A 72,089-nucleotide genomic window follows, 5' to 3' on the forward strand; every position below is an offset into this window, starting at 1 on the left:
TCATCTGTTAATGGGTACTTAGGTTGTTTACATATCTTGGCTATTGTAAATGCTGCAATGAACGTAGGGGTACAAATATCTTTTTAGGTTAGTGTCTTCATTTCCTTCAGATAAATATCCAGAAGTGGTTTTACTGGATCATATGGTTGTTCTATTTTTAATTTTTTGAGGAACCACCATACTGTTTTCCACAGTGGCCACACCAATTTACATTCCTACCAACAGTAAAATGCACTCATTTTAAGTGTACACTTTGATGAGTTTGACAAATGTAACCACCACCCTAGTCAACATATAGGATATTTCCATCACCTCTAAAAAGCTCCTCATGCTCCTTGGCCTCACATTCCTGGCTAGGTAACCACTGAGCTGCTTTCTGTCACTAGTGAACCCATTTTTAAATCTTGGTTCTACCTGGAATTTGGTTTCATGTAGGGGAAAAAGGTCTAGCTTTGTTTTCTTCCAAATGGTTAGCCAATGTTCTCAACTTTATTTATTGGATAATCTATCTTCCCCCATTGTTTTGAAATGCTTCCTTTATCATATATAAAATTCCTATGTGTACTTGAATCTCTTTTGCATTGATATATCTCTCTCTTCCTGTGCTGTTCCCAAACTTTCAATTACTATAGCTTTATACTATTTTAAAATATATGGTAGGGCAATCCTTCCCACCCCACTGTAGTCATTCTTCTTTTTAATATTTTTTCATGGCTTATCTTGCATGTTTATATTCCATATGAAACCCTTACTTTTTTCCTTTAGAATCAATTCATCTAGTCTCCCTAATAATCCTGTTGGTTTTTTAAAAATTGAAATTAGATTAAATTTAGAGGTAATTGAACAATTCTGAGATAATTTAAATAAAAGTTTAGAAATAATTGAGTTGATATTTTAACACTATTATCTTGCCCTATTCAAGATTAAAGGATATAGTTCTATTTATTTAAATCTTATTTTATGTTTCTACATAGACATTTAAGTTTTCCTCGTGTAGGTCTGCATGTTTCTTGTGTGATTCCTAAATATTTGTTCTTTTTTGTGTTTTGATCCATGAGGTATTTTCTTTTTATGTTTTTGAATTGATGATGGTTTCTTTTTGGAGCAGTTGTATAATGGTGTAGTAGCCAAAGCATAGGCTTTGGTGCCTTGTTGCCTGATTTAATTCTGATCTTGAGCTGTGTGAAAAGAACAAGTTACTGACTTTTTCTGTGGCCTTGGTTTCCTTCTCCATAGACTGAGGATAATAATTGTGTCTACCTCAGGGAACTGCTGAGAGAATTAAGCAAATTATTTTTGAAAAGTACTTAGAAAAGTGCCTGCCACATAAGTAGCACTCAGGAGATATTAATTATGTTGCAGAGCTATTGATTTCTATCCTTTAATTTTGCAATTAGCCACTTTACTGAATTTCCTTATTTTTTTCTAACAGTTCCTTCGTGGATGCTCTGGGTAATCAAGGTGTATTTTCATTTTGTCCATCCACTCTGGAAGGTATCTCCTAGTTCCCCCGTTGAATAAAAGGAGGAAATTAGTGCTCAATTCACTTCCCTCCAGACCTCCTTCCCCTCCTCCTCTCAGCCTCTTTCAGTTACATCATTACGTTTCCACCATCACCTGCACTATGTTCTGTAAATGTAACGAACGTGCTTTGTTACATTTGATTCTAAACCTGGGAGCTTGGGGAAGATGGCAGTTCCAAGGGCAGTGGCTGTGAAATAATTTTTCATTCTCTCTGAATCCCCACATAAAAGCAGGCAGAACAACTAGATAGCAAAATAAACAACTTATGGACAACATTTACAACACAACTAGGTGACAAGGTATCTCCAGGAACCCCAAAACACAAACAAGTGAGGACAAACTACTAATAGCCTCAGGACGTGCTTTGTATCAGTATCTGTACAGAATAAAGCAGAGGGCAGCAATGGGGCATCTTACAGGTCTGAGACCAGGAGAAACCCAATAGATATTCCCTGATAGGCTTGGAAAGCCAATCTGAGAACAGACCTGAATGTGGGAGGAGTTTTACCCTCTCCACTACCGGCAAGGGGCTTGTGGTAGTGTCTGAAGGGGCTGGACCAGCCAGAGCTCCCTTTCAGGACAGGGCCCAAACTTGAGGGGAAATGGCTGGGAGTGGAATAATAAATGAGTAGGACAGAGGATATAGAGAGGAAGGAAAGAGAAGGTCCAGAAAAAAATGGGAGAAGAGAACAGATAGAAAATTTTAGAAATCAAAGCATCATATATTTATTTTTAAATTGAGATATAATCGACATATAACATTGTGTAAGTTTAAGGTGTACAATGTCTTGATCTGATACATTTATATATTGCAATATGATTACCACCATAGTGTTAGTTAACACTTCTATCACGTCACATAATTATCTTTTTTGTGTGTGATGATAACAATTAAGATCTAGTCTAAGGCATCATATTTTTGAACCATCTCCACCACCCCCCCCCAAAAATAAAGAAAAAATCCACCATCACCAGCATCAATAAATACAATACAATAAATACAATAAATACAATAAATACATAAAAACAATAAATACTACTGTTACATAGAAGGGGAAACTGTGAGATTAGAAAAGCTATGCCAAATTTTTCTTCTGAAAGTTCATGAAAACTAACGTCACATAAAACATAACAGAAAAAGATTGAGGTCAAATCCCATACAAAGTTATTATGAGAAAAAAAGAATCAGGAGCAGAATGACGTCCCGACAAACAACGAATGCATGTCGGGAAGACCTACCTATAGATGAAGACTGTGCCCTTCTGATTCAAAATGAGCCAAAATACATTAATACAGTCACACAAGATGGGAGAGAGCAACATAAGTCAGAATTAGAAAATTCAGAAGTGAGGTGATAGAGTTCAGGAAATAATGAGAAATAAAATAATTATTATTGCAGAAATGATAAGCAAACTGGAGAGGACACAAGAGTGAATAAACATACCAGGAAATGCTTTTAGAGAAATGGAAGGCCAAAAGGGGGAAAATGTTTAAATTTAAAAAAATGAAAAAAGAAACAAAAAAGGACTTAAGAAAAAATGACAAATATTATAGGCAGGCAAGGAAGGTCCCACTTATGGGTAATAGATGTCCTTGAAGAAGAAATGCAAGGCAAGAGGAAAGAACAAATGAAGGCAACTATAACTCAAGAAAAGTTTCCTTAAATAATAAAATTGTTCAAATTGCATATTGAAAGAGTATACCACATACCTGAGAATATTGCCCCAGAGCAACTAATACCAAGACGTGCTCTAGTAAAATTATTACACTTGAGAGAATAAAAAATCCTTTTGGAATTTGGGCAAAAACCACTTGTAAAGGAGAGAAAATTAGAATATCATTAGACTTTTCAATAACATGCTTTACTCCTTATTTCTTGTTAGTGCCATCGAGTTGATTCTGACTCCTAGCTACCTTGTGTACAACAGAGCTGAATCCTGCCTGGTCTCTTTTGGATCACCCGCTCACCTTCCGGCGCTGTATCACGCAATGCTCCGCTGCTATTCACAGGGTTTTCCTGGCCAAATTTTTTCAGAAGTGGTTGGTCGGGTCCTTCTTCCTTGTCTGGAAGCTCCACTGAAACCTGTCCGCCATGGGTGACCCTGCTGGTATTTGAAATACCTGTGGCACAGCTTTCAATATCACAGCAACACACAGCCGCCACAGCATGACCACTGACAGGCAGGTGGTGTGGTTCCCTGACCAGGAAATGAACCTGGGCCCTGGTGGTGAGAGCACCAAATCCTACCCATGTGACTCCTAGGAGTGGCTTTATTCCGTATAGAGTAACACAGTTAAGGAAAGAAAATTTGAGCCAAGAGTTTTGTATCCAGCAAACCTGAATCTCAAGTATAAAGGGCAAAAACTGTTATCAGCATACAAAAGTCAGGGAATGTGAGCTCTTCCTGAGGAATTAGTAGAGAAAGAGACAACAACCAAAATGACCAGAGTGACAGAGACATAAGAGCATGTGGTGAGCATTAAACAAACATATGGCTACTTTTAGAACTGAAACTAAATGAGGGTTAAAAGAGAGAGAGAGTATAGAAGAAAGTGATGCATGTACAGATAAGGTAGATGCAGTACAATCATTTAAAAAACAGGGCCATAGTGGGAGAGCAGAAGCAAACGTTTTCAACTGTTTTCAATATCGGTGGCACAGCGTCAGTACTGTTATTCTAAGACGTCTGTACAGGCAGAGTCATGTCAAAAGCACTTGGGGGCCATCTTGAAGAGGCTCCCTCTGAAGAAAGAAGTACAAACGGAGGTTGAAAAAGAATGATAGTTGAAGTGAATCAAAACCTATTGAGTATCTCAATAATGAGTCCACGATTTCTTAGTTTATAAATAAGTCCCAAGTTTTTTAGTTTACAAATGCTTATATTCCAATGTCACTGATCACCTTTGAAGAACGATAGAGGAATAATTTATTTTCTTGAAAGCTTGAAAAGAGTGGAAAAGAATCATGCATGTATCCTGCGTTTTCTATTAGAACTGTACTACTGGGAAACCATATTGAAAAAGAGAGGAAGCCATTCTTTATAATATATGTACTTATATAAGTATACTTATATACTAAAAGCCATTGAATTGTAGGCTTTAAGTGGGTGAATTGAATGGGATGTGAATTTTATCTCAATACAGCTGCCATTAAAAAAAAAAAGAAAAGAAGAAGGCATCACCACCTATAGTCTTGTTAAAAGGCTGACAGCTGAGTCTGATCCAGTCTCCGGATCCAGATGCCCATTTGCCAGATTACAGAGGAGATGAACATGCTGAAATGCAGCATGAGTATGCATCCAGCAAAGTCCAGAGTCCATGCTCTTCAATGGAAAAAGTGCAAGAAAAAGAAAGGGATGGAGGGGGAAACTGTAATTTTTTTAAAAGCTTTCAAAATAAAAAAAAAATCAATATTAAACTATAATGTTTAGCGATGCACATTTGGGTAACAAAATGATTAAGAAGCCAAGGAAATGATTACTTATAATTACCAGGACAGTTCAGATCTGGATGGTGAAAATGGAGGAGTTTCTGGGATGAGTGGCAAAATTCTATTTCTCGAGCTGAGTGATGGTTAAATGATGTTCTCCTGATAGTAATTCATTAAGCTATACTTTTGTGTGTTTCCTGTATCTTTATTTTAGTTTACAATAAGAATGGGGCACTAGTGAAAAGTGTTTACAATATTATGATGCATGTAAGTATTATTTCGTGTAGGACGTTGACGTGCAGTGGGAAGGAAATGTCATCATATGTCACAAAAACTGAGCCTAACAAAGTAGACCCTTCCAAACATCAAGGTCAAATGGATTGTCTTTTTGCTTTCATAATGACTCAAAATCATCCTGCATTTTAGTTATCTTCAAATCTGGATTGTGATTTTCTCTTTTTCGTGCGTTTCCCCCCTCCGAGTTTCTGTCTTTTTTTCCCGTGGACAAAAGAAGCATATAACTTGAGGTTCTCACCAAGACCATCCAGCTGCTTAATCAGACTATTAATGTGAATTCACTTCTCTTTGAAGACTTATTCTGAGAGTTCTCTGATTTCTTGTTTTAATTTGGACTGATTACTTCCTAAGCGGCTACACGTTATCCTGGGCTTTTTTGTAAATTGAGATACTGGGTTAGGTCCCCGTTTACTGGGTCCCACATTTTCTTTTTTTCTTGGAATCTTTTTTTCTTTCTTCTTCTTTTTGGTAAAGAAGTTGTCGCTTATCTACCATCTGTGCCAATCTTCCTCCATTTTGTGGTGCGAGGCTGCCACAGCATGACTTGATAAGCGGTGTGTATGTCCATGCCCGGGAACTGAACCCGTGAACCCTGTGCTGCCGAAGCAGAGTGCACAAACTTAACCACTACGCCACCAGGCCGGCCCCCTTTTTTTCTTTTTGATTTGCTGGTTACTTTTAAAATAATTTATTTTCCAAAAAGATTGTGTGGGAGTTCATTTTTTTGAGTTCTTGTATGGGAGACAATGTCATTATTTTTACTTCACGCTTCATTGAGAGTTTGGCTATGTACAGAATATCAGGTTCAAAATTTTTCCTTTAAAACTTTGAGAACTGTTTTCTAGTATCTATTGTTGCTGATGCATGTGACACCTATCTAATTCTTAATCCTTTATAATTAACCTTCATTGCATTTTTTTTTTTTTTTTTTGTCTCAGGACAAAAGGAACTTCCCTTTGTCCTTGGTGTTCAGAAGTTTCACAATGATGTACCCTTGTGTGGGTCTTTTTTATTTCTGTTCTGTGCTTGCTGAATCCTTGTAATCTGAAACTGTATGTCTTTCTTCAGCTCTGAGAAATGTTCTTCTGTTATTTATTTTCTATTTTCCTTTCCCATATTTTCACTATTTGCTCTTTCTAAAACTCGTATTGGAAATATTTCCTGGATAAGTCCTCTATATGACTCTTAACCTTTTGCTTACATTTTCCATTTCTTTGACTTTTGCTCTATATTCCAGATCTCTGTGACTTTTTCTTGTGGCCTTTCTAGTGACTTAAAAATATTTACTCATCTTATTTTTAACTGTTCCATTTTTACAGAAGCCCACTCCAGGTTTTCTAGGCATTGTTGTCTTAAATCTCTCCAACTATACTGATTAAAATTATTTTTAGGTTGTCTTTTTGTCGCTTAGTTGGTTTCTTTGAGGTCAGGTGTTTGATCATCTAGGTCCTTCTATTTTGTGTCATTGGTTTTCTAGTATTGTGTAGATCTGCAGCTCTTTTGAAGAGAAGCTCTCACTGTTGGCCTGGAACTAGTGTGTGTGGACTGATACCGTTTGCTGTAGGGTAGATGGGCAAGGAGGCAAATGCTAACTGAGAAGGGCTTGACTCTGGTTTATATATTAGTCACGGTTCTTTGAACACCAGGGAAACTTATGGGAAAGATATGGTGTGCATAAAGTTTAGAATAAAGTGGAAGAGCAGGGATCAGGGCAGGACAGGAGCCCAGGACCCCCAGGAACCAGCACATCTTTGGCGATTTACCTCTAGGCAACAACCAAGGTTTAGGAACCAACAGTTTCTTCAGGGTAGAAGAAAGAACTCGAGCTATATTTAGTCTTTGTGTCAGTCTGTTAGAGGGATGACCTAACTGGCCTCATTTGGGTCAGGTGTCCACCCATGGCCAAGAGAGGAAGGCATTTAGGTCTACAGTTTCTTGATTGACCACACTGTAGCCAGTGCAAGATGAGTGGTTCCCCAAAGCAAGACTGGGGTTCTAAAAGAAAGGGGAATGCATACAGGCCATACAAAATGATGGGTTTCTAGCAAATGAACCAGCAAGCTTGGCCCTCCCTAAAGAGATCATCCACTCTCTTTATCAAGTGTTTCCTGGTTTTCCAAGGAGTAATCCTGCAGCTGACAGTCATTCTCCAAATGTAAATGTGGGGATGCGGCCTGACTGCCAACTGTTCCAGTGACAGGCCTTCAGTTCATTGTGCTGATTTCTGCTCTACTCTTGACTCCCACTCTGTTCCTGCTGACCTTGAACTCAGAGTCCCCCAAAATGTCTCCAACCTTAGCTACAGCTTTCTCTGCTGTACGTTCTGAGCTGTTGCTGCTTCCTCTGTTTTATCTACCAGTATAATCTCATCTTCTCTCTTTATTCAAGAAATCTATCAAATTTCTGACCTCCTGCTGGCTTCTTTTATGTGATATATTCCCTTTTCTTCTTCTTTACTATCATGTCAATGTGATTTAGGAAGGAGAGGAGGTGAAGCCTGTTCAGTCTGCCATCTTGTATCAGAAGTCTTCATAGATAGATTAATCTCTTAATTTCTTTGAATGTTTCCATGGTTGGTGGATTTTTGAGGTTTCTTTGTTCTTGGCAAGTAATCCACATTTGTTGAAATTTAGATGGGAAACCCCTAGCATTTTCCTTGCTCACAATGGGAGGAAGCCTTACTATCTATTTAATTCTATGCTCAGGTTTTAGCAGCTGGCACTCCATAGATGCCATAGGCACAAAGCACCATAGTATCCCAGCTATTCTCTGTCAACTGGGCTGAGCTGATTGCTGACAGACTTCTCCGCATTTATCTTCTCCCTTGACTTTTGTGCTTGCCTGGAGGCTCAATTTAAAGAAAACTTTCTTCTCTCATCTTTCAAAAGAAACAAATGAGGATCTGTTTCATTCTCAAAGGCTTAGGTCCCCTCTATTCTGATAAACTACCAGTTGAATAAGATTTTAGCTTTAGGAAAGGTAGGTAGCTTAGAATAGTTTTTAAAAAAATAGAAATCAGAAGATCTAAGATGTTAGCCCTCGCCTTGTCACTTACTATTGTATGACCGTCAGGAGGTCTCTGAGCTTTGGTTTCAACATCTGAAAAATGGGACTAGGAACATTGCTTTTGCTTTCTTCACCTGTTTGTCATAAAGATAATATTAAAAAAGCACTTTGCAAGCTATTATATAAATGAAAGCTATTGTTCAGAAGGGTCAGCATGGTTGAAGCACTCAAAATTTCCTTAAGCCTGTGGGCTCTAGAAAAAGTGTGAATCTGGGGCAGAAACCAGATTTTAGTGGTAAGATATGATCTATACTATAGGGAATGTTGGTTCTAAGGGTGTATTTATTTGTTCAACAAATATTCAGCAAACCTTCTCTGTGTCTGGCACAGTGTAAGACACTGGGGATATACTGGTGAGTATCTGTGCCTGCCCACATGGAGCTTGTAGACTAGAGGGAGAGATGGACATTGACCAAATAACCACCTAAGTTAATATGCTAGAATATAAACTGTATGAGAGCAGAGACTTTTTTGGTTACTGCTGTGTCCACAGTACCTAGAATGCTCAATAAATCTTTAATAAATATTTGTTGAGTTTGTGGTAACCCCTAAGAAGGGAAATTCCAGAAAGTTCCGAGAGTAAACATCAGAGGACCTAGAGTAGCCTTGGGGGTTTGAGGGCTTCCCTGAGCAAGTCATGTTTGAGCCGAGATCTGAAGGATGAGTAAGAATTAACTTGGAAGAAGTGGAAAAGGAGTGTTTCAAGCCAAGAGATTGAGGGAAGAAAGAACTTGGAATGTTCTAGCAACTGAAAGGAAGTGAGAGTACTTGAAATAGCCTAGAAAGAGGGGTGGCAGGAACATGGAGGTAGATAGGACAGGAGAGGGAGAGGGAGGGAGAGAAAGGGGGAGCCACTGTAGTTTACCAGGTAGCTGACAAGTCACTATGGATTTTATCTGTGCATGTATGGGGCCAGGAGGGGAACATAATGAGTACTGCCAAAGGTTGGCCAATTTAGAATTTAGGGGTACCATAGCTGTCATCTCAAAGGCAGCATAAGTGTACCTTATGACTTGGTCTTTCTATCCTTTTTAAACCTATAAGTAACTCTTGCTTGTTCTACCATTTATTCAATCTATTTTTTTTTTGAGATTTTTTTAAATTTTTTCCTTTTTCTCCCCAAAGCCCCCTGGTACATAGTTGTATATTCTTCGTTGTGGGTCCTTCTAGTTGTGGCATGTGGGACGCTGCCTCAGCGTGGTTTGATGAGCAGTGCCATGTCCGCGCCCAGGATTTGAACCAACGAAACACTGGGCCGCCTGCAGCGGAGCGCACGAACTTAACCACTCAGCCACGGGGCCAGCCCCCATATTCAATCTATTTTTAATGGATCTGACAAGATATTGATTTACTTAAAATTCTTTATATTTAACATATCTTAAGAATTCTGCCTAATTCTCACAAGCTGCTTGTTGACTCATTGTCTATGTTTAACACCTCCTATGAATTTAATTTATACCTCATATAGCTTACTTACATTTCGTGGGTTTCATCCATCCTCTTGTTTCTCTTGTCTTTTCTGGCATGGTTGAATATTGTCAATAATAAAAACACATTACATGCTCTAGTAAGACTCTTTTGAGTTCTATAAAACACCCAGCACAAAGTCTAGTACCTTATAGGCATCTGAAAATAAAGAGTAGCTATGTTACATGTTTATATTTTATATGTAGATATGCTCTACTTTAGTAAAAACAATATGTAAAAATATGGATTAAAAAGTATATTAGGTAATGCTTATTCACTTTACAAAGTGTTGTTTCACTTTATAAATGATTTTCCAGGATGTGTTCTCCTAGTGTATTTAATTATAATTATTGGCTTTGAAAATGGAGGAAGGCAACCACAAACTGAGGAATGTAGTGGCCTCTAGATGCTGGAAAAGGTAAGAAAACAGATTTTCCCCATGAATATCCAGGGAGGAACCTAGCCCTGCCAACACCTCTATTTTAGTGTTGTCTTAAGCCACACTTAATTTGTGGTAATATATTATAGCAGCAATAGAAAACTAATAATAGGATTTTGACACTTGAAAGTGGGGTGCTGCTGTATCCATTACTTAAAAATGCTGAAATAGCTTTGGAATTGAGCAGTGGGCAGAAGCTGGAAGAATTTTGAGGAGGCCAGGTTGTCTTAAACAGACCGATGATGGAAATATGGATGTTAAAGTCTCTGTTAGTGAGGGCTCTGAAGAACCATCTTAGAGAATACTTAAATGGTTGTAAACAGACTATTAATAGAAATCTGGACTTTAGAACACTTCTTGTGAAGACTCAAAGGACATAAGGAATATGTTATTGGAAACTGGAGAAAAGTGGATCCTGGTTGTATAGTGGCAGGGAGGTTAGCAGAATTTTGAGTTGCATTTATGTGGTAAACAAAGCTAGTAAGTGATATTTTAGCTGAGGAGATTTCCATGCAAAGTATTGAAGGTGTGACCCGCTTTCTCCTTGTTGCTAGTAGTAAAATACAAGAGGAGAGAGATAATGGTTAAACAAAGACCCAAGACTTGATGTTTTGGGAACCTCTCAGGCTATCCAGATTGCAAAAGATGCTAAAATTGAGAGATTTACTTTTAGGAAAGCATACTCTAAAGAAAAAGCTGAGGGTGTACTGTATAGACTTTTGCTGATAACCTCAGACAGATCAAAAGGTCAGAGTATTCAGTCACACAAAAGGCTTTTTGAAGGATGTGGTTCATGGACCCTCTCAATCAATCCAGAGAGCATGGCAGAAAGCTTAAGGTCAGTGTCCCTTAGCCATTTCAGCAAAAACAAAAACAGAGTTGGGATTATCTACCAAAGATCTGTGGACAAGCCTCTTGCCTAATGCAGTGAATCCCTGTGATATACACAGGAGACTCGCAGAGCTCTTGATCATTTTGTACCAGAAGAAACACTGCCAGCTTGGACTGAAGGGGACAGAATGAAATGAAAGAATACCGTTGGACCCACAAAATTCTAAAGGTGAGAAAGAGGCTGATAAAACTACTCAGCTCCAAATATGTGTTACCTTTCATGAAAAGGGAGGAGCATGTGGATGGAAAAGGAAGACGAAAGAATTTAAAAGGAAGATATTTCTGGGTTACACTCCTAGACAGATTCTGTGAAATGGGCCTCCAGTTTGTTTGTGATGAGCTACAAGTAAGCCTGCATTCTTTTTGGTAATACATTGTGATTGTGTTTGCTTCCAGATTTTGTGGAGCAGAACATCAGAGTTATATTTATAAGCACATCACATAGTTATATATAGAATGATCCATGTTATTTTGATGATACTAAAAGCTGGTATAGAGAAATGGCATAATATTTTTCAAGGAAATGTCAAAATTAGCCTCATCCAAGCTCCGTTATTTGGAGAAAACAAGTTTTCATGCCAATGGAAGTAGAAAAAAGGGGAATACAGTGGCATAAGAGTAGAGTTGATCAAAATGTTAGTACCATAGCTTTAAAAGGTGCTGGCAGTTTTAATTTTGAAATTCCTCTTTCACCTAGCTGGCATGTGATTGACCTTATTTCCAAAGACTTGTGTGTTCATTTACCAGCAGACTGAAGCCTCTTCTATGAGTGCACTTCTAGGTGCTAGGGAGAATAGAGCTTATTAAGATGTGTCCTTGCTTGTGTAGACTGAAATAAATGGCTGCAAATTCCTCCCATCCCTGTGTCCTATTCCCTTAGCAATGTGACTTTACCTCTCCTGCCCTCAGTAGGTGAAGGCTATGTTCTACCATCTTGAATGTGGGCTGAACTTGTGACTCACTTTGTCCAATAGAATGTGGCAAGAGAGACATTTGTGGGAGTTCTCAGCTATGGGAGTTCCATATCTTGCAGCCTCCAGTCTTGCTTTCTTGAAATTCTGTTGCTGCTATGGGAAGAAGCCAAGGCCAGCTTCCTTGGTAATCAGAGACCCCACGGAGAGAGAGAAACCCAGTTGAGAGCCAGCACTACTCCCAGTCATACGAGTGAGGCCATTTTGGATCATCCAGTCCCTGCTGAGTTGCCAGCTGATAGCTGCCACATAAGTAAGCCCAGATGAGACCAGGAAAAGAGCCACCCATCTGAGACTAGCCCAAACTGATGACCCATAGTATCATGAGGTAATAAATTACAGTTGTTTTAAGCCACTAAGTTTTGGGGTGGTTTGTAATACCATAATATAGAACTGCTATTGAGGGGCTCACTGTCTAGTGAGTGTATGTCCATGGGTTTTCATTCTAAAAGATTCAGCTAGGGATTCTATATTTAGGTTTACGGTAATTCAACTCATTGGGTTTCACACATTTACATATCCTGTCTTGCCTTTTTGTCCTTTTAGTCCAGATTTTCTGGATTTCATGTGCTACTTTTGGATTTTGCTAATAAGGATTTATTCAATTTTAGATCCAGTGTCTCAAAAGAAATTGCCACTGGATTTAAGCAAAAGCTTTTTTATACCACAAGAGGGGAGGATTTGAGTTCATTGCAAGAAGCAGGCCTATCATTCTTCTTGGACAGGCTCCTGACTTCTGAGCCTAGGTGTTCTAGAGTTCTTTGTCTAGGCCGGAACATGCGAGTAGTTCTGACCAGTGTTCCTCCTTATGGGAAGCGTGCATAAAGTTGGATCATACTTTTGTGAACCACTACCATTTAAAAGAGAATTTTACATTTCAAGGATGCAAAGGAGCCCCAAACAAATCTTTCTTGAATGTCACATAGAAGAGATTATCATTCTATGGTTATCGATCAGATGAAACTCACCATACCCTAATGAGTTTTACCTAGTGAGTAGCCCCACCTGGGCTGGCACCAAGGGTGAGTTTGCCTCTACTCGTGGATAATAGAGCTTCCTGATGGCAGAGGATCTGCTTCTTTGGTATAGGGATGTCCTTACCAGTGACTAGAAGCTTTAGGTCATAAATGAATTAGAAGCTGGGCTTGTATCTAAGAGATGAAAATATTTAGGGTCTTTGGTGTAACATGATGTGTCTGTCCTTTTCTAAAACTCCCATTGGTTCTCAGTGAGGTATTCTTTTGTTCTTGGTGATATATTCTTTCCTCTTACTTTGTGTTTGTGTTATATTTCTTCTTAATTTATGGCGAGAATTGAGGTATTGTAACATTTAATATTAGTTAGCTAATATTTCTCAGGGCAGGGCAAGAGAGGGAGTATACTGCTTGTCTCTACTTGTTTAAATAAGCAATTTACAGGGGTTTAACAAGAGGTCTCACAATCTTACCACCAAGATTGTATGGCCTTAGTCACCATGAAGTTATATGGTGGTCTTAATGGTTTTGCAATATGTGAGGAGTTTTTTTAAATCTATCTATTGCTTGCTCTATTTTACTTTAGGATTTTCAGAAGTAGGTATTTGAGGAGAATAAGGTTTATTAAAATACCAGTTCAAGGTACAATAATACACTGAATAGTACAGTAGTAATTTTATTAAATATATATGAAATGCTAAACTAATTATTGTTTGAAAATTTAAAATGCTTGCAGAGATTCCTAAGGATGTCATTTTACGTCCAGAGAGAATGTGGAGACAGGATGGCTCTTTTATGATCTGAATGCTAGAAGCTTATATTGCTCTTTGAGGAAAACCATCAGGCCCATAGCATTTTTTTTTCTGGGAAAAGCAGAAGCAGACAGTTCTTCACTCTTGGTTTCTATTCTGTAGCCTTATAACCCTAATTCCCTGGCCACAGCTGATGGGCTGAAGAATTGATGGACTGATGAACTGAAAACTGGCCCAAAGAGAGCTACAGGTCAGTCGAGATTGTTTGGCCACTTCAATCCAATCCAACCTACTTTTGGGGAGAAGGAATTCCATTCACTCAGAACGATGCTGGTAGGAGAGTGGCACAGAAGCCAAGAGACATGGAGATAGCAGTAAGTAGGAGGCAAGAAACAGTAGTAGCTACAGGTAAGCAGAAGCCACTGAGGTAGAGAATAAATAAGAGGAGGGGAGAAACTTGGTGAATGTAATAGAAACTATCAGTACTTGGGTCACCATAAAACAGCACCCCAGGACAGGGAGCGGGAGCAAGGGAAGGCTTCTGTGGAGAGATGACAAGATAGCCAAAGAATAGTAGATACTTTTTGTGGTGTTGCTCATTTCACAGCAACCCCTTTCATTTGAGAATGTCCTTTCACACTCTCGAGACTCCTCTGTGGCAGCAATGATTGTGCTATGTAGCCCTACTTTCTAGGCCTCAGTTGATTGGACCAAGGGTGGCAGTTTCATCTAAGCTGAGTCAATCAGATGTACTTTCCTGGGACTTTGGAATTGAGACTGAGAGATAGTCCATCCACCTGTGACTGGAGTGAAGGGGCATGAAGCTATGAGGTGAGAAGAAGACAAAGCTGGGGTATGGAGAGAAAAGAAAGAAACAGATATGCAGCAAGAAGTAGACATGGAGAGGCCATGTGGGGAAAGGGAGGGAGACAGTGTGAGAGTCTTGGCTTCCATTTCCTGGCTCTTATCCCTCAAAGGAGCCCTTTAGGGCCTCAAGATATGTGTATTTATATAATACCCATCATTTTTTTAAAAAAATTAAGGTGGCTCAATATAGTGTCCAGTTTTGAAGGCCAGCAATGAAGAATCTTGATGAGAATATAGAGCTGGTGTGGTAACCTGTACGAAACTTGTGCTCTCTATGAAGCCCAGCAGGGCAGCTGTCAAGATGGTTTTTTGCCTCTTTTACAATAAGCTCCCAGCTGAGTATGTCTCATTTTTTTGCAACCTAGAAGAGACTAGCAAACAGAAATATGTGGAGAATCTGACATAATAATGGGGTGTGAAACTAATAGAGTTAGATCTTCCAACACCAAACACCAATTTCTAGTTGAGGATACTGCTGCTATTTTCTCATCTCACTATCCTTTGCTTTATCTCTGACTGTGTTCTTGGAGGGCAGAGGCTGTCTTGGTGCAGTAGGAATGGGGGAGGCCCATGCACAGTTTCTCAGGTTCAGAGGTCCCCCTTTCTCCATTTGAAGTCTCACTGTGATCCTGCCCATCTGTGCTGACAGGGCATGGCCTTCTTGGTGAACAGACACTTCAAAACCAAATGTGGGTTCAATGATTGTGACTTCACTAAGCGTTGTGTTGTTTTCATTCGTGTACCCTGGAGCCTCGCACCTGGCCCAATACTAATAGGCTCTCCATCAAAACTTATTGAGGGAAAGACTGAATAAATTGTTTTTCTCACTGGTGGATGGAAGGTAGGAAAACCAGAATATAAAACCTGAAACCAAACCACATAGTGAATTATATATTCTGAGCATACAAATGGATAGATACCTAATAATATTCTTTAGGGTATTATTTACGATGATGGTATCTTCACTATGCAATTTTTTAACCCCTAGGTGTGAACTGCCTGGCATGGAAAACATAGAAAGAATATTGGGTCCACGTGTCCTTTGCAGGGAGCTTGCTTTTCTCTACCCCAGACTGTGCTTCAATTTGGAAAGAAAAATGGCAAGCCTGGTTGCCACCAGGTCAGGCATCACTCCTGCTGAATTCCCCAGGGGAGATGACTTCACAATTTCTCGGAGGTGTCTACTTATTTCACTTGTCAGAGGAATGTTTATGGTTTTCATTTAAATTTTAATAGGTGAAAACATCTGTTCCCCATCCAACAGTGATGTTTTGCATTGGGTATAGATGAGAATCACTTGGCTGAGCACAAATATTTGCTGTGTATTGGATGCTCAGAAAAATAATGTAGACCAAGGACAAAGAAGTGGAGAGGAGTGAAGAACGGAGCGGGAGGAGAAAGTGGAAGCAGTGATAGAAGGTGGTGTTTGGGCAAGAAACCTCTCCCTGCTCCAGCTGGTGGCACTGTGTGCAGCCTGTCCCTTCTGGGTGGTCTGGCTGGTCTTGGTGGGTCCCAGGCCTCTCCTCCTTCTCTGCAAGCACAGCCAGTGGGGCTTATGAGCTTCTTAGCTCCGTTTTATGGAGCCGTTCCCTCATAAAAATTGTGGGCGCCTCTGGCCGCTCATACGGGAAAGGGTGGATATACACCTGCATATCATGGCTCCCACACGCATTCGACCCTCAAGGCTGGCAGAAGTGGCTTCACCTTGATTGCTCCTGTACCTTGAGAGGTTTCTCCCTGCCTCTCATCACCTGAGCTCCTGCTGGAATGTTGAGTTTCTGGGGTAGGGCTAAACAGAGCAAGGGCTTGTTCCTCCACAGTTCAGAATTCACAGATGACCCCCTGATCACCTTTCTGGCTCTATCTCTCATTCCCCCCTCCTTTCCATGTTCTCCGGCCACCCCAAATTACTTGTAGTCCCCCAAATGCTCATACTTCCGAGGTTTTGCATCTGCTATTTTTTTAACCTGGAATGCTTCCTTTTTCCCAGGCCCTCTTCATGCAGTGGTGTGTGCACATGCACAGAACATGCCCGTGAACACAGGCACACACCACCCTGCCAATTTCTTTTCATACTTCAAAACTCAGACTGAAGTTTTGTCTGTGAGGTGTTCTCTGACCCGCTCAAGCACAATTTGTCATCCCGCTCCTGCTGCCTCACTGTTTTGCTCATGCACTCTGGGCCAGTGTCTGTCATGTCACTTTGCAGTGAAGCTTTTGGATATGAGGGCTCTGGCTCTGAAATCAAGTTGCTTGGCTACAAATCACAGCTCCATCACTGGGCTGTGTGATCCTGGGCCAGTTACTTAATACCTTTGTGTCTCAGTTTCCTAATTTGTAAAGTGGGGATAGTATTAAAAATGACCACATAGGGTTTTTGAGAAAATTAAATGAGATGATACATGTAAATGACTTAGCAAAATATTTGGCTCAATAAAGGGCAGCCGTTAATATGAACTCCTCAGTTTTTCCTTTCAACCGTCTTGTACAGGGACTGTCTCATAGGTCTCTTGTATTCCTAGCGACTGGCGTGTGATAGGTCTTTCATATCTGTTTGTTGAATTGAATTGTTGAACTGATGGCTCTCAATGGCTTACTGGATTAAGTCCATATTCCCTGGAATCAGAAGTTTGGGTTCAAACCTTAACTTTAGCATTTTCTAACTGTGAGACCTAGGGCAAGTTAATTAAATTTCTATGCCTCAGTTTCTTCATCTGTAAAATGGTAATTGTGATAGTACCTAGTACGTAGAGTAGTTGCAGGATTTAAAAAGATAATCCACATTCACAGTGCCTGGAATATGGAAAAATCTCAATAGATGTTAGTTGATATTATTCCTATTAATGTTATGAGTATTATTTCATTTAAAGGCTCATCTTAGATATCACTACTATAAAGTTTTTCTCAATTACTCCAGCTGGAAGTAATCTCATTCTTTATTCAATCATCCAATATTATTATGAAAAGCCAACTATAAGCTTAGCACCATGCTAGACACTTGCCACGCAGTGGTAGATAAATGAGATACGACTGCCTCATTCTTGTAAATTGGGGTGTGAAGGAGTGGTAAACCTCAACCTGTTCTCAAAGTTCTCAAACCATTGAGATACAGATTCAGGAGACAGAAAAATGGAGATCAAAATATTAACTTTTTAGCTGATTTTGCTGGATTGGAGAACATGATGTGGTCTATTAAATTCAGTTTTTCTACTACTTTCCTTACAGAATTAAACTCAGCTGTCCATCAGTTAGTTTTGGCTTTAATTAACAGAAAGCTTAAGGAATGGTGGCTTATTATCTGACAAAAAGTCTGGCAGAGGGTGACTCCAGGATTCTTCTGCAGCTCAGTGGTGTCATTAAAGACCCATGTGCTTTTTATCATCCGTGTGCTGCCTTGTGGTCTCAAGATGGCAGCTCCAGCTCCAGGTTGGAGCTGTCCTCAGACCTGTATTCCTAGGGGGAAGGAAGTGCAGGATGGCAAAGAGGGCTTTCTTTTTATTAGTGAGGAAATTCTTTCCCAGGAGCTTTCAAATAGACATCCCTTTACATTGTATTGGCTAGGACAGGTTCGCATGCTCATATTCAGCCTAATCCCTGGCAAAGGGTGAGCTTCACTTGCCTGGCTAAGACCATTTCATCCTCTGATGCCGGCGTCCTCCATCTACTACTGGAATGACCTCTATTAGAGGGAAGAGGGGGAGAAAGAGCTGCTGAGAGGTCATCCACATGGATTGCTACACTGTTCGGGCAGAGAGTAACTGCAGGCTTCTCCCCACCACAGCTGGGTACAGCCTGAAGGACAGCAGGAGGAAAGAAACCACACCTCCCTCAGTCAGACCCCAATGAACCAGAAGGTAAAGAGGCTTGATTTCACGAGCTCAGTTTCTTCCCTGATCTCACCAATTAGGAAGGTCACCACTCCTCCATTGGAAGGAACGTATATGGAGAGGAGACCAGGGCAGAGGCGCTTCCCAGTCCTGCTCTCCCCAAGGGAAAGGAGATTAAGTTAGGATATTGTGCTGCCTGGGCCCAAGCAGGCATGCCGGGAGGAGGAGGGAAGCTTCTCCTGCAGCAAAGGAGACTAGTGCATGTCTCTTAGTCCTTGTGTGCACGTCTATCATAGCCTCTCACCACCTTCTGCCTCAGAGCACGTTCAGTGTCTTCCTCTTTTTCTGGGTTCTGAGGTCCTCGAATGCATGGCCTTATACCCTTGGCTGTGTACCCTGCATAGCATCTTACATATGTCATTGCACATAGTGAGGGCCTGGCACATGATTGTTGGATCACTCAGCTCCATTGTCTTGGACGAAGGCCCATTGCATTCACGCCTATAGATGGAAGCCTGGCCTGCCAAAGGGTCGCTATGTGTTGTCATAATTATCTAACACACAATACATATGGATATCCATAGTTACCTATGTTACTATGAATAACATAGTAGTGTATGCTGTTTATTTATTCCGTTATTCAACAGACACAGTCAGTCCCTCCTGTGTGCCAGGGGTACTCCCAAGAGCTGGGATGCAGAGATGGACATGATATACTCCCTGCCTTCAAGCAGCTCTCAGTCTCATGAAAGAGGCTGACCTCAATGTGCCACTTACGTATATGCTAATGAAATATTATCCATTTTTGTTCACTCACTTCCCTCTACCCCAGGGAGTGGGAGCTGCACCAGTGTCTGTCTGTCTTTAGGGGTTGCGGAAAATCTCATCACATGGGCCAGAGTGGTAGATGAGAGTTAGACAGGCTGAATCTGCCAATTCCAAGCTATGTATGCTTTCTTCCCATCACCTCAGTTTCCATATCTGTAAAATAGTGTACCTACTCTTCATAGAGTTGTTGTGAGGATTAAGTTAGATAATGCATGTCCGTGCCTGGCACACATGCTAGCCACTATTATCATTATTTCATCTATTAGTTTCACCACCTCCAATAAATGCACCATTCTGGGTTAAAAATAATACCTTGCTTATGTAGAGACCACAGTGTATGTTTGTTAGTCAAAGATTTTTACATTGATTCGAAGGAATCCTTTAAAAACAGCAGCAACTCAGACTTATAACTTTTGATCAATTAAGGGCTTGATTCATTTTTTTTTTTTAAATCTGAAGATATTCATTGCAAAGGCAAGTTAAATGCACCCTACCAAAGCCAAAAGTCTCACTGCCTGTTGAGTGTTAGAGAAACTATCCAATTGCTTACATAAAGACCCAGGAAATCAGGAAGATGTGAGATTAGGAAAACAGCAGGCAAAGGGGAGTACTTACAACCATGTATGAAAGGTGTTAACTGTGCATGCCATGAACCCAACTGTTCATTCTTTTGGGCTTTTTAGGTTAATCGTTGAAGAATTCTTGTGTCACTATAATTGGCTAAATCAAGGCCTTTGACTTAGGCTGGTTTTAATTCTTCGGATTAAATAGTCTCACTGATTTTTCCATTGCTGAAGGAAGAAACCCCAGGGAAAACACTGTATTGGTTGGGAAACCAAATATACATTGGGCCGGAGCTTTTAATGCAGCTCTTGGATCATCTTCTCATGGATTTGGTAGTTGCTGGGGAAAGGAAGACCAGACTTTATGTTCCTTGAGGATGGGAACCTGATCTTATATAACTCTGTGTCGCTAGGGTTTAGGATATTGCTTGGTAATAACAAGTACTCAATAAATATATTTTTAGTTCACATGGTTGAGCAACAGTTTAGTTGAACATAAAATTCCAGGTGGACAGTTATTTTTGATAAGCACTTTGATCTTATTATGTAACTGTCTACTGGCTTCTTGGTTGTTTTTGAGAAGTCTGCTGTCTATCTAATTGTCATTCCCCTCTTTCCCAGGGGTAATCTCTATTCTGAAGTTGGTGTGTATTTTTCTCATCCACGTTCTTATACTTTTACTAAATACCTTTAGCTATAAAATATTAGTGTGACGTTTTAAAAAAAATATATAAATTATTACCCTGTAGATATCCTGCAATTTGCTTTCTCAAGTCACAATTATGGTCTCAATATTTACCCATGTTGATACAAGTAGGTCTACTTCATTTATTTTCACTGTTACATAATGTTTCATTGTGCAAATATACCACCATGCATTTATTCACTGATGGCCACTAGGTGGTTTCTGATTGTTCCTATTGCAAACAGTGCTTTGATGAGCATCCTTGTGTCTATCTCCCTGTGCAATGTAGAAGATGCACAGTTAGAAGTGGAATTGCTGTATCACAAGGATTATGTACATTTTAGATGTTGATGACTGATCTCCAAAGTGGCCATACCAACTTATGCTCCTAGCACTAGGGCGTTAGAACCTCCCTTCTTTATATTTTCACCAGCCTTGGCATTGGCAGACTTCTGAATGGGCATGTACTTGACCCTTACTTTGCACATACTCTCCAGGGTTATCATTCCCTTTTTACAGATGAGAAAACTGAAGCTAAAGAGTGGCATGCTCAGAGAAAGAATGAGTGAGTGAATGAATGAATGAATGAATATAGTGGTACTCTGTTCATTTGTTTGTTTATTTATTTATTATTCTCCTATCAGAACATAAGTACCATGAGTGTAAGTACCTTATCCCTAGCCTTAGCATAGGTCCTGGTATAAGGCAGACACCAAGTAGTTGTTGTTTAATGAAGGAATGAAAGGAGGAACCTGGGCAGAGAATGTCTGCTTTCTTCCGGAGGCTCCCCTCGGCCTTCTGAGAGCTACATTCTGTACTTCTGCATTTCCCCTGCAGGATTTTAGAAGGAGCAATAAAGGCCTGCAGCAGGCTGGGCTAATGGAGTGGAGGAAGGGTGACAGCTAAGAATTTTTTCAATGGAAAATTAAATCTGCACAGCAGGAGTCTGATGAGAAGCTGGGGCCAGCCTGAAGGAGGATGCAGCTGGAGGGAGTGTCCATCTGGATCCCACAGGCTTCTGGATTTTGAGAGGTTATTCTTAGCCATCTTTTCTTCAGTCTTTATTTTCTCCTAATCAGGGCTCTCTTGATTTTGCAACTGGAGCCTTTTTTTCCCCTCTGTAAAGCAATGATTTTCCATATAGTAATTCTTTCCTTCTTTAGACTTCCCAGAGGCGGTAGGCAGTTCTTTCTATGCTCAGACACTGTGCACGCTGCCTCCCACCCTGCTCCTCTCGCCTGCTTTTGTGGCTGGTGGAGACCTATTATGTGTGCTGGGTATTTGACCCCGGCTCCTTCTTTGTTTACAAAGAACTCAACCATACCACTCTCCTTGCTAATTATTTTTTCCTAGTAACATCAATATGAGTACATTTCCCGGCTGCTCCCCCTCCTCCTCCCGTGTCCTGAATTCTGCTGGATTAATTTAACTTGAGCCTAAAGAGACAGCAAAACGTAGGGATTGTGGCTGAGCTTTAATCCTTGGTTCCTGCGTCATAATCATAATCACTCACGTTGACATGGTGCTCTCTCGTGGTTGACAAAGCTCTTCAACACTCAGTAGCTCTTTAGTCCCCAGAACAACAGAAGCTAAGGCCTCTAGGGTTTGGTGACATCCTCAATATCACATGGCTAAGAAAAAGAAAGGCCTAGGTTTGATTTTGCTTTTCTGATGCTAAATCCCCTATCTTCTCTTTCAGCTCTTGCAGGGTCACAGTCAAATGCCTTTGGGAGCCAGGTAGATAATCTAAATAGAGAATTTGGCTGGAGTAGACTAGACTACATTGGGGGTAGTAAGGACAATGGGGAATTGGAGAGCATGCCTTGCCTAAAGGTGTCAAAACGCAAAACATGTAAAAAGCAGTTTAAGATAATCTTTTATTTTATCACCTACTCAGTGTCCAGCCTATACCTTTTATTGGTGGCAGAGTCTGTGGATGGTGTCACCTTTACCACTGAGTAGCACTGACTTGATGGCATGAGTAAGCATGACCTTGGTTGTGGTAAGCCTGCAGTATAGTTGACGCAGTACGGTATGTCTAAGATTAAGTGAGTGATTCTATTGCTTTGGGGTAGTATTACAGACCCAAGGATACGCAGATCCTGGGCCTACCCATCATCGCTGCTCCTCTAGAATTTTCATGGAATGAGATTCAAAGTAATATTACATTAATGGTTGTGCAAGTCCATGATGCCCTAACCCACAGCCCTGGTCAAAGGTTTGCCTCCTTCTTTCCCATCTCTTTCTTCCCTCCTCAACCCTTTTTGAAATCATGGGGCTTGGTTTCTCAGGTCAATATGCTGAGAGAAAGAGTGACAATGACAGAGACAGAGAGGTAGTCAGGGCCCCAAAGGAACACCAAGTTCACTCTCTCACCCAGGGCATAAGATATGGAGAAAAGGGAGAGGAGAGCATGGTTCATGATTCTAAGTAGAGAAAGCTTCCCCATTAGTAAAATGTGGCCCGGTGAAGGTCACGGGCTTTGGCTCCTTCTTTTTTGAGGGAAATTAGGAAGGGAGTGGGCTGAGGTGGGCCTAGCATGGACACAGGGCTGGAGTGTATGCCCTGCTCTAAAGAGAACAGTGGTTGCGAGTGTGGCCCTGGAGAGCACAGCTCTGCTACCAACTAGCTCTGTGAACTTGGACGAGTTATTTCACCTCATTTCTCAGCATCTTCATCCATAAAACGTAGGTAAGTGCAGTAGTGATGAGGATTAATTGAGAGAGGCATGTATATTGTTCAGCAAATGTTACTTTGTTAAGTTCTGTCTCCTAGCTATACTCTTCCTCATGTTAGCTAGAACCTGAGGAAGGCTTCAAATGGTGGCAGAAGGAATATGGAGAGAATAATTCATAGAACAAAAACTACAATATTCTGCTAGTTTTCCCTCTCAGAACTTGCCACTTGCTCATATGCCCTGATTATACCTTTTTTCTCTAGTTCCATACCCTCAGATAGTCCCAGGGAGCTGGAATCCCAGATGAGGTAGCTAGAACTCTGCTGGATAAGATTTGGCTCTCAAATGTGCTTTGTGCGAGGAATAACTGTGACTTTTGTCCTAATATTCACTCTGACTTAACTGCCATTCAGTTGAACATTTTCCTAAGTAGTTGTTTTCTCACCTGGCTTCTTGTGGGACAGAAAATTTCAGAATGCAGATTCTTTTATTCAAACACGACATTGCTGTACTTACCCCATCAACAGTGGATGGGGAATGCCTCCCCCCATCTTTAGAGTTCATTTTCTTTGGTGTGCCTCACATACACCAATGAGAAATAGTTCACAGTAGATATTGCCTAGGCACAGAATTAGGTTCTTAACGCAAAAAATTGGGTTCTTGACAATAGGCAAAAGTAGAATTGAGAGGCTATATGACTATAAACTCTGATTCTTAGTTTTTACCCACATAATGTTTCTGTTGAGACTAGCTGACAGAGTAGGAGGCTCAACATGGGAAAAGCATAGATAATTCTGAAATGCAGATAATTCACAAATTACGTGTGCTTTAGAATGGAGTCAGCGATATACCCTTGGGTGATCTCTTCCCATTCCTCTTCCTTTCCCCACATCTGTCGTCATACCCTCCTGACTGAGACGAGAAGGAAAACTTGATGGAAGTGAAGGGCAGCATCCAGGAAATTAGGATGCCCAGGTTCTAGTTCCAGCTCTGCCATTTGCCAACGGAGGGGTAGTCAGCCCTCTGGGTTTCAGCTTCCTGACGTATAAAATAAGTAGGAGATTGGGGCCAAGGCACCTGGGACAAGAGGAGCTCCAAGTGTTCATTACTCTGTGAATTCTACTTTTGCCAGCTTGGGGCCTGGCTGGTCTCAGCAGCTGGTCACTTGGATAATCCCCACAGAAGATAACTACCTGCAGGATAACTGAAAATAGACTCTAACCACAGCAGACTCCAGCCGCTCAAATCGATGCTGGTGCTTTTGGCTTCTTCCTGGAGCTACCAGCCAACCCAGAGATGAAGCTGGCTGGTAAAGTGGATGGATGTGTTGGAAAGGCCATTGTCATCTCCAAACACTTTGTCTGGGAAATGCCCATGTCCCCAGAAAGAGGTCATGGCAACTCTTCAGCTGGTGGTGCAGTGCAAAGAGTCAGGCAAATCAGGTTTTGAATTCTGACTCTGCCACTTATGGGAGCTGTGTGACCTTGGGCAAGCTCTCTGACCGAGTGTTGTTTTTCTCCTCCATAGAATGGGGGTAGCAATATACTCACCTTGCAGAATTGTAGTAAGGATTAAGGCACTGCAGAGGCCCAATAGTACCTACTGTGTATAGGCACTGAGAGGTACTTAGTAAATGGTAGTAGTTATTATTATTATCCTATGCCCTTTATTCACGGGAGTAGGGGGGTTGGTGGGTGGGGTACTTGGGCCCCAGTGCCTGGCTCAGGGCTCCTCCTCAAGGTTGGGAGGCTCTGGCTTCATGCCCAAGTTCAGCCATGCCAGGGAGCCTGGTGCAGAGATGTTGCTGATTGGGACGCTGATTAAATTCCCTGATTGAGGAGCCTCAGCATCCTGGCCCAGAGCTGGAGGGCCGGCAACATTTAGCACAATCTGCTTGGATTCCCTAAGTAAGCCATTTTTCAAAACCGTCTTATTCAAGGTCTTGTCTCCTTTCCTCACCTCTCTCTGGCCCCTTCTCTCTGGGTCCCTGCCAGAGAAGGGAAACAAAGCAGTGTGACGCTCCTCTCCCTCTCTCTTGCAGAGAAAAGGTGACGGGAGGCAGGCAGCAGCTGTTCCCCTTGCAGAAGATGCGGCTCACACAAGCCACTCACGGTGGTTGCAGCCCCATCCTAGAGGCTAAGGGTTCCGCAGGCGCCGGGTTGATCCCTGCGTTTTTTTTTTTTGGCAAAACAGGGCTGGCAACTCAAATCTGCCTCTTCCTCTCTCCTTTATCCCGACAGCTCGCGAGCGCTTTGCTGGGAAGCGCGATTAAGTAGCATTAGTTAAGTTTTTCCATCTTCCTGTGTCCACCTGGTAAAAATAAAATAAAACAATAAAGGAGCCCAGGATTGAACTGTCGTTATTTTTTAAACCGGGAGAGAGAGATCACATGACTGCGAGTAACTGATTTACAGAAGCGGCCGCGACTCGGAGTTCGCTGCAGAGCCGCCCCTCCCGGCGGGGGCGCTGACGTCACGGAAAAGCCCCGGCGCGGGCCTGCTGGGCGCGCTATAAAGGCGGGGCCGTGGCGGCTGCGGGCGGCGGGCACCGACGGCGGCCACGGCGGGAGCAGCCCCGCGCTCGGCGGCCCGGGATCGCGGCTCGCCCCGACGCACGGACGCCCCCCGCCCCGCAACCGGCGGAGACAAGTAAGGGGGCTGCTTCAGGGCTGTGATTGGTGTGGGGGTGGGCGTTCCCAGCCCGCAGAACTTCCTAAGTTGAGACATGAGCCCCTGGAGCTGCTCTTTGCGCTGTGGTTTTCTATTCGGGGGCCGAGTTTAAGGTGCAAAGAATGTCATTTGTCATCAGCAGCTTCCTTAGTTCAGTTCAGTAGGAGGGTCACCGCCTCATACAGACTGTGGGGCTTAGAGGGCATTCCTTAGTGATACTTCATGTTTTTGTTGTTTGAATGCAAGTCAGCTGCTTGTAAGAGTAAAAAACTGGCCGGTCATCCTGGTTAGTGGCCGAGGTGTTGGGGTGTGGAGTGTGAGGGTGAGTGTCGGAAGGGCACTGTCGGTGCATTTCACACTCTCCTGAGTGGATTAAGATGTGAATGCTTCTATTTTATCTCAAGTAGCCTGGGAGAACGGACCTCCGTGCAAGAGGAGGGAGTCAGGCGAAGGGAAAGTTGTTGAATGCCATTTAGGAGCATCTTTGGCCTTTGATTTGCTTCAAGAAGGTGGAAATCTGAGTTGAATTAAAGAACTCTTGGCCTGGACATATTTTTTTTCAGAGTGAAGCATTTTCTCTGCAAATTGGATGGGTCCGAATGTGAGCAGGTCATTTCTCTGCCAGAAGGAGAAGGCTTGGGGCTGGGATGTTTTAAACATGATATATGTGAGCAAGAGGGCAGAGCTGAGGCATAAACCTCAAACAGAAAGTCCTTTTCCCCCCCAAATAATAGCCTAGTCAGGCAGCTGGAGACCATCAGGGCAACTTTACTAAACATGGAAGTTCCAAAAAGTGCTTGTCCAATCCAGCCGTGGGGAGTGATGTCATTGCCACGTGTTTCCCACCAAGACACAAAAGCCTGCTGGACGCTGATGCACTTAAGATTCATGTTTAGACAAGAGCAGCTAACCTGGCCAGCTGGTCCCCAGCTCCATTAAATTGTTGGTTTTTAAGCCGTCTCTGGAGGTTCTTGGTTCCTTCTGGCTGCCTTTGTATTGGCTCTGAGTGAGGATCCCAAGGCTTCTTTCATGATGGAGCAAGCCCATGGTCAGTGGGCAATGTTAACAGTACTTTTTTCTCTTTGCAAATGACAGTCTGCCTGAGGAGCTGGTTACTAATAGCGTGTGTGTGTATGTCCACACACTGTTGAAACCCTTTTAGGGTTTGGAGACTGTCTCATTGGTGTTCCTTGTGTTATGGTTGCTTGGTTCTCACCCCATCTAATAAAATATCACTGATGACTGACTGTGTGTTTGAGGCTCCTGAGCGCTCGCTCATGCTTGCTAATGCTGACTTCTTGACCACTTTGCTCTCCAGGACCCAACGATGACTCTGAATAATGTCACCATGCGCCAGGGTGCTGTGGGCATGCAGCCACAACAGCAGCGTTGGAGTATCCCAGCTGACGGCAGGCATCTGATGGTCCAGAAAGAGCCCCACCAGTACAGCCAGCGCAACCGTCACTGTGTTACCCCTGAGGACCACTACCGCCGGAGCTGGTCCTCCGACTCCACAGATTCAGTCATCTCCTCTGAGTCGGGGAACACCTACTACCGGGTGGTGCTCATAGGGGAGCAGGGGGTGGGCAAGTCCACTCTGGCCAACATCTTTGCGGGTGTGCATGACAGCATGGACAGCGACTGCGAGGTGCTGGGAGGTAGGTGGCCCAACCCCAATGGCTTCTGTCCATTACAGTGGTCCAGGCAGGAAGAGCGAGCAAGTGGGTCATTTGTCTGCAGAGTTGGGAACTGCGATTGTGCACTCTTGGCACTGGCTGGGGGAGCTGAGTCCCCAGAAAAGCCCTGGCACAGGCCCTCGGGACTAGAAAATGAAAATGCGCAGAGATAGAACCTGGGCCAGAAAGGGAATTTCTTAGATTCTAGCACTAAAGGGACTGGGGGAGGCTGATTAAAGAGAGCAGAGCCGGAGGAGCCCACCTCTGACCTGGACCTTTCAAGAGCTCAATGTAGACGTAGCCTTTTCCCATGGTTATACCTAAAACCAAACCGATTTGAAAACTGTTAGGATGGATTCATCGGTTTGTTTCCACCAATATTAGAGTCTTTTGAGGGTGTAAAATAGTTCAAAAATTTGTATTTGAAATAATAACAATAATTTTTTAAAAAATTTGAAGTGCAACAATGATGAAAAATATGTTTGTATAGATTTTAACAGTTTTTCAACACAGTTTTCCTTGTACAATCTCATTTAAAATATTTATTTGCTTAAGCCTTGCTTATTTCCAAAACTGATTTGAGGTGATGTAATCTCAAAAATGTATGTATTCCTCAAATACATGTAAAGCATAGCAGTATATTCTGGGAGGTAATATGAGGATCCCAGTAGCCAATGGTGTTCATACAGAGTCTTTCAGCCACAGCTTCCATCTTGGCATACATGACCAGGTAGCTGGTGTCCCGATTTGCAGCTGTAGAAATGAAGGAAGAATTTTCTAGTGCTTGCCAAAGTGGCATGGTCTGTCTGTACTCTCAGTTCCAACTCACAGCGGAATCACAGACTTCCAGAGTGGGAAGGGGCCTTAGTGACGACGCACTTCTACCGTCCGCTTCATGCGTAGGAGTCGCACTCCCTCCTCACTCCTGTCAGCCCATTTCCACTAAATGTTTATTTCTCTTGACTCTTTCTAGTGTCAGGCAGTTCTTGCTTCATGAGGCAGTTCCAGAACTGGGCTATAAATGATGACTCACTGATAGAACATCAATTTCTCTCCTCACTTCTGGAATCTCAGGGATGATAGCTAAACAAAAGTCCAGGGAGAAATAGGGCTAGTATTCCACATTTGATTTTCTCTTTCTTTCTAAAGGCTGGTGGGTGACTGTCGCTGCAGGAGAAAGGGAAAGAGGAACTAACATTTCGAATGTGCGTTAGCAATGGGAGAGGCATCTTACTGGGTGTCTTATATTTGCTCCTGTTTATTTTGCTCCTCACAAAATTCCTGCACTCATATGAGTAAACTGAGTCTCAAGGAGACCAAGAGGCTTATCTAGAATCATTCAATGGGGCAGCTGGAATTAGAACTCGGGATTTTATAATCTTAAGTTGGTGCTTTTCTCATTCTGCCACTGATGGGGAACCTGCTATGTGCCAGGCACTTTGCAAAGTACTCCCCACAGGAATTTTTGATAATACTTACAAAAATTGCACCAATTGGGTCTTAATATCCCTATTTTACAGGTGAAGAAATGGAGGCTTTTGAGGTCAAGTGACTCTCCCAGGGTGAAAAAGCTGGTTCATGGTATGGCCAGGGTTCAAACCTAGTTGTGGTTGAACCTAAATGCTCTGATCTTTCACTGTACTCTGCAGGCCCTGGATTTAGCACCCAAGTGCTGTTAAGGACTGTAGCACTTTGGATTGAGTATCATCCAGATGCCTGGCTCTGGGGTACTCAGTAATGGGTAAGGTACAGCATACCCCCTTAGGAAGGAGCTAAGTGTCAGTGGCTATAATTCAGAACAGTAAAATTACTGAATACATTAAGAAGTAACAATACCCTACTTTGGAGATTGACTTAAGGAAGAGATCAACTGAGAGTTTTTGTTTGTTTTTTTAAGAGGGAGGAATTGAAAAAGTTTGTGGATTATAGACTTTCAAAAATGTTTGGCGATTAAAGTAGAGTGGTATCTCTCCAGAGGGTAGTATCCACATAGGCGTAGAGTGGTAAGGAGGCGGACTCATACCTGGCATCGGGGAAGGTAGTCTTCTATATCTGGGAAACCTCTTTGTTTAATGGGGGTTGGGGAGAGAGAGAATTTTTTCCTTACTTCCTCAGAGAACTTTTGACAAGAAGCTTCTCAGACGACCCATCCTAGCTAATGTGTCCTGTTTGAGTACCTTAATTTATACGTCTAGGACTGCATCCCTTGTCTGCAGGCAGCTGTTGGACTCGCTAGTTGGCTTTATGTTTCCAAGAGGAGGGTTTTCCAAGGCCCCTACATTGTTCTTTTTTTCGCATTAACAAAAAAACTACACAACACTCTCATCATGATTTATCTTAATAAAGATGGATGTTGTTATGGTTATATTTCAATAATCTTATGACTCTCTGTATGCATTTAATGCTATGCATTTATTCATTCATCCGTTTATTCATTCCTAAACAAGTTACTGAACATACACCATGGCACTTGGTGAGGCACTATGGAGACATGCAAAGAATCAGGGGGGTTCTTCCCTCAGGATGCTTACAGTATATGCAATAGAGATCAGATATACATCAACTATAAATCAAGGTAGGCTGTGATAAGTGTCTTGAAAGAGGTACAAGGAGGTGCTTGGGAATTCAGAGGAGAAAAGATTACTTCTGATTGTGGAAATCAGAAAAGGGTTTATGGAAGAGGTGGTCTCTGAGCTGGACCTTAAGGACCACTGGGATTTGGAAGCCCTGAGATAGGTGAGAAGGCCCTGCACATGTCCATACAGGTAGAAGAAAGAGCACTGGACTTGCCATCTGATGGTGGGGGTTTGGACCCAGCTTTGAGACTGACTGAGCTGGGTGCCCTTGGACGAGATACTTAACCTCTTCAAGCTTCCTCTTTATTAACATAGGGATAATACCTACTTCCTAGTCTATTAGAGGATTAAAGGGGATAACATACATTAAGCTTGTAGCTTAGTTCCTAGCACATAGTAAGTACAGAACGAACGTTAGTTAGAGCTGATTCTGAATCTACCATTTCCTTTCCCTGGGCTTATCTTCCAAAACTGGCACTTATCATTACTTGTAGTCCCCATACTTTGGTCACTCTTGGCTGGGGCCTTTTGAGATGTGCAGAGGAGACAGGAGCCACTAGAGAAGACAGTGTTCTTAGAGCAGGTGTACCTTCCAGGGTTCCTTGGGATCCCTTGAGCTGTGAAAGCTGAAGGCAGTAGCAAGTTTTTAGGGGGAGGGATGCTGGAGCCTCAGAACTTTAGAGGAGCAGCGTGTGAAAGAACTCAAGGTTCTTGAGCCAGAACACAGCACAGCACTTGAGCCAGTCTGGGGCAGGAGGACCCCTCAGGCACATTTGGGGTCAAATGAGGAAAGGCAAGTCGAGGTATGATAGTCCAGGGAAAATGGCTACTGGCCACAAGTGTCCAATCATTGAAACTTGACCCCACCCACTCAGGATGCTCTCTCTTGCTATACAGGGTGTGAATGCACGCCCCCAGCTTTCACCTAGAGCACTGGAGCCATGAGGACTTCCCCAGACCCAGGGTACTGGAAAGCTTTACAAGCCAATAGGCCTCCATCCTTTCTTCACATGCCTTAACCTGGGGCAAATTGCAGAGTCTTCAGGAATTCCATGTTTGTTTATTTCCCTTTTCCTCACCTGAGTAGCACTTAAAGAGGCTAAAAGGTGAGTGACTAAGCGAGGAAGAGAACTAGAGCTTTGGTTACAGGCAGACCCTCTCCTGGTTAGAAGGCCATCAAGCAGGATGCTTTGTGTGTTTGAAGAATCCTTGGGACCTGCAGCCTGAGGCAGTATATAAACCCAGGTGTGGGGCATGTGGGATGGAGATGTATTGTTTTAGGCTCTTGGGTTTAAGCACAATGATTTTTCAGGCAGAGGTGAGTCCATACAGAGTGATACTGTCAGGAACCTTCCAGAACAGCAAAGCAGTTTGGCTGTATGTTCACAGCCATAATCCTTAGTCCACTTTTTCTCTAGACTTGCTCTAGGCTTAATCTAAGAGAAAGTTTGAGTTTGCTTTTTCCCTTAGCTATTGGAATACAGTATGTTTCTATTTGAACTACTGGGGATTCAAGTGAGTCCCTTGGACCTGCTTTTGGGTGGTGAGTGGTGGGCTGAGGGCAGAGAGAGTGCTTTATTGAGTTTTCTAAGCACGGGGAGGGCTTTTAGAGAAAAGGTGAAAACTCGGAGGTATTAAGGGGCGGTCAACCCTCCAACCGCATCTGTGCTGCTCCAGCTCTGATGATTTCCATTTGGTTGTATAAATGTGTCTATTGAGGTCGTGAGGCCCTCCTCTGCAGTAAACCAAATGTACCTCCTACTGTGATCCTGTTCACGCTGCATATTGTGGCCAGCAAACATGATGGGCATAGCAGATTTTTAATCCCCTGGTGGAAAACAGTCACCATTGATGAGGAGAATGACACCTAGAGGAGGTGGGGAAATTGACAGAAAGACAGAGCCATCCCTGGTTACCTTTCTTCTCATTTGTCCACATTTTCCTTCCTTTCCCGCTCCTGATTCTAGTTCCTTGATAAAGAAGCATTGAACCTGGAACACTGCTTTTTATAAACTCCTCATGATTATAAAGCAAGAAATGTCATTGTTCTCCCAGAGTAGCCTCTTAAGCTAAGATTTACCTGTAGTAGGAAACGCTGAGTATGGCAAGCACTGAATTCCTTCATCTGAAAAAGTGATGAGAACAGCTAACATATATTACATTTTTACTTTGTGCCCAGGCTTAATATATGTAATTGTCACACAGCCCTAAGGCGTGGATACTGTTATCAATCCGATTTCACAGATAAGGAAACTGAGGCTCAGAGAGCTTAAGTAAGTGGTCCAGGGCCACATAGCTAATAAGGGATGGCACCCAGATTCTAATTCAGGTTTGCTTATGCTCACAGCACAATGCTATATTTATCATTCATTGCTTCATTCATTTGGTAAGTATTTACTGAGCGCCTGCAGGCACTATCATGGGTACCGGGGGATATAGCAGTAAACAGCACAGATGCAAATCTCTGCTTTAACATTCTAGGGGCCGAGAGAGACAGAAAATAATAAGTGAGTTCAATGGATTGCATGTTAGATGGTGATAAGCACAATAAAGAAAAATAAAACAGGGAAGAGAGTGGGGAATGTTGGTAGGGGAGAGGTGTTACAATTTTAAATAGATGGTCAGAGAACACCTCTCTCAGAAGGAGGTAAGGGAAAAAGCCTTTTGGATATTTGAGGGAACAGATTCCAGGCAAAGGGAACAGCAAGAAAAATGATTAAAAAATCATTGTGAAAATTATAATTTTCAAATGGTAAAATTCAAAACAGGAAACCTCATTGTGAAAATAGAGTGGAGATGGGCTCAGTTGTATGGAGTTGATGGGAATCCCTCTTGCAAAAATTCCAGTGAAGGGGCCCCCCCCCACCCCAGCCCCGCTCCCCGATTTTTCCAGGCTGGAGCTGTTCTGGCCCATTGTACTGCATTCACCCTTCACCTCCCCTCAATCTGGGCTCAAATGCAGGAAGGGAAGTTTCCATTACCATGTAGAGCTGGAGGCTGCACTTCTGTTGCACTTAAGATGGAAAAACAAACCCGTTTATTCCTAGGGGGCTGTATTTTTTTAAGGAAGAAAGCTTCAGCCAAAGCAGAGATAGTCATTAAGATTTTTTCCTTGCACATTTCGAAAGAGGAGAAGTGTCCCTGAGCTCAAAGCTCCTGGAATTGCCAGTGAATGTGCAGTAATCCCCCCACTGGAGGGTGCAGTGGATCTCCATGTAAGGCTCATGAACAGGGCTTACAGTTCCACTGGGCAGTTAGTATTTTCTCATGGAATCATCTGTTGAATCTGAGTCAAAGGCTCTAAAATGAGTTTATCCTCGTAAATGTTTCCTTGTAGAAAGGTTGAGGAATGACGAAGGCATGCCTTTCACTTCGAGTGGTTTAGTGATGCACGTTCTGAAGACGTAGCCGCTCTGCTCCGTGAGTCCTGGAGGAATATATGTAGACTGTTGTTGAAAGTGATTAAAAAAATAGTAATTTGCCTTTGCGGATATCTGTATATTTACATAATTAATTGCATAGTTAGTAAGTTTATTTTCTAGCATAATTTTCTACGTGACCCTCTTATATAAAAGTGTTGCCTGTTTGACTACAATATTACTATTCTTTGTTTTCTAGAAGATACATACGAGCGAACGCTCATTGTTGATGGGGAAAGTGCAACAATTATACTCCTGGATATGTGGGAAAATAAGGTATGCAGAGCCCACAGCTCTCTGTAAATTCCTCAGGGCTTGGCTTCCAACAGGCTATTTGGTGCAAGGATGACCTTGCCCTTTTTTGTGTTGCAGGTGAGGTGGGCTCATTTTCTTGATTAAAAGCGTTTACTGGGAACCCGGCCCTATGGTGTAGTGAAGCTCGCATGTTCTGCTGTAGTGGCCCGGGGTTCGTGGGTTTGGATCCCCGGTGCAGACCTAGCGCCTTTTATCAAGCCACACTGTGGCGGCAGCCCACATAAAATGGAGGAAGATTGGCATAGATATTAGCTCAGAGCCAATCTTCCTCAAAAAAGTAGAAAGCTTTTATTTCTGTAGTATGAGACTATTCTAAGGAATAGGCTGTTTGCAAATGTGCTCTGACTAACAAGCAAGTTGTAATGATTTGTCCTTAGTTCTTAGCAAAAATACAAAAAGGTATATTTGTTTTAGGGAAAGTACCAACAAGTATGGATGATAATTTAAAATTGTATAAAACCACATTATATGAAGTTGATGTTCTCGATACTAGTCTTCAGCATTTGGTTTTTAAAGATTTTGGGTTCTGAGCATATATGCTACGCTTTCTGTTCATTGAGAACCCTCCTAGTCTCATAAAAAGATTCTTAATTTCTTCACTTGAGAAGGGGGAGTTTTTTGAACACCAGAAAAAGGCTCATTCTTGGTAGTTGAGATAGAAAGTGGAAATATTGTTTGGCAGAGTCATATAATTTATGAGCTCAACTCAAGCTGTAGGAGGAATTGGACAGTAAAGACTTTTTGGCATAAGTACTTGATGGGCTAGCAGTCTTTACAGCCACCAGACACCTTGCAGGCCTGGAAGACTGATGCATTGGGGCACTGGAGTAAATTTTCTTGCTTTCTCATATCAGCAGAGGTACTTTAGGATACACGTCATTTCTTCGCAAACTGACTCCTCATTTACCAGGCCATCCTGAGCTCATGGAGCATCTGCTCATTTCAGGGGGAAAATGAATGGCTCCAAGACCACTGCATGCAAGTTGGGGATGCCTACCTGATTGTCTACTCCATCACAGACCGAGCCAGCTTCGAGAAGGCATCTGAGCTGCGAATCCAGCTCCGCAGGGCCCGGCAGACAGAGGACATTCCTATAATTTTGGTTGGCAACAAAAGCGACCTGGTGCGGTGCCGGGAAGTGTCTGTATCAGGTAAGGGAAGTGGTGGCAGTATCATAGAAACAATCTCTGGGTCACTTTCATTTTCCTTCAGACAGGTGTTCTTCCCTTTCTCTTTCATGAAGCTGGAACCAGGGACTCATTAAAATGCTACACGGAGTTTTATGTATGCTCTAAGACTCCTACATTTCCAGTAGATTGTCTCTGTGCTGGTTGTTGTTCCCTTGTCCATCTGGTCTACCTGCAGGATTCCAATTTCCCCAACCCCAAGTCTTTCCCTGGAATTCCTTTAGGGAAAAGATCATGCTCAGGAATTTATTGGCAGTCCTCAACCTTTTCTCCTTGTCCTTTCTGTTCCACAGGGAGATCTCAAGAGTCCAGGAAGGTGAAAGTAGCATCTTATGCAAGAAGGATGGGAACTCTGATTTAAGGAGCTGTGAGGAAGAGTTCCATTGAGAATTAGAATTCTACTCTGGCTGCCTCTGGTCCTGTAGACCCTAGAAACACCTTCATAGCTCCCACCTTTGGCTTCCTGAGTTTTAGTTAAGGCATTAGTCTGATGGTGTCAAAGGTACATTTTCATATTTAGTTTAGGGATAATTCCTGTTTGCTGAATGGGCAGCCAAGTGCTTGAGATTTTATTGGCCTAATACAGATTGGTCCCTGGTATAGTGGTAAAAAATAGAACACTGCATTGCCAGGCCTCACTCAGGAGAGAAGAAACCTGAAAGACTTAATGTACACAACTAATTTGGGAATGTCTTACTCTTGGGGAATGACTGTTTTCAGTCATCATTTTTTCCTAACCAAAACTTGGACACGCGGTCATTGAACACAATGGAACATTTGAAATTGAGACTGTTCCAGAAAAGCTTGCTGTATAGTTTGCTGTAACTGTATTTTACATTTGTGAAATCCTCAACATTTTTTCAAAATAATCTCATCAAAGCATAACTTTTTTTTTAAGAGAGGAAAGCAAAATAGTAGGATTCTTATTTTTAATTCAGGAAACTGAGTCAGGAGAAAGAGTTCAGAATGTGAGCTTGAGCATAAAACCGGCCTAAATTCACATCTGCCACTTACAGATTATGAACTCCTTCAAGCTTTTAAAAGACCTCTCTCAATTTCTTCATCTGTCTGAAAGGGATAATGTATTTTTCAAGATTGTTATGAGCATTAAAAAAATGTTTATAAAGCATTTAATTCAATTCCCAGCACACAGTAAGTACAATAAATTAAGGCTATGTTTTTTATTGTTATAATTAACATTACTATATTTGATGAAACGGGACCTTCACACAGTGAATTTATGATGGACCGGATCTAAAGCCCATCCCTCCTGCTTTCAGGAATCTTCCTATGAGATTCTATATATGCTCTGGGAGGACATATGTCACAGTGGCCTCTGATATGCCACTGCATATGTGACTGACTTAGGGTCACCTTGAGAACAATCTAGAGTTGGGAATCATCCAGCTTGGCTGTGTGCTGTGTAGGGTCATACTGTGCAGCCCCTCTGACTTTCCTCTCCCCTCCTTTCCCTACCAGAAGGGAGAGCGTGTGCTGTGGTGTTCGACTGCAAGTTTATCGAGACCTCTGCCGCTGTCCAGCACAACGTGAAGGAGCTGTTTGAGGGCATAGTGCGGCAGGTCCGCCTTCGGCGGGACAGCAAGGAGAAGAATGAGCGGCGGCTGGCCTACCAGAAGAGGAGGGAGAGCATCCCCAGGAAAGCCAGGCGCTTCTGGGGCAAGATTGTGGCCAAAAACAACAAGAATATGGCCTTCAAGCTCAAGTCCAAATCCTGCCATGACCTCTCTGTGCTCTAGGCACCCAGCATCACCCAGATGTCCCCCTGGTGGACATCGTTGAAGACCATTGGGACCAATAATCTATATTAGATTGGATTCTTAAGTATTGTTAGATGTGGCTTCCTCTTATACAGCCGGGAATTAACATGTTAGCCTCACGGGCAGCATAATGCATGGGAAATGAAAGATCTTTGTAAGGAATCAGTATTTATTTACAGGAAAAGCCTGATCTTGCTACTTGAACACCTAAGACTCGTTAGAGGATGTGTTTGGTGTTCACATGTGTTTCCTCTCCTTTTGAATAGTAGGGAAATGAAGCCTACAAAAGAATGCCTAGAACAAGAACTTTTCATTATTGAAATGTTGCCTAGTGTTCTGCTATGTGAATTTAAGGCCAATGGGTCATAAATATAGGAAAGCTGTCAAAGGGTTTATTCAAAGGAGGGAGAACTTCTTTCTCTGTACTTTATATTCGTGGAGCTAGGATTATAGAACTGGGTTCATGATGGTTATGATTGTTACTGCTCTGTCAAGCTGTGAAAAGAAATTATGGACCTTGCTGGAAACTAAAGCTTAGCAAAGAATTTTTGTTCAGTACCCACAGTTGGGGATCCAGAAATGTATAGAATTGGGAACTGATACATGTACTACTTATGGGTTCAAAAATTATATCTTTACTTCTGTGTCTTATAATTCTTATTTAGGGGGAAGTTATTTTAATCAAGCTCTACTTAGTCAAGCTACCTTTTATGTTTCATTATTTTTTAAATCATAGGGCCATCATAAAAATATTTTTAAAATCTGAATTGTTGGTAACCTGGAGTGCAAAATGACAAATTTTTAAATATAATCAAAGGTCTGAATTTTTATAAAACATAAAAAATAAATACTTCTAGTATTTTGGGTTGAACCTTGTATGCCATAGCTCTGCTCTATTTATTATTATTTTGCAAAATAATAACCATTTTAACATTTGATAAAGCATATTTATGAACATATTTCTTAAGAAGAAAAATGTCCATTTTATTACCATTTTCTATCTTTTTCAGAATATGCAAGTTTTTACCTATATGTCTTATAATAAAAGAAATAAAATCTTTGGAAAAAAAAGACATTCTTAAATGTTTTTCCTCCCCAAACAAGATTGTGATTATTTTGATAAACCTTTTAGAGCAGGCACATTCTAAAGAAACATACCTGTGATTTTATTTTTTCTTTTCATTAGCAATAACCCAGTCATTAACTGTTTTATAGAGTATCCCCCAAATCTCTCTATTGGAGCCATGATTCTCAGTCATGCCAAGTTATTTTTGGCTGATACAGTTGGGAAGTATTTGGGGTCATCCAAATGCTAAGTTACAGTAAAAGCCAGATTGATCCTTTCTTTGGTCTTGCAAATTCCTGATGAGCAAATGTACCTTGTTTTGCTCCCTGAAGGCTTGTGGTCCAAAGCTTGATCAAAGCATTAGAGGAAATTATAAAGGATTAGGAAGAGGAAAAAAAGGAAACAGGTGATTTTCATCTAGAGATCTGGCCAAGGCAAGGCTTTAACCAAATTCTCCGCTTTGACAATGCCATTTGACGTTAATCATGTGGCATCTGTCCAATGGCGGTGTGTAACCCTTTTACTGGAATGAAACTTCCTGGTGTTCCCCTTTCACACCTCTGGCCCGTGCATGCACCCTCTTTCATTCTCACCTCCCTGTCTGAGTGACAATCGTGGGACCTTGCATATTGCCTAAAGCAACACAGTTTTACAGTTTTACAAGGTATCTCTTAGTTTTCTCGGGCCTCTCCTCCTTTTTCCATGTCAAGAGCAAATTTCCCATCTCTCTGCATCTTTTAATTGCTCAAGGAAACCATACAGGGAAGTGATAAGAGTAAAGATTCAGCCCTAGGGTGAATCTTGGCTGTGCCGCTTCACATCAGTGTGTCTTTTTAGTAAAGATTAAACCTTTCTAACCATCAGTTTTCTCATCTGCAAAATGGGGTTGCTAATAATACCTATCTTGTAAGGTGGTGAGATGAATGTCTTTTAATCTTCCATACCATAAAGAGCTCAAGAGATGTCAGTTTTTATTGTCGTATATCTTCCATTCTGCATAAATTAAAGTTAGTTTTATATGTCTGTCTCCCCCAGTTGGAATGGAAACTCCTTAAAATCAGGAACCCGTACTTCTTTTCCTTTGTATCCCTCCGCTCTCTTCAGTGCATTGCCTTGCATACGTTGGGGTTTTTATAGTGTTTCTTACTGAATTTAATAGATCTTCCCAATGGCCCTGTGAAGTTGACAGGCCATTTTACAGCAAACAAGTTCAGGGGGATAAGTGACTTGTTCAAGTTTGATCAGATGTTAAGTGTCTAGGCTGGGACTGGAGTTCAGACGTGACTCTGAGTCATTTGCATATTCTGTATCCAAAACTGTTTCCCACGAGCACAGCTCTTTTCATCCCCACGTGCCACCACATATGCACACACACGATTCTCTGTTCTCACAAATTTTCAACCTTTCTCCTCACTTATTTTAGCTCTTGCCAGCCAAATGGCCAACAGCTCCCAAGCCTTCCACACTTAAGGACATGTTCAAAATTGTCCCACTGGGGCTGCCTCACCTTGAGCCAGGGCAGGACAGGGCAGGATGCATTTCAATCTGAGAAGCTTTCGGTTAAGAGGTGCAGCTCTGGAGTCAGACAGACCTGGGTTTCAGTCTGGTTTTACCACCTACTAGATGTGTGACCAGGAGTAACTTCCTTATCCTGTCGACCCCAGTTTTCCCATCTGTGACATGGGGTAACGATAATGCCTACTTCCCAGTGTTGTGGCGAGGATAATGTGAGACCTGCAAAAGTGTGAGTTATCGTCCCAGGAGAACTCTGACTCCTTTGACTCTAATGCGGTCTTCACACCTTCAGTCACTCACACATTCTTCACATGCTGTTGGGCACCTGGCTGGAAATATGGTGACTAAGACATTGTCTTGGTCCTCAGAGCCCTTGAGAGTAGTAAATTTGTCCTGAAAAGCCAAAGGAGATGGCATTGGGGATAGGAAGAAATGAAAAAAACTGTGACAGGATTATACTTGAGAGGGACTGGATTTGCTGCCATTACATAAAATTCAAATGAAGGAAAAAATGATTAGTAAAATGATTGGCTTCAATGTGGAAAAGTAAATTGGGCTATTTTTTAAAATTCTATTTGGGGGAAGTAAGAGCATTGGAGAAAGTTTGGTTTTTAGTATCTGGCACTTTTGCTTGCTAATACATGACCTCTTCAATACAGGGAAAGAGGCAGGTGATTATGAATTCGCATGGCCAAATTGATGGAGCTCCTGCTTGTGCAAGGAGACAATCCCACTGTGGAGAACCCTCAGTGGGAGAGGGCAGTTCTGCCTTTAGGAAGCGTATCATCTAGTTAGCTTATGATGTAGCAGTGGGATGTGAGAGGGGTGGTGAATGAGGACAACTGCACAAAAACCTAGACTACAATGTAGACAATAAGAAGGGCCAGCAGAGACATGTGAAGTAAGGCAGTTGGAGCTTGGCTGGGAGAAAGAGTTCCTTGCTTGACTGGTGCAATCATGGACGTCTTGGAGGAAGTGGCATTGAGCTGGATCTTGAAGACTACTCAAGATTTCCACAGGTAAGGTTGGTGGAAGGAAAGAAAAAGGGAGAGGTTGGGCTATGTAAAGAAAATAGCATAAGCAAGGGCAGAAAGGCAGGAAAAAGAAAAAGCTGTTTAGAAAAATGATAAAAGTACAGTTTGGCCAGGAGTTTTCTGGGAGGTGGTTAAGTGAAGTGGTTAAATGCTTGAGGCTTGGAATCAGATAGACATAGTTTCAAATTCTTAGTTGCTAGGTGTAGTGGATTGAATAGAGTTCCCCCCCAATTCGTGTCCACCTCAAAATGTGGCCTTATTTGGAAATAGGGTCTTTGTAGATGTAATTAGTTCAGGATCTCGAGATGAAATCACCCTGGATTTAGGGTGGGCCCTAAATCCAATGAGTGGTGCCTTTATAAGGGAGAGGAGAAACAGCGGTTTGGACACAAAAGAGACACCCAGGGAAGAAAGCTGTGTGAAGATGGAGGCAGATGCAGCTGCAAGCCAAGCAATGCCTGGGACCCCCAGAAGCTGGAGATGGAAGGAAGGATTCTCCCCTAGCGCCTTCTGAGGGAGTAAGGCCCTGCCGACATCTATCTTAGATTTCTAGCCTCCAGAACTGCAAGAGAATACATTTTTGTTGTTTTAAGGCACCAAGTTTATGGTAATGTCAGCAGTGCAAGGAAATGAAATACATTTCCTTGCAAGTTACTTAGCCTCTATGAGTGTCAATTTCTTCATGTGAAAAACAAGGCTAATACTCATCTCAAAGGATTATCATGAGGATTAAATGAAGAGCATTTAATTTATTGTCAATCCAAGAGGTGGAGAGTGAGTAAACTGGAAGATCAGCTGGAAAGCAAGTGGAGAATATGTCGATTTCCAGGCTGAGAAGTTGAGATTTGCTTCAGAGGGCAATGCAGGCGCTTGAATATTTCCAAACAGGGTGTGACAAATCAAGTGGTGCTGCTTTAGGACATCACTCAGGAGAGCTGACCTGGCAGGAACCGGAAGGCATGAGAGCCCCACTAAAGGAGACCAGTGAAGAAGCCACCAGAACACCTAGCCTGGTGTATTGACTAGCATGCTCCTGGCAGAGGGAAGGAGTCGGTCATCGGGGGAAGCCTCTGCTCAGAATGTCCATTGATGTGTTCATTGGACTTACAAGGTGCACATAACTGGCAGTGTTCAAGGTTTTGTACGAGGAATACTCACAAAACGATGAAGCCTGATGCCTACCACAACCAGAGAGCACTGCAAATGACAGAGAGCGAGAGAAAGGCAGCAGAGTGGGGCAGACCCAAGTGTCAGCCGAGGCCCTGGTTATAAGATTACACTGGAGTAAGGGTGTGGATTCCAACTTTGCCTAGAAATCCACAAAACAAGAGACCCTAAACCATCAGTAGAGGTCCAGTCTAACTCCTGAGGAAATGAGGAAGTTAATATTATACCCTGCTTTTCTTTAATGTGTCTAGGGAAAAATGTGTGCAAACCATGGGCTTAGAGGTTTTTAGCAAAAGAATGCTATTGTCTGCACAGGTGGCTGTGTGTGCATGCACGTGCACACATGTATGTTTGCACGTGAGTGCACATGTGCATATGTGCATGTTTTGGGGAGGGGAGGAGAGGTGAGAAGGAGAGGGCTCATAGTTGAAGGAGAAGCAGAGTACTGCAATCAGAGTAACTTCAAATATCAACTAGACTCTCATCCTGCTCCATTTTTCAGTATATTCCAAAAATGGCGATGCTGTCAGTGGTCTTATTTATTTCAGCGTCTACCAAGGAAACTGAGTATTCAAGAGGTGCCTGTCCTTTCTAAAACTCAAAACAAGTTGTAATTTAAGTTTGCTGGCATTGTGGTCAAATAAGTCAGTATGCCTGGGTCTTCTGTTGTGCTGAAGTTTTTAACCACTTGATTAGAAGTAGAGAAGCTACCCATTTACCGTTATTAGAAAAACCAAAATGCAAGAGAATAAGAGATACTCACAATGGTGTCACCCAGAGGCCCCAGGGCGGTTGTTTGACGTGGAGAAATCCGGCTGCTTTGTGAGTAATTCGAAACAGTTTTGGAGGGCACTTTCTTGAAAGGTGTTTGCAATTTTATATACATATACATACACATATGCATATGTACATACCTAAATATGCATATGTGTGTGTACACACACACACATACATACATATACATGTTTACTCCAGCTTTGTTTAAAGGCTAGGAATAATAGTAGTGTAGATGGCAGATGTTTTAAAATGAATATCAGATGAAAGAATTATGGCCCCCACGTGAATGTTGGCAGAGGTGCCTTATTAGGAGTATCCATAGACACAAAGAAAGAGTGATATCGAACCTGAAGTGAGTTCGCTCACCCGTTGCACAGCAAGCCAATCTCTGACACCAGGTATAATGGAAGAAAGTAGGAATTTTATTAATGCACAGCGCTGAGCAAGGAGAGAGGGCAGCTAACGCTGAAATCCCAAACCCCCTGAAAAGCTAAAAGGAAGTGTTTTTTATTTGGGGTTTTAGGGAGAGGAAGGGGAGCATATGGCTTTGCTGATTGGAGCTTTCCCACGAGCCTGTATCTCTTTGCGGGGAGGAGATAGTGAATCCAGGTGCTTATGCTTGGCGGTGTCTGTCTCCATGGAGAACAGTGGATTCTGGAGCCAGGAAGCCAGGGAGTAAGCAGGGAATGAGTGTTTTGGTTTTAACCTCATATATGCTGGGTTTAATGTAGGGAAACCAATATCAGGGCCGGTATTAAGAGCAAGTGTGCCAGGAGATGGGCAAAGCACAGAGCTGTGTGGAGTCAACACAAGCAGTCACTCAACTTTTATTTGACTAAAAAAACATAATCAGATATACTTGAAAGCAGTAATTTCTTTTTTTGTAAACATCAGGTCAGACAAGGCAATGAGGTGGTATTGGAAATCCTATTAAAAGATCCAAAGGAAATTGCCTTGTGATTCATCAATTTGATTATAAGATGGAGCTGGTGGCCAGCCGTAATGTGTTTCAATATTTGGAAACAGCAGTGTGAGAACCCTGGATTATTTGAGGAGTGATTGGACAAAAGTAGTTCTGAGCTGAGGTGGAAAAAAAATGAGTGAAACCAGGGCCTCCAGATGTCTTTCAGATGACAGCTGCACCATGAATCTGCAGGGCAAGGAAGCCGGCAGGTGGCCTGAGTGGAACCCTCAGCACACCTTCCCTTAGCCCTGGGGGAGGGGCACAGTTCACTGCCATCTGAATTATCTGAGTCACAGCCAAGATTATTATATGTGTGTTATTATTATTGTGTATTATAATTATATGCATCCATAAGGATGGTAGTGGCTAATTGTTATGACTTCGTTAAATTAACATTTGTTAAGTGGAGCCCAGTGTGCCTGATGGTGAGCCACAGTTCACAGCACAGCAGGCCTTGAGGGGCCACATGGGGAGGTCGAGGCAGAGTGCAGAAAGAAAGGGGGGAAGGGGCACATGACTTTGTTAGGATTCGTGCTTTGGGGTTCCCAGGCTAAGGCAGGATTAGGCAATTGAAACCAGACTTTGCTTTTCTTAGCAGGTCTATCAAAACTTACTTGTCCCAGGTGCAGGCTTCCGGCAGAGGGAGGCGTTGTGTGAGAGGTTTTGATAAGTGCAAATATCTTACATCCAGAGAACACTGGTCTTGGAGTTAAAACCTTAGACACTGTAACTGGCTTTGCTAATTGTTAGTGAGCTTTAAAATCCTCATATATAAAATAAGAAAAGTGATACCAACCTCACAGAGTTTTTAAGATGACAGAATGAAATAAGTAAACATGATTTATAATTTCTAAAGAGTATTCAAATTTCTACAGTTAGTAAAGTGCTAAGCACAGATGAGGCCGTGTTAGGGCTTGTTTGCACATCAATGGGTGCAACGATGTTTGAGGGAGAATTACAAGCGTGTCTGACTGGCATGAGGAACAGATCTTTTGGAGTAGGTGGATCTTTCAGTGCCCACCCCTAGCTTACCCCTTGGATTCCAGAATGCAGACACTCACCTACTTTGTTGACAATATTGGACTGGCCTTGATTGTTGTCCCTTGGAATGTATAAAGGCAGTTAAAAAACATTAGAGGTTGGGAAACTTCCAACGCTCTCTCTTTTGGCAGCAAAAGAAGGGAATTCTTAATTTGATTTCTTTTCTTTTTTATTTACATATATTACTGTATGGAGACTCTCAAAGACGTGCTATTTTAGGCCCTGAAGATGAGGACATTTAACTCATAAAAAATCAGATTGATAGTGACCTTGTCCATTTCCCTGCTTTTAAGATAAATGGGACGCTAGGGTTTCACAGGTGCTTCTGGTTACAATTGTGAATAGAAGAAAGAAGACAGAGTGGACACAAAGAACCTGCCTCCTTTGTGACTGAGAAGGAAGATGCAGGCTGTGTAGCCATGTGAGAGGATAGCTGAAAAGATGGGGTGAAGCAGCCGAGAGGAGGGTAGATTCTGCTGTCCGGTTGTCCAGGTTTGACGCCCGGCTCCCCCGGTTCCCAGCTGGGTAACTTGGGCGAGTAACTTAATCTTTATTAGGCTCAGTTTTTTCATCTGAATGAAGAAATTGAATAAATGAATTTAAAAAGTTATCTATTTCTTAAGTTTTGCGGGGAATAATGGGAAAATGCATACAACACACAGTCCGTGGCACATGATGTTAGCTCATAAACTTTTAGCTATGTTTTATTTATTTATTTATTTTCAAACAAAAACCAAGAGCCTTCAGAGATTAGTCCTAGGAGGAAGTCTGGAAGTAGAGAGGGCCTATCTAATGAGAGACTGTCCTACTCTGTCATTTTAACTTGTCACCTTCCTCTCAGGCGGTCTTAGTACCATTCTGGGGGAATCCAGCCTTAAAACCCCGGCCAAACGGTGGGCCAAACTCCCTGCCAAAGGAGTTCCCCTTAGTGGCTGAGAACAGGCTAAAAGTTTCAAAAAGACTTTACTGAATTCTGAGGTTGCCAAGCAAACCGTCTTCTGCATGTAAACAGTATCGTCTACAATGGCAGAGGTAATTAGCCCCCAGTCCCTGGGGTGTATGTTGGATGCCTATCGTCTCAGGCCTCTTGCCTGGATTGCTTGTTTCCCAGCTTCCAAACTTGCCTTCAATAGAGTTCCCCTAAGTTCCCCAAGTAGGAACTACCTAGATAACTTGCCATAAAGACCCAGAGAAGCAGATGCCATCTCTGTTCTCTGAAGTTCTAGTGCTTTCCTTCTTAATCCTAGTTTACTGAGATGTAGGTCTCAGAAAGGTGTACATCTTCCTTCCCTAGATGACTGGCCCAATGTTTCTCCTCACATTGGGTGAGACTTTCACCCGCCCCCACCATGGGATTTTTATCCTCGAAGGTCCAGCCACAATGTCACATGCCAACCTTTCCCAAAGTGTGTCCCACGGGCCCTTTGCTCTCCATGGTATTCACGTGAATTCTGATGAAAAGGGTGAATTCCATGGTCAAATACATTCAGGGGAAATTAGGTTAAAGAAAGTGAAGTAGGTTTCTTTCTTTTATTGTGGTACAAAATGCATAAAATAAAATTTACCATTGTAACCATTGTTAAGTGTTCAGTTCTGTGGCACTAAGTACATTCACATTGTTGTGCAACCATCACCACTATCCATCTCCAGAACTTTTTTGTCTTCTCCAACTGAAACTCTGTACCCATTAAACAATAATACCCCATCCCCCTTCCATTCATCCTCTGGTGACCACCATTCTACATTCTATCTTTATGAATTTGACTACTCCAGGTACATCATAAAAGTAGAATCATACAATATTTGTTCTTCTGGGCCTAGTTTATTTTAGTTAGCATAAAGTCTTTAAGTTTCATCCACATTGTAGCATGTGTCAAAATTTCATTCCTTTATAATGTTGATACAGTTTCCTTTGGGGAACCACTTCCTCTCTAAGGTGAGTGAGAGAGAGGGAGAGGTTCCCCAAAAGGAAAAATGGTGTATCCATAAATGTATCCAAAATTTTCTTTATCCATTTATCCATCAAAGGACACTCAGGTTGCTTCCACATTTTGATTATTATGAAAAGTGCTGCTATGAACATGAATGTACAAATATTTGTTTGAGTCCCTGCTTTCAATTCTTCTGTAAATATACCCACAAGCGGAATTGCTGGATCATATGGTAATTCTATTTTTAATTTTTTGAGGAATCTCCATACCGTGTTCCACAGCAGCTGCACCATTTTACATTCCCACCAGCAACGTACAAGGATGCTGATTTCTCCATACCCTTGCCAACACTTTCTATTTTCTGGTTTTTGTTTTATAATAGCCATCCTACTAGTGAGAAGTGGTATCTCATTGTGGTTATGATTTGCATTTACCTAATGATTGGTCATGTTGAGCATTTCTTGATGTGCTTATTTGTGTATTTCCTTTGGAGAAATGTCTATTCAAGTCCTTTGCCCATTTTTTAATTGGGTTATGTGTTTTTGTTGTTCAACTGTAGAAGTTCTTTATATATTCTGGATATTAATCCCTTATTAGACATGATTTGAAAACATTTTGTCCCATTCTGTGGGTTACCTTTTCACTCTGCTTACAGTGTCCTTTGATGCATAAACATTTTTAATTTTGATGAAGTCCAATTTATCTATTTTTTTCTTTTTTGCCTGTGTTTTGGTGTCATATTTAAGAAATTACTGCCAAATCCAATGTTATGAAGCTTTCCTCTGTGTTTTCTTCTAAGGGTTTTATAATCTTAACTCTTATGTTTAGGTCTTTGATCTGTTTTGAGTTAATTTTTGTATGTGGTGTAAGATGAGGATCCATTTTCACTTTTTTGCATGTAGAAAACAGTTTTCTTACATCATCTAGAGTGTATTGGTTGCAAGCAACAGAGATTGAGATAGGGCAATTATTGGAATAATTCTAGATAGCTCATAGGAATTAAGGGAACAGCTGACTGGTGAAATCTCTGGAAGTATACAATATGGGAAAGACTCAGGAATCTTAGTAACAGGAACTCAAGGACTGTTTTTAATGGTGCTGTGATCTGAGAGACTCACCTCCAACAATCTGTGTGTTTGTACTTCTGTGCTGGATATCATATTGGGCTGGGGGCCTGTCGGTAGGAGTGCGTGTATATGTGTCTGTGCGTGTGTTGCGGATGAGGCTGCATTGTCACTGAATGGTCTCAACAAACAAGACCACATGAAATTCAGGGTTGAGGTGAGTGGGAGGGAGGGACTGTTTCTCCAAAGGAAAACCAGAATGCTGTTAGAAAACTAGGGGGGAAGAGGTACCAGCAGGTAGGTGCCCACTACTTTTCTTCACTGAAAACTTTCTCAGAGCTGTTGATATTGCTTTGTGAATCTTGGGTAGAAAGGAATAAAATATGCAATGTTTCCCATACCCATTTGGCCAAGAAACTCTTAGGAACATCTTAGAAGATTAATATTCCACAGAACATGTGCTGGGAAATGCACTCATATGTTAATAGAAAGAGCTATGTACTTGTACAATAGCAAGCTCAATCCTGGTTGCTCTTTTCCTTAGTGTGTAAATTAGAGCCATCTCAGACAAAGGGCAATGACGCTCGTCACATACATATAAGTGCTGAGCTGAAGTGGGTCTGGACTTGCCAAGTTCATGCTGGGAAGCTGGGAGTCAGAGTCAAGTGATCCCTTTTATAATCTCACAGCCTTAGTGACGACTTCACGTAAGCCAAGCAGAAATATAGTTTATGATTTTTTTTGATGTGTATATTATCTATGTAATGGGTACAAATTTCTCTGTGACATTGAGGTGCAAGAACTGACGCATTTCTTTATTTTTTTTAATAAAATTAAATTTAGCCCAGCCCTTCCTCAGCAGGGTGGTCTTTTTGGGAGACCTCCACTTCATTGGATTATTCATGAAACCATGGGATTTATTCAAGGCCAAAACAGTTGGTCTCTAGGGAATGGTTACTCTCATCACCATTGTTCTTTCTGATATACAAAGTACCCCATGGGTCCTGTCCCCACCATGTATTGGGCACCGACACTCTGGTGGGGAGGTTCCTGAGATACACCCCCACACTGTTTGTCTCCCCTGACTTCATGCTCAGAATGGGGCTCTTAGTGTGGCTCCCCAAATCTCTTAGCATCCCACTTCTGCAGTCACCCATGAAGCCGAACCCAAATTGAAGTCCTCTTGCCTGTGGGGTGGTACAGTGGGAGCCTGGGATCGCCCTGCAGAAGTGCCATCCCCTCCTCCTCGGGCACTTAGTGAGACAGCACCAACTCTTAGGGTAAGTGAAATGCAGACCAGTAATCAAATTTCAGTCCCCTGGGGTTTTGAATATCCCAGGTCCCTGTCCACAGAGTTTCTGATTAGGTACCAGAGTGAGGCCCAGAACCAGCTCCCTGGGAGAGTCTGATACAATAGGTCTTCTGACCACACTTTGATGAGCATTGGCCCAGACCTTGGGACAGAGGCCTGATAAGACATTGATAAGACCCTGGGTAGAAAAAGCTCTATCTTTCAAAATGCCATAGCCTAGGTCTCCTAGCTTCCCCAAATGCACAGCATACTTATTCTAAAGTAGCAACAACATGCAACCAATATGGTTCAATTTTCATATCCTGATTAAATTTGCCATGACTCAAGCCCATGGAGTCGTGCTTTGAAAGTCTCTGTAAACACAGAGCAGAGAGTCTGGCTTTGGTGGCCTGGCGGGTATTGGCGTGACCTCGGCCAGGTGACTGGTTTGCTAACTCTTGGTGTCTGACAGGTTCCTGACTGGAGGTGATCGGAGGCAGAAAAACATGCGAGTTGGGCTGTGGCCTGTGTTCATGGGAATGGCTTGTCTTCCCCAGGGCATAGTGTGACTCCATCACTGGTTTGAGGATCTTTTGTGACTTTCTGAATGGGCATCTTTTTATTTTCCGTTGCCTGCAGCCCTCTTCCTGTTTCTCCAAATCCCACGTAAGCATTCATATTTCTATTGTTTCACAAAGCCTGGTGTTCGAGAAATGAATGGCTGTCCACCAGGACTGCAGCAACTCCACCAGCTCCAGGTAAGGTGGGAATGACTGTTTTTTTAACTCCCAAACTTAGTGCCAACAAAATTGGCAGGGTGCCTTGGGGCTCTCTGAAAATGGATTTTGAGATGGCGCAATCAGGGCTTTGCTGGGAGCCTCTCAAGGCTCTAACTAGCCTTGCTTTCTAGAGGGTTGGGTTTGGAGATGAATGACCCACACGCTGAGCGCTATAAGCTGGGATGGATGAGAATGGGCAGTGGGAGTGCTTCTGGTACTGAGGGTGGTATTTTCTGGAATGTGAACTAGGAGGCAGGAAACTGGAGACCTGGGACCAGCTTCACCTCTTCCACTAGTGTCTCGTCACCTCTATGCTTCAGGAGTTTTTCCTCTATACAGCGAAAAGCATTGGGCTAAATCTATTAATTCAAAAATAAACATTTACTGAGCTTAGATTATGCACCAAGCTCTGTGCTGGAGGGATGTGACATTACATAAAGCATGGTGCATGCCCTTGTGAAGATGATTTCCAAGGTCTCTTGCCTCTCTAACATTCTGAGTCTATAAAATAATGCTTAACGTATGGCAGCCCTTGACCATTTTGTGCTTTCACATGTGTGATCACGACTGCTCTGGGAGATGTATTGTCCTTCCCGCTAGGTGGGCATCAAGTGACTTGTCTAAGGACACATGGCTAATAAGCAGCAGAACTGAATTTGAATCCAGATTTTCTGATTCTCAGTCCTGTGCTCCCTGCTCTGTAGCTTGCTATCTATGACTCTGCTCCCTCCTCTCAGATTTTCCCACCCAGTGAAATAATAGCCAAATACTTACCTTGGGCCCTGCTATATGCATTATCTCATGGACATATCATGGCAATCTCATTATGTACTACTATTCTTGTCATTTTGCAAAGGAGGAAACTGCGGCTCAGAGGGGTTGAGTGCCCCGCACAGAGTCACACAGTTTGGAAGTGCCATTTGATTGCAGGTCTCTGGGGCTGCTTTGCTGCGCTGCCTTCTGGAATCGTGGAGAGAGATGACTGGGAGGACAATGAACACTGTTCTCTCCTTTGGAGCTGAAGGTTTTGCCTTTGGAAGGGTCCTTTCTGGGCTCCTGCTGGAGGAAGGGGAGAGAGGCAGAGGACTCCTGGGAACTGGCTGTGAAGAGGCCTTGGCCAGGGTCCGCTCCTGAGTTGAAGATCCCAAGGTTGGGGCCTTCATGAGGAAATACAACAGATTTCCAAGGCCCCAGAGACATCCCAGGTGCCACAGACCCAGAGGTCCCAATAAAAGCCAGCTGAAAGGCAGGAGCACTCTGTCATTTTCCAGAAGGGACGGTATAGACTGGTCAAGAAAGCTGCTTCTGGGGGTTGAGGAGCTCCCTTTCCCTCTGTCCCTGCCATCCTGGGTCCCCTACTTCCACTCTCAGGCTCCCAAAGCCTTTCCTTTTCCTCAGGTCTTCCTGTGGGGCTCCCTACCCAGCGCTTGTAGGCTCTGAGGAAAATTAACCTCTGGCCAAGCAGAACCTTGGGACTTCCGCTTAGCCTCTTCCATTGCAGAAAGGCTGAAAAATAGTGGGGTGCACCCCTAGTATGCAGACAGGGAGTGTAGGTTTTAAAGGGGGTAGACCTGGCTCACCTCACTAACACCGACAGAGGGAGCTGGGCTTGAAGCCTGACTTTAGTTCTGAAGGGCAGGGTGCAGAGCTGGCTCAGCAACATGGATAACCGTAGTTCACCCCTGTCATTTGTTTTTAGGCACTTTATCTCGTCTACTACCACCCTGTGAGGCAGGTAGCAGTGTCTCCACTGTACAAATGAGGACCCTCAAGCCTGGAGAGGTTAAATAACTTACCCAAGGCCACTCAGCTAGAGGGTCACAGAGCAGGATTCAAACTCAAGACCTTCTGGATCCAAAGCCAGGGCTCCCTCCACTGGGTCCCACTGTCCCCTCTGCCCCTGCTCCCACCCTGTGATTTTCCAGACTTGTAGGGTTCAAAGTAAGGTTGACAGTTCAGCGGATGTGAACGAAGTCCAGATGGTTCCTTACGGAGGGGGGCTGGTAACCAGGAACCTAATCGCCCGCTGAGGCCCCTCCAGGCCCCAGTTTTTAATTATCTTCCAAGTGGCCATGATAAGCTTAGGTTCATTTGTTAGCAGCAGGAAGTGTGTGGGATGTGCAGAGGCTCCGAAGTGACCTTTTAAGGTAGCCAGCAGCTTGGGAACAGTTACGGGTGGCGTAAGCAGAGCAGCCTGGAGTTGGATCTGCAAGCTGTAGGGCCCCAGAAGAAGTGGCTCTGACGGTTAGTGAAGTCATCTCAGGTGACAGATGCTAATGGACAAAGGTCACAGGCTCCACGGAGATGGGCGTGAGCTAGGCATCTGTGAGTCACCTCAGGAGAGACTCACGGGCATGCCCTGAAGCCAGGGACGTGGACCAAGCTGTCTCCACAGCTGCCCTCCCGTAAAGTACATGATTAATTATCACAAAAGCTTCTTGCAAATGTGAGGCTCCAAACCGGGTTTGCAATTAACATGAGGAGAAAGTGCTTCACGTTCGATTAATTTTTATCTGACCTGCCTAATCTCCTAAGGCAAGGCTCTGCTGATGCTGGAAGGATTAAATTCTCTGCCAGCGCCAGAGGGAACTGCGACTCAGCATCCTTCCAGGCCGGAGAGTGTATTTGTGAGATGTGCAAAATATAGATGGCAAATCCCAGCAGATAGGGGACTAATGAGCTTAATTGTCCTCACCCCTTGGAGACCTGGGGTGGTAAAATCAAGCCTGTTCTTTTAGAATTTGAAAGAGAAATCAGGTGGCACAGTTTTTCTCAAGAAAGTATGATTTTTTTAAGGGAGAAACTTTCAGCGTACACAGACGATTTTGACTCTGCATTGGCAGAGTGAGAGGGAGAGAGGCAGGAACACACGCCGTGGGTTGGGCCCGTCTCGGTTCCTGATATTCCCCGTGACCCTGGTTTTGCCTGTGTGTCTTGCTTTTCCTCTCCTGTGCAAGGCTGAGGGTCAGCGAAGTCATGAAGTGTATGAGACTAGCTCTGAGCTTCACAGCCAAGCACAGGCTCTGGGGAGAAGCGCCCCATCTTGAGGCAGAATTTGATCACTGGATTGATCCCAGGCTCTCCCAGCTCCTGATCTGAGGGCCCAGTCCCACCAGGTGGGGAAGGGCAGGGTGGTCACAGGAACCCTGAAGCACTGGCTCTTGTTGAAAACAGGGTGGACACGGTGGGGAAGCCAATGGGATTGTTCTCTGGAGTGGAAAGTCCCAGGCCCTGGCTGGGATTGGATTCGGATGTGATGGGAGGGTTTGGGTTTGGGGTCACTTTATTCAGCCTCCAGATTAGGCCAGAGTGCAGTGCAACACGGTGTCCTGGGAGGCCTGGGAGTTTGGAGTTTTAGGAAGAAGTGTTCAGAGCACTGACCACCTAACTAGATTTACTCAGCTCCAGTCAGACAGACCCAGTTCCACCTCTTACCTATTGAGTCATCTTGGGGAGGTTACTTAACTTTCTAATCCTTGGGTTTCCCATTTATAACATGACAGCAATAAATATCTCCCTGTGAGGAACAAATGGAATAATACCAGCATTCTCAAGGGTCTGCTGCACATGTGTCCCTAAGCCCTCCAGCCTAATAGACTCACTTTTTCCTTTGATATCCCAAAAGACTTACCCGAGGCCATTCCACACACTGCGGCTCTCAGAACTCTTGGGGGGGGTTTTGTTTCTTTCCTGAAGATTTCTCACTCTGATTTCCTGCCTCTGCAGAATTTTCAAGCCCCCTCTGCTGCTCTCCTACTCTGACCGCCCTCCTGTTGCTCCCGTCCCGCATCCCCTTTATTCACTAGGAAATGCATCAATAACCAAGGTGATTGTGTTTGCTGAAAATCTGGGCCTAGTTGAGGGTGGTTCAAGGGGGTTTACAGTACAGACCAGACAGAAACCTGAAACTGAATGTTAGGAATTACCCTTCTAACGTCTCTCAGCCATTCCCCTGGCCATCTCACTGGTCATCTGTATCAGTTACCTATTGCTACATAAAAAAATCACCCGAAAAGTTAGTAGTCACAATTCTTTGCATTAGCAGCTGAGGATCAGCTATGTCCTTCTGGTTTTAGCTGGACTCTCATATGGCTCTTCAGTTAGCTGTGGGTCAATTTGCTGAACTTGGCTGAGCTCTCACACATCTGGGGGCTTGGCTGGGACCTGGAGGCTCTGTTTCATGTGGTCTCTCAACTTGCAGTAGATTAGCCCAGGCTTGTTTACATGGCAGGTGAGTGGCAGCATGAAAGGTCTCTGAGACCTAGGCTTCCAACTGGACCTCCGTCACTTCTACTGCATTCTGTTGGTCAAAGCAAGTGGCAGGATCAGCCCAGATTCAAGAGGAAGGGAAAAAGACTCTATTTTTGGATGGGAGGAGCTACAAAGTCATAGTGCAAAGGGTTTGGATCCAGGGATCCATGTTGTATCCACGTTTTGCAACCTACCATGTCAGGGTCCCACCTCTTGTCCTGTTGCTGGAACTTTAGTCTCTCCTCCTGGACTGTCTAGATCTCTTTCCAAATATTCTCTTCCCCCTGTTATAGGGCCCCCAACTCTTCTTCCTATTTGATGAAGAAGACTCCAAATTCTTTTAACTTTATTATGTAGAATGTTTGTTTTCCTTTGTTGACATTTTTTTCCCTTCCAATTATGTTCATACCGAAAATGTCCTTCAGTATTCTGGCTAAAGGAAACTGGTGGTTCTCAGCTTGCCTTGGCCTCAGGGTCACCTGCAAACCTTCAAAAACTTACTTATGCCTGGGTCCCGGCCCCAGGTCTGGGTAGGTTTTGCATATTGGTATTTTTTAAAAGCTCCCCAGGTGATCCTAAAGGGTAGTTAGGGTTGAAAACCACTGGAATAAACAAAAGCACCATGTGCTGAGCTGAATTGTCTTCTTCTTTAAAATATGGATGTCTTAGAAGCTGTTTGTTTTTAATGAGCAAATTTGCTCTTCATATTACATCTGTCAAGTGTTCAGTGCATTGCAGGTACTCACTAAATATAAGCTATTGTCACTGTTGCTATTGCTGTCATGGGCAAGACAGTGCAGTGGGGAGGAACATGGGCTCTGAAGTCAGACCACTTTACCTCTCTCTGCATCAGTTTCTCCATCTGTAAAATGAGGATAATTAAAATTCCTACTTCATAAATATCAACCTACCTCATAGGATTGTTGTGGGGATTAAATGTCTAAACGATTGTACTTAGACACAAAGTAACCGTTCAATAAGTGGGAGATAGTATGTAATTATTGTTTTATTCCTTCAGCACCCCATAGTTTTCTAAGCTCACCTCAGTTTGCTTTCTCTTTGGTCCAGTTTCCAAAGCAAATATGATGACAGTGGCTGGAGAGAGGCAGTGGTGCAGTTACCCTGGGGCATGCTGGCGTTGGAAGAATGCAGAAGAGCGACATTTCTATTGCTTAGGGGAGCCCTTGGCTCTACTCACTGTACATTATTAAGAAAATTCTCTGGCAAACTTGAGTATCTTCTTTCTTTTCCAAGTTGAGATTTCTTCAGCCCAAACATTCATTTTAATGGAGGCAGCCTCAAACTTGTGCAATTACGTGAGTAGTGCATAATTGGGACATTTAACCCAGTTCAGATGTCCTGGAGGTAATAGATGTGAGTGAGGATGCAAAACCCTGCTGGCAGGAGTCTGGGCCAGTCCAAGTGCCAGCCTATGCAGCAGTCAGCAGCACACTGAGGGGGCCTGGCAGGTACAGAGGGCATCTTGGAATCACAGAGAGTCAGAGTCGTCAGCAGGATCCTTTGACATCTGGACCCACATACAAGGAAACAGAATCCTGGAAGAATGAAGCATATCCAAAGTCACTGATCTGGTGATTGGTAGAGCTCAGACCAGGGGGAATCATGGGGATTTTAACTGCCATTGCGTCCTTCCTTGTGCCAGGCTTGTGCGAGGTCTTTATCTTTACTACCTTACTTATACTGCACAACTCCAAGAAGTAGAAATTATTGGCTTCATTTTGCAGTTGAGAGAACTGAGGCTTCAAGAAATTACGATGTCACAGCAACTAAGTGAAGAGTTAGGTGACAGCACAGTCCCTGACACCATGAGACTGTTTAAGGCATTGGAATGACATTAGAAAAAACTTCTATAAAATTTCTCCTCACCTCGAAACAGATTGCTCACCTACCTGCACATGCCAAACGAGATTACCCCCATGGTATGATTTTAGGAAGGCCTCGAGTAAAAGAAACCAAAAAAACCATAACAAAAAACTTTTCCAAAAAATGAAAATCAGAAAACCCAAATCTCACTCTCACCTTACTCATTGATATGTGAAAATAAATTAGAGCTTAATTTAAGGTTTTGATTTCTGATAAAATGGAATCATTCTTGAAAGAGGCTGAAAATGTGACTCGACAGAAACAACACAGTACAGGGGAATGAGCACTGAGTAAGAATCTGCTGTGTAGCCTTAGTTTAAATAACCAGTTTGGGTTAAAACTTGGCCAGCCCAGTAAAAGTCAAATATTTAGAAAATTATGGAGGAAGAGCATGGATGAGATCTTATTGGTAGGAAAAAAAATCTAAATTATAAAATATTTAGAAAACAGTTTTATTATGGTCTCTATTATAAACCAATGTATGTGATATTGTTATGCAAAATAAGACAGGCATATAAAAATGGTAAATCTCAACTGCCCTAATAACGTCTCATGAGCATAAAAAAATTACACAATTAGAATGCAATGTAGTAGAGTGGTGGAGGTTTTAGATTTGAGAGTCAAACTTCCTGATTTCAGATCTTAGTAGTACCACTTTAATAGTTGTGCTGCTTTGTACAAGTTTGCTTAAGTTTTCCGGGCCTGTTTCCTTTGGTAGAAAATAGCGATAGAATGTTACGGACCACATAGCGTCATTTTGAGATCTGAGTGAGTTAATACATTATCTTCTTCCTGGTGCAGGATTCTCTTTACAGGAATCCTCTCCAGGATATTGTCTTATTGCTAGTAATATGTTTTTTGAATTAAGGCAATCACTTTCCTGGTTTCTGGTCATTGTCTTTGCATTGGACTGCCTTGAGTAACCTCTCGTAGACTAAAATTTACTACTTGTACGTGGCTGCCTTAGTTTAGATGGGCTGCTCTTGCATTGTTTTTCACATTAGCCGTGATTTTCAGAGCTTTGATAAATGTGCACTGGTTCACTGTTTGCAGCAAGAGGCACTATGGAGGCGAACCCAGGTCCTCCTGTGTCACTCTCGCCAGAGGAGAGCCATGGCAGATCCAGCTTGTTCTGGATGTGCCCATTGGGTAACACCCCATGGCCTGGTGTGTGATTTTCATGCCCGCATCCAGCATGCCTGTGGCTCTGCCAAGCACTCCTCTTCTTACTCACTCCCCAGGCCCCTTGTCCTCCTGGAGATCAGGCACTGAACTAAAGCAGGAACAGGGCTCTCTGTGGGCCTGGGGAGGAGAAACAGATAGATTGCTTTTCCAGCCCAAATGCCAATACAAATTTTAAAAGCAGACAGCACAAGTGATTCTCTTGCAATCACCTTCTTATGTATCTCCAACTCAGCGTTTCCACCTCCAGAACACCCAGCCATAAACAAGGCTGGTTCTGAGCATGAGCCAAAGACGTGGTTTCCCAAGGGGAGCCCTGGAATGTTCGCCAGGGTGATAGAAGAGCCTAGCTAGAGATTAAAGAGCAGCCTTGCCACTGGCTGCCTGCCTCTCAGTGCTCTTTGGAACAGTTGTGCCACAAACTGTGAAACACCGTTAGTCTATGTTTGGGTGTAGCAGAGATAAGAGACCAGGCAGATAGCGCAGGTGAGAGCCTTTCCAAGGCCTCATGAAGAATCTGCGATAAGTGATGGTTGTTAAGGGGGTGAGACAGATTGGGAAACATGGGCATGTCTTACTACCAAAAGCATCCTGAAATATCTTTAGAAGAGGAGGTGCATGAAATCATGGAACAGCACATAATGCTATGCACTTACCATCACAGATTTCTTTGGTTATAGGCATTTTTCTGAGCTTCTTGTTTCCCTTACCTCTGGGGCAGCATGAAGAGAAATCCCAAGTGATATGGAATTCAAGTACCTGTGTTCAAATTTAGATTCTTCTATCTATTAGCTGATGGATGCTGGGGCAAGTCACTTAACCAAAAAGAATTTCTTCCTCTTTAAAATGGAGGTATAACAATATTTAACTCAGATGTTTCAAAAAATATCATCTTAGATAAATAATGCGTGTTTTCTGAATCAACAGATTACTTTTCTCCTTAAAGAAGAAGAAGAAATAAAGTCGTACCTTGGAATTGATGCAGTGATGCTCTCATCAGGCATGTGGCCTCTTTGGAGGGGTCCATGATAGCCCTTGTGCTTGGCATCACCACCTAGGGGATTCCTTCCTCACTTTGTGATGAACCTTGCTCAAGTGTGGATGTATAAGAGAGAGAGATTGTGACGTTTAATTTTATGTGTCAACTTGGCTGGGCCATGGTGCCCAGATATGTGGTCAAACATTATTCTGGATGTTTCTGTGAGAGTGTTTTTGGATGATATTAACATTTAAATTGATGGACTTGAGTAAAGTAGATTGCCCTCCCTAATGTGGATAAGCTGCATTCAGTCATCTGAAGGCCTGAACAGAACAAAAGACTGACTTCTCCAGATCAAGAGTGAATTCTGCCAGCAGTTGGCCTTTGGACTTGAACTACAACATTGCCTCTTCCTGGCTCTCCAGTCTGCAGCCCATCCTGCAGATTTTGAACTTGCCAGCTTCCATAATTGTGTGAGCCAATTCCTTAAAAGAAATCCTTTTCTGTATAGATACAGGCCCTATTGGTTCTGATTCTCTGGAGAACCCTGACTAATACAGGGATTGAGAGACAATGAGCCCATCAGAATTCTCTGCTGCCTTGTATCAGCTGAGGGACTTCACTTGACAACTCTGCTCACAGCACTTTATCCACGAAGATTTTGCATTTTAGAAATAGTCTTTTTTTGTCTCATGCTTCTCATTTATTTGCTTATTTGGGATAAATTAAAAGCATAAAAGGGAGTAGGACGGTGCTTATTAGATTGCACTATGTTTAAGTGAATCTTAACTCAACCTAAGATCAAAGAAACTCACCCACTCCTCTTCTGAAGACAAAATCAAAGACAACATAAGCCAATTTCCACCAAAATAGTTCTATTATAAAGGCCTACAACGCAAGGATCATGAAGTTAATAACTGTGACAATAAGAACAACAATAGCTGCCACTTAGGAGCCCCTGCCAAGTATTGGGCACATATAGGCCCTTTACATATATTATTTCCTTAAATACAACAATAGATTTAAGAGGCCTCCCCAAATGTACCGGGGAATCACTGTACATTGTAGTGCTTAATTTCTTCCTAGAAATGTTACATTTTGAAAGAACTGTCTCCATGTCATTTTCTACCATATTCTTTCCAGTTCAGTTATAAGTCTACCTTCTCCAAAATCTTGATGTGATAGAGTAAATATGTGTGACGGAGGTCACGTTTATCTAGATCCAATGGCAGAAAAGCCAGCGTGGCCAGAGAATGTGTTATTCTGGGTAATCAATTGTTCTGATTATGTGGATTTCACATAACCATAAGTAGCTGAAGAGTTGTTAGGTAAATTTAATTCAATAAGATATACTTAATGCTCTGCCTCTCTGGACTCCAGTTGCATTTTGATGAGTCATAAACCTCTTTAGGGTATCTTGTTGCCTTTGGGTCTTTACAGCCATCAATACTTACCATATCGTATCTTTGCTTTATAGTCAATATGATGATAAATAAATGAGCTCTTATTGCATTACTTGCCACAGGGGAAAAGGGGCTGCATTTGTTTATAAAAACATCATTCATGATCTATTTAAGTGATATTTAAGGGAAAAAGGAGCTGTGAAATACACTTTATCCTTTCACATTGCCACCAACACCTGCCAGGCTTTCTGAATGCTTCTGTCCTAGATTTGCTGCCCTGCCCAGATAAATGACTGAGGCATGAGTTGTCTTCAGAACTCACTTGCTTTTGTAACAAGGTATTTGTCCTTTCTTGGATGGTGCTATTGCCTTTACTTCAAGGGTTAGCATTTTCACCCAGGAAATACTCTGTGTACGACGCTTGCAGTGACATCAACCATTGGTGTCCACAAAGTGCTGCCCTGTGGCCTGTCAAACTCAGACAGGGGAGAAAGGGTTTTGTAGGCAGACAAACTCATTTATCAGCTGCATGACTCTGAGAAAGTTGCTCGATCTCTCTGAACTTCCTTTTTCTTCTCTGTCAAATTGCGACGATACTACCTGTGTCATGCGGGAGGGGGAAGGTTGTGAAGATTCAATGAAGTAATTAATATAAAATGCTTAGTACATTGTCTGGAGTGGTCATTCACAGATGACATTCTTTATATATTATGGAAATTAACCCTTTGTCGGATATATGATTTGCACATATTTTTTTCCCAGTTGGGCTGTCTTTTCATTTCAAACCTGTTTTCCCTTGCCTTGTAGAAGCTCTTTAGTCTGATGAAGGCCCACTTGTTTGTTCTTTCTATTGTTTTCCTTGTCTGAGAAGACACGATGTCTGAAAAGATCCTTTTAAGACCCATGTCAAAGAGTGTACTGCCTAGATTCCTTCTAGAAGGCTTACAGTTGCAGGTCTTACCTTCAAGTCTTTGATCCATTTTGAGTTTATTTTTGTGAATGGCATAAGAGAATGGTCTACTTTCATTCTTTTACGTGTGGCTGTCCAGGTTTCCCAACACCTTTTGTTGAAGAGACTTTCCTTTAGCCATTGTATGTTCTTAGCTCCTTTGTTGAAGATTAGCTGTCCATAGATGTGTGGTTTTATTTCTGGGCTTTCAGTTCTGTTCCATTGATCTGTGTGCCTGTTTTTATACCAGTACCATGCTCTTTTGATTGCTATAGCTTTGTAGTATATTTTGAAGTCAGGGATTGTGATGCCTCCAGCTTTGTTCTTTTTTCTCAGGATTGCTTTAGCAATTCGGGGTCTTTGGTTGCCCCATATGAATTTTAGGATTCTTTGTTCTATTTCTATGAGGAATGTCATTGGGATTCTGATTGGGATTACATTGAATCTGTAGATTGCTTTAGGTAATATGGACATTTTAACTATGTTTATTCTTCCAATCCATGTGCATGGAATGTCTTTCCATCTCTTTATGTCATCATCAATTTCTTTCAGGAAAGTCTTGCAGTTTTCATTGTATAGGTCTCTCAATTCCTTGGTTAAATTTATTCCTAGATATTTTATTCTTTTTGTTGCGATTGTGAATGGGATTGTGTTCTTAAGTTCTCTTTCTGTTAGTTCATTATTAGAGTACAGAAATGCAACCGATTTATGTAAGTTGATTTTGTACCCTGCAACTTTGTGTAATTGTTGATTATTTCTAGTAGCTTTCTGGTGGAGTTTTTAGGGTTTGCAAACAGCAAGAGTTTCACTTCTTCACTGGGTGTTTAGATTCCTCTTATTTCTTTTTCTTTTTCTTGCCCAATTGCTCTGGCCAAAACCTCCAGTACTATGTTGAATAAGAGTGGTGATAGTGGGCCCCCTTGCCTTATTCCTCTTCTCAGAAGGATGGCGTTCAGTTTTTCCCCATTGAGTATGATGTTGGCTGCGGGTTTGTCATATATGGTCTTTATTATGTTGAGACCCTTTCCTTCAATACCCATTTTGTTGAGTGTTTTTATATAAATGGATGTTAGATCTTGTCAAATGCTTTCTCTGTGTCTACTGAGATGATCATGTGGTTTTTGTTCCTCATTTTGTTAATGTGGTGTATCACATTGATTGACTTGAAGATGTTGAACCATCCTTCTGTCCCTGGTATAAACCCCACTTGATCAGGGTGTATGATCTTTGTAATGTATTGCTGTATTCAGTTTGCCAATATTTTGTTGAGGATATTTGCATCTATGTTCCTCGGTGATATTGGCCTGTAATTTTCCTTCTTTGCATTGTCCTAGTTAGGTTTTGGTGTCAGGGTGACGTTGGCCTCATAGAATGTGTTAGGAAGTGCTCCATTTTCCTCAATTTTCTGGAATACTTTGAGAAGAGTAGGTATTGAATCTTTGAATGTTTGTTAGAATTCTCCAGAGAAGCCATCTGGTCCTGGACTTTTATTTTTGGGGAGATTTTTGATTACTATTTCAATCTCTTTCCTTGTGATTGGTCTGTTCAGATTCTCTATTTCTTCTTTATTTAGTTTTGGGAGATGGTAAGAGTCTAAGAATTTATCCATTTCTTCTAGGTTTCCCAATTTGTTGGCAGATAGTTTGTCATAGTATTCTCTTATCATTTTTTGTATTTCTGTGGTATCTGTTTTAATTTCTCCTCTTTCATTTCTAATTTTATTTATTTGAGTCTTCTCTCTTTTTTTACTAGTGAGCCTGTCTAAGGGTTTGTCAGTTTTGTTTATTTTCTCAAAGAACCAGCTCTTTGTTTCACTGATTCTTTCTACTGTCTTTTTTGTTTCAATATCATTTATTTGTGCTCTAATTTTTATTATTTCCCTCCTTCTACTGACTTTGGGCTTTGTTTGTTCTTCTTTTTCTAAATTCTGTTAGGTGTAGTTTGGGATTGCTTATTTGAGATTTTTCTTGTTTATTGAGGTGAGCCTGTATTGCAGTGAATTTCCCTCTTAGGACTGCTTTTGCTGCATACCAAATGAGTTGGTATGGTGTGTTTTCATTTTCATTTGTCTCCAGATAATATTTGATTTCCTCTTTGATTTCTTCAATAGTCCATTGCTCGTTCAGTAGCATGTTGTTTAATCTCTACATCTTTGCCCCTTTCCCAGTTTTTTTCTTGAAACTTATTTCTAGTTTCACAGCATTATGGTTGGAAAAGATGTCTGATATTATTTCAATCCTCCTAAATTTATTGAGGCTTGCTTTTTTTCCCAACATATGGTCTGTCCTTGAGAATGTTCCACGCGTACTTGAGAAGAATGTGTAACCTGCTGTTTTTGGATGGAGTGTTCTATATATATCTATTAAGTCTTTCTGGTCTAGTTTTTCATTAAATTCTGCAATTTCCTTGTTGACTTTCTGTCTTGATGATCTATCTGTTGATGTAAGTGGGGTGTTAAGGTCCTCTACTATTATTGTATTGTTGTTGATATCTCCTTTTAGTTTTGTTAATAGTTACTTTATGTACTTTGGTGCTCCTGTGTTGGGTGCATATATATTTATAAGAGTTATGTCTTCTTGGTGGACTGTCCCTTTGATCATTATATACTGCCCCTCCTTGTCTCTCTTTACCTGTTTTGTCTTGAAGTCTACTTTGTCTGATATAAGTATTGGTGACACCTGCTTTCTTATGTTTGCTATTAGCTTGGAGTATTATCTTCCATCCCTTCACTCTGAGTCTGTGTTTGTTTGGGGCTGAGGTGTGTTTCCTTGAGGCAGCATATTGTTGGGTCTTTTTTTTTAATCCATCCTGCCACTCTGTGTCTTTTGACTGGAGAATTCAATTCGTTTACATTTAGAGTGATTATTGAAATGTGGGGGCCTAATGCTGCCATTTTATTGTTCATTTTCTGGTTCTCCTGCATTTCCTTTGTTTCTTGTCCCGTGTATTTTGGACTACCAATTCAGTTAGATAGTTTTCTATGCTGGTTTTCTTAGTTTTCTCCTTACTTGTAATTTGTGTCTGTGTCTAATTATTTGTTTAGTGGTTACCATGTGGTTTGTATAAAACATCTCATAGATGAGATAGTCCATTTTCTGATAGCCTTTTATTTCCTTAGACTAAGCCAGTTCCATCCCTTTCCACTTCCCCTTCTAAGTTGTTATTGTCACATCTTTTTTCTTCTTGTGTTGTGAGTTTGTGGTTAAAATGACAAGCTTTTATTTATTTTTGGTGTTTTCCTTCCCTTTATCTTTAATGTTATAATTGAACATTTGCTAACCTGTTCTGATGGAGAGCTGTAATTTTCTGATTTTGTCTGTCTACTTATCTCCTTGCTCAGGGTTTTGCAACACTTTTCCTTTTTTTTTTTTTTTTTTTTCAGGTATGAGGGCCTTCCCGTGGATTTCTTGTTGGGGGGAGCTTGTTGTGGTGATGAACTCCTAACTTTTGTTTATCTGGGAAAGTTTTTATTTCTCTATCATACTTGAAGGATATTTTCGCTGGATAGAGTATTCTTGGCTGAAAGCTTTTGCCTTTCAGTATTCTGAATATATCATTTCACTCTCTCCCAGCCTGTAAGGTTTCTGTTGAGAAATCTGCTGACAGATTTATAGGGGCTCCTTTGTAGGTTATTTTCTTCTGCCTTGCTGCCCTTAATATTTTCCGTTTGTCATTTATTTTTGCCAGTGTAGGAGAGGAAGACATTTCCTCTATGTGCTCTGTGTTCTTCTGGCCAGATAATGAGTTAAATTCACATGAGACAGAATAACAGGAGAAAATTAAACAAAGCTTTATAACACATATACGTGGGAGAGGCTCAGGCAACCTGAGCAACTCACCAAAATGGCTGAAGCCACCACCTTAAATATCATCTTCAGCTAAAGGCAAAGGAGGATGTTGGGGGTGGGAAGAGTCAGTTATGGGAGATTACCAGACAAGTACAGTAAACAGGGGTAAGGTTACTATGCAGATTTAAATCCTTGCCTTCCACATTGATAAGAGTTTCTAGAGATAAGGTCATCCTTCCTTCCTGGTGCAGAGAGGGGGACACCTTTACAGGTGGAGATTTCCTTTACAATGTAAATGTCTCTTAACAAAGGGTAAGTAAATTCTACTTTTCAGAGTTTCTTTCCTGTCTTCAGTTTTTTAAAAGTAACCAGCCCGAAAGAATCCTCATGCCAAAGAGACATATTTTGGGGTGGCCAATTCCAGTCCCTCACACCAGCTTTACTACTTGGAGTTGGTCTTTTTACATTGATAAATGTTGGAGATCTATTGGCTTCTGTCACTTATTCTCCCTCCCCAGGTTTGAGAAGTTCTCAGCTATTATTTCTTTGAAAAAGCTTTTGTTACATTCTCCTTCTGTTCTCCCTCTAGGATACCTATAATCCTTATGCTGCATTTCCTAATTGAGTCGGATGTTTCCCAGAGAGTTTCTTTATTTCTTTTTAGTCTTAGTTTTCTCTCCACCTCTATCCGAAGCATTTCTATGTTCCTGTCCTCCAGACTGCTAATTCTGTCCTCCATATTATCAGCCCTACTGTTCAGGGAGTCCAGATTTTTCTTAATCTCGCCCATTCCGTTTTTCATCTCCAACATTTCTGATTCATTCTTCTTTATAGTTTCAAGCTCTTTTGTGATGTAGCCCCTGAATTCTTTGAGTTGTCTATCTGTATTCTCTTTTTTAATGATAATTATTTTGAATTCCTTGTTATTTAGGTTATGGATTTCTATGTCTTCAGGATTGTTTTCTGGGTACTTGTCATTTTCCTTCAGTTCTGGAGATTTAATATATTTTTCATACTGCGTGATGGCATGGATTTGTGCCTCTGCAGAGAGATGGAGTATGGTTACTGCTTCTACTTGCTGCCACTGGGGAAAGGGTGCAGGAGCTGTGTAATCTGAGCTCACCAGGATCCCCATCAGCTGTTCCTGACCAAGTGTGGGCCACTCCTTGGGAGTCCAGTGGCCGCCTAGACCTGCCTAGACATGCTTCCCTCTTAGGGACTGCAGTGGTGTTATGGGCTTTTCAGGCAGCCAGGAGCTTATTTTCCAAGACTTGCAGCTCTGCCGCTGTCTGGTCTCACTGGGTCTCACTTGACCCGCTGGGGCTGAAGCAGAGCTATGGGCGTTTAAGGCAGCTGGTGGTTTGCTTGCCCAGCCATGCTGCATCTCCTCTTAGGTTGCACCAGCCTTTGTGCTAGGCAGGCAGGGCCTCCCTACTGAGTCTGAGCCTGAGTCATACCCTGGGGCCTCAATGGGACTGTGGATTTTCCTCCTGGTCCAACAAGCAATCGGGGGGCTTAGGGCTGTAGTCACCTGTTTCCACAGTCATGTTGATGTGCACGCTGACCCATGGGGCCATGGCAGTGCTATAAGCACGTCAGCTGGGAGAGAGTCGCTCACAGGTACTGGGCTGTCTGAGGGCCAGAGACTTTTCACCTATCTCCACCTCCTCCCTGGGGGTAGTCCATCCACCTTCTGATGTATAGTAGTACAGGTCTCTCAGATGTCCTGAGGTGCTGTGTGAGTATCCTCCATTGACCGATGAATGTCCATCTAGTTGTAGTTCAAAGGGGGAGAGACAAAGAGAACTGCTCACCCCGCCATGTTGCTGACGTCACTCCCATATTTTGGTACTTTGACCTCCAAATTTACTCCCTAATTCTCTTCATTTATATTTTCTGAAAGGCCAGATCCAGAATGTGAAATAAGGATTCAGCACATGGTATTATGATTGAGTAGTCTCTTCTCAGGCAGCTTTCCAATTAGAATGTGTTCATGTTTCTGTCTTTAAAGAAGCAAATGTCTTGATTTTTAAACAACAACAACAAAATCACCACACACCTGTTATTGACCCAGATCCTCTGTTCAGAAACAAAACAAGAAGGTAGGGAAAGTCAGGATGTGTGTGTATATGTGTGTGTGTAACTTGAATGTTCTCCTTTGAACATTTTCTAGTAGAAAATTTCAAATGTAAACAAAAGTTGAGAGAATAACATAATGAATTCCCATGTACCATGACCCAGCCCAGTCTTGTGTCATCTACGCTCCTCCCGTGCCACACTACCCACCTCAAAAGCCCAAATGGATTCTTTTGAAGCAAATCCAAGACAGCAAACCACTTCTTCCATAACTCCTTCTGTATGTATCTTTAAATGAGAAGGATTCTTTAAACACTGAAACCATGTAACCGTTATCACACCTAAAATTGGAAAACACTGGAATTTCCCTAGATGTATCATTTTTTCTTTTTATTTTTTAAAGAATTGGTTTAAATCAGGTCTGAATAAGGTCCAAACAGTCTCGTAAATTTGTTTTAATTTTAGTCTCTCTCTTTTTCTCTCCTTTTCAATTTATAGATGGAAGAGACATGTGTCCTCTAATTTCTCATATTTTGTAATTTGAAACTCTGAGACATCACTTCATCCATAGCCTGATCTTCTGACCAGCATTTCCTGTAAACCAGTTGTTAGACGTATGCTCTAGAATTGGAGGTTTGATCTGATTCAGGTACAATTTTTTCATCAAGAATCCTTCATAAATGGTATTGCATACTTCTCTAAGGAGGCACATGGTGATCAGTTGTCTATTTGTTACAGTTCATCATCTTTACCTAGATCCATTATTTCAGTAGGGGTTGCAAAATATATATTTGGTGATAGAGTTGCTTTATTTTTATGTGTCAGGGGTCTCTGATTAGCACAGATGCTTGAAAATATGTGCCTCCTCTGTTTTTTTTTTTTTTTGGTGAGGAAGATTGGCCCTGAGCTAACATCTGTTGCCAATCTTCCTCTGCTTTGTACGTGGGATGCCTCCACAGCATGGCTTGATAAGCAGTGTATAGGTCCACCCAGGATCCAAATCTGTGACTCAAGGGCTGCCAAAGTGGAGCACCTGAAATTAACCACTTCACCACTGGGCTGGCCCCACAAAATGGTAATATTCTATCAGTCCTCCATTTATTAGCTAGAAGACTTCTATAAAGAGAAACTCTTCCTTAAAAACGATTTGATGGGGCCATCCTGGTGGCATAGTGTTTAAGTTCTCACACTCCAGCAGCCCAGAGTTCACAGATTCTGATCCTTGGTGCCAACCTAGCACCATTCATCAAGCCACACCGTGGTGGAATCCCACATAAAATAGAGGAAGATTGGCACAGATGTTAACTGGGCAAAATCTTCCTCAAGCAAAAGGAGGAAGATTGGCTACAGATATTAGCTCAGGGCCAATCTTCCTCACAAAAAACAAACAAATGATTTCGTTACCCTCAGATACAGTTTGCATAGCAAGGGGAGGTTCTTATCTGGTATTTACATATTCTCGGAATTATAAAGTGGTTCCCTAGCATCCTCCAAAGATTATCAATGAGTTTTTGTTGTTGAGTATAACTATGACCTCATGGATTTTAACATATTTGATGTGCTTCAGTTCATTGCAGTCATAATTCTTATTTCTTGTCAAAATTTTCCATCTTTGGCTTGTGAGAGCCTCTTCCTGTTGGCTTCTGAATCCTTTGATACAACCCCAGTAGTTTTGACAATTTCATTGCTGTCCTGATTGACAAATATTCTAGGCACATTTTGTACATTTCCTGCTCCAGACCTAGAATCAGCAGTTTCTCCAAGGAGAATTAGTTCCTTCAGTGAAAAATGATATTTAAAGATCACAAGCTGGCTTTAGGGCTACCCATTGCTTACAAGTTGATCATTATTTCTAGACTGTTTCGGTGGACAGAAGGATAAAAAATATTCAGGAGAAAATACATCATGTGTTCCTGCTAATATTTTGAACTGGAATTTAGTATTGCAGGGTTTTTTATTTTACTCCCTTGATTTTGTATTTGCAATTTTTCTGTCTTCTGCCTAGAATCTTGGTTCCAAACAATATTAACAATTACTTTTTGCTTTGCTATTTATGTTTCAGAATAATGATATCAATATTATTGCTAAGAGTATGATTTCTGAAAACAGTTTAAGATTTTTTAAAGTTATTTTTGCCCTTAGGATATATCCCACTAGAGACACACAAATTACTGTTTTAAAATTACTTGGATTAATATCTCTCAGTGGTTATGCTGCCAACTCAATACACAGTGATGTTCATTTGTTTCATTTACTTTCAATTTTTAGGAACTGCTGTTTTTTCATTTTGATTTAATGTTGTTTTATAATTATGTAAAGAATTTACATGATTCCAATGTCAAATCTATATAATCAGTTACATTCAGAGAAGTTCTTCTCTCTACTTTGATCCCTCTCTTTCCCTATGGTAACTATTAAACAAACGTAGTTTATCCTTCTATTTTCTAAAGTATAAGCAAATGCATGCATATATGTGTTTACACATGCACATAATTTTATATACATACAAATATGTATATTTGTATCTTCCCCTTCTTAGATATTAGATAAATTGTAGCATACTATATACACTTTTTTCTATCTTGCTTTTTTCACTTAACACTACATCCTAGAGAATGCTCCATAATGGCATATAGAAATCATTTTCATTCCTTTTAACAGCTGCAAACTGTTCTTTGAGTGGATGTACCACATTTTATTCAGAACCTTATTGCTGGATATTTTCGTTACTTCCAATTTTTTTGTTTTTTGTTTTTTTTTCTGGTAATAACTAGTGCTGCGAGGTTCTCATCAAGATGGCACTGTGAGCAGATGTTGAACTCGCCTCCTCCCATGAACACAACCAGGTGCAACAATTTTGGGAAGAATCACCCTGGATTGAAAATTGAAAACTGGATAAAAAGAACCCCCCCAACAAGGGACAGTCCTGATGAAGGCAGAAGAGGCAGTAACTCCGGCCAGAGAGGAAAAGAGCCACCTTTGGGAGCAGTGGAGCTTCTCAGCTGGCCAGGCAGGAGCCACCCTAAGGTACCAGCCCTCCCTGGAGAAGCGAGGTCCAGAGCAGTGGCAATACTGCTATAAGCATCCTTCAGACTCAGCCCAACTGAGATGGGGGTCTTACTGTCTGGCTTTGCTGGCTATTAACTGCAGGGAGGACACCCCTGGAAAAGCTATTGGCCAAAAGCCTAAAAGACCCGATTCTTAAAGGGCCCATGCACAAACTCACTCATCGCAGCAACCTAAAATCACCAGAGAGAAGGCTGGTTGACCTTTGGTGAAACGAGACTTACCTGGTGGGCTCTGGGGGCATCTTGGTGAGAGGAGGGTCCTCTCCAGAGACTGAGACATTGGTGGGGGCCATTGTTCTGAGCTGGTCCAGGCGTGCTGATATGGACACCGGTGGGGGCCATTGAGGTGCATCCCTTAGGCTGTTAGCCCAGGGGTCTGCCACACCCACTAGAGCACAGATTTAATTCAGTTCAGCCAGGGCAGGCAACCTGCCCTAGGGACTGGCCTCACCTAACAGTAAGCCCTCAGGCTACTCTTCAGCCTGCATTGACTGAGTGCCTTGATCCTCTACAGGCAGGCAAGGGTGTCTGCCTCTGTGGGGCAGGGCCTGGGTGAGGACCAGGTGAAATGTGGGGGGCATTGGTGGAGAGGTGGGGGCCTCTGCAGTGTGGCATTGGGGTACGCTCCAGGGGTTTGAGAAGTGTGCACGGACCAGGACTGTGTTGACAGTGCATGTGTTCCAGTGGGGAGTGAGGCTTATCAGTGGCAGAAGACTTGTGCTTTACAAATAGCCATAGAAAGGATCAGCCCTACCTTCCAAAGCCTGAAACAATTGAGTGCCCCCATGCCAAGGGCTAGCCCCACTCAGCTGCACTCCTAAAAGATCTGACAATAGCCTTGTTGGCCTCAGGCCTATCACAACTGTATGGCCCTGAGCCTAGCAACCAGCTGCACTGGGTACCAACCCAATTAAGAGGACAGTTGCAATAAGAGTGTGCTGATAGACTTTGTAGCCAACAGTGCTGAGGCCCCCCCAAACCGGATTTACAAACAGCTGGCCAGGGAAGGAAAGATCAGACTCTCTGGGTACCTGCAGTGGGACCAACCCTGCCACAGCAGAAGAACACAAGTAGCCCACAAAGGGGTCACTCCTGGTTCTTACAGGCTGGTGACAAGAGGGAAGCACACTGCTGGGCCTCATAAGCCATCTCATACATAAGGCCACTTCTCCAAGATCAGGAGACATAGCCGACTCACCTAGTACAAAGAAAATAGCACAGAGAAAGAGGCGTAATGAGGAGGCAAAGGAATACTTTCCAAGCAAGGGAACAGTACAAAACCCCAGAAAGAGAACTAAGTGAAACAAAAACTAGCGACCTACTTGACAAAGAATTCAAATATAATGAGGATGCTCAAAGATATGCAGAGAAGAATGGATGAACACAGTGAGCACATCAGCAAAGAACTGGAAGATATAAAAAAAAAATCAGAAATGAAGAATTCAATACCTGTAATGAGAAATTCACTAGAGGGACTCAATAGCAGAGTAGAGGAAGCAGAAGAGCGGATCAGCGAGCTAGATGAAAGACTAGAGGAAATCACCCAAGCTGAACAGAAAAGAGAAAAAAGAATTACACAGAATGAGAACAGTGTAAGGGAACTCTGGGACAATATCAAGCGTGCTAACATTCGGATTTTAGGGGTCCCAGAAGGAGAAGAGAGAGACAAAAGGGCAGAAAATTTATTTCTCGAAATAATAGAGGAGAATTTTCCTCACCTGAGGAAGGAAACAGACATCCAAGTTCAGGAAGCACAGAGAGCTGCAAACAACAGAAGCCCAAAGTGGTCCACACCAAGACATATTATAATCAAAATGGCTAAAATTAGAGACAAAGAGAGAATCCTAAAAGCAGCAAGAGAAAGGCCACAAGTGACGTATAAAGGGAAGCCCATCAGGCTATCAGTGGACCTCTCAGTCAAGACCCTACAGGCAAGAAGAGAATGGCATGACATATTTAAAGTGCTGAAAGGAAAAAACCTACAACCAAGAATACTCTATCCATCAAGGTTGTCATTCAGAATGGAAGGAGAGATAAAGAGCTTCCCAGACAATCAAAAATTAAAGGAGTTTATCACCAAGAAACCAGTTCTGCAAGAAATGCTGAAGGGACTTATTTAAGTGGGAAAGCAATGACCATAAATAGAGAGAAAAAACAATTAGCAAAAAAATCCAAAACAACAACAACAATGAAAAAACAGGAAATAAAATCACTTGTAAGGTAACAGTATAGTAAAGGCAGCAGATCAACTACCTGTGAAGATAATATGAAGGTTAAAAGACAAATGTACTAAAATCACCTATTTCAATGATAAGGGGGTAATGGATAGGCACACAATAAACAAAAGACTACATATGATGTGAAAAACATATAATGTGGGAGGAGGGGAGAGAGAAAAAGTAGAGCTTTTAGAAAGAGGTCAAGCTAAAGAGTCTATCTACTCAATATAGTCTGTTATATGCATAGTATATTAAATAGGAGGCTCATGGTAACCACAAACCAGAAACCTATAACAAGCAGGAAAAAAGTAAGACAAAAGAAATCAAACATATTACTAAAGATAGCTGTCAAACCACAAGGGAAGAGAGCAAGAGAAAAAGAAAGGAACTGAGAAGAACTATTAAAACACCCCCCAAAAAAGAAAAAGTGACAAAATGGCAATAAATACATATTTATCAATAGTTACTTTAAATGTCAATGGACTAAATGCTCCAATCAAATGCCATAGGGTGGCCAACTGGATAAAAAAACAAGATCCATGTGTATGCTGCATACAAGAGACACACTTCAGACCTAAAGATGCTCACAAACTGAAAGTGAAAGGATGGAAAAAGATATTCCATGCAAATGGCAAAGAAAAGAAAGCGGGGGTAGCAATACTTATATCAGACAAAATAGACTTTAAATCAAAAACTGTAATAAGAGACAAGGATGGGCGCTACATAATGATAAAGGGAACAGTCCAACAAGAAAATATAACACTTGTAAATATCTATGCACTC

The 72,089-nt window shown here is 42.1% G+C and overlaps 1 protein-coding gene across 1 annotated transcript; it reads left to right on the plus strand.

The window, feature by feature from the left end:
• The first annotated feature begins 25,790 nt into the window (after positions 1–25,790).
• On the plus strand, positions 25,791–37,930 carry GEM (GTP binding protein overexpressed in skeletal muscle). Its single transcript, XM_046642401.1, has 5 exons — positions 25,791–25,906; positions 27,246–27,585; positions 33,798–33,874; positions 34,860–35,064; positions 36,580–37,930. Exons 2-5 carry the CDS (start codon positions 27,255–27,257, stop codon positions 36,855–36,857), a joined length of 891 nt encoding a protein of 296 aa, XP_046498357.1. The 5' UTR covers positions 25,791–25,906; positions 27,246–27,254; the 3' UTR covers positions 36,858–37,930.
• The last annotated feature ends 34,159 nt before the right edge of the window (positions 37,931–72,089 follow it).

Source organism: Equus quagga, chromosome 16 (genome assembly GCF_021613505.1).
Source record: "Equus quagga isolate Etosha38 chromosome 16, UCLA_HA_Equagga_1.0, whole genome shotgun sequence".
NCBI lineage: Eukaryota > Metazoa > Chordata > Mammalia > Perissodactyla > Equidae > Equus > Equus quagga.

Excerpts from the sequence above, each read along its gene's own strand:
- GEM (XM_046642401.1), top strand. The coding sequence starts at position 27,255 with ATGACTCTGAATAATGTCACCATGCGCCAGGGTGCTGTGGGCATGCAG. Across the intron at positions 27,586-33,797 it reads CGACTGCGAGGTGCTGGGAG|AAGATACATACGAGCGAACG; the intron begins GTAGGTGGCCCA and ends TTTGTTTTCTAG. Across the intron at positions 33,875-34,859 it reads TGGATATGTGGGAAAATAAG|GGGGAAAATGAATGGCTCCA; the intron begins GTATGCAGAGCC and ends TGCTCATTTCAG.